Here is a 60948-nt window from a genome sequence, read left to right as displayed (position 1 = left end):
GCAGACTATATATCGATACACTGCTAGTGGGGTTATACGATGGTATATCGACATCCTCCAATTCTTTGTGCAAATCAGATTTGCAAATTGATGAGAGACCTTAATAGTTTAAAACACTAAAGAAGCAAAACAAACTTAGATTTTTTATTTTATGCAGACCTTAATAGTGTTGGCAATGCATCAGATAATATGGCAAGAATTTGGAGCGAAAGGAATATACTGAAACCTCATGATATAAGACATTTTTGGAGATACAATTTGATATCAAGACGGTCAAAAGCGCATCAAGAATATGAAGCCTTTAGACCACATGCAGGGAAAGATCAGCAAGACAATGCATCAATAGAGTTTGAAAGTCTGGTCTGATAATGGATATTGGATCCTTGTAAACTCATTTAAATATTTTTTGGGTGGAAAATAGCATTTAAATGCAGTCACAATTAAAGTGAACAAGTATCAATAAAATAAAATAAAAAATCTTGCATCTAGAATAATAATAATGCATGGAAGTATCAAAATTAGACCTTGATATCTGCAGTAAATAAACATGCCAGATTTGTAACTTAAAGTAGAATAAATATAATTTGAAAAACTTACACTATATTATAGTAAGGGCCGCTACCACATGACTTATTCATGTATTATAATCCAAACAGTGATTTTTCCAATGAAAATCATCTCCATATTGGATACAACGTCTGGATCTTTGTAAAAAGTGAAATATACATGTACGTGAAGTCCAAAATTACTGTTTTTATCACCCAAAAATCTTTAGGAAACTCTAGAAGGAACCTAAAATAATCATCATTGAAAATCAAGCACCCCAACAAAAAGAGCATCAAAAAGAAATTGCATTACAAGATTCTAATGATCACATGGTACCACAACAAATCATCAATTACAAGAATATACTTACAGCATAACCACTCATATACATATAGAAATATATTGGTCAATCTTTTGGAGCTACTTGAAGTATAGTTCAAGAAGCTTTTTCAAGGTGTCAAAAATGCTTGTAAATGGGTTTAGCTTGACAGGTGCCTTTAATTCTAGATCAGGAAACTGGTTTGTGAGAGCCTCCTTCATTCCTGACATTGACATCATGAGAGACAGCTGACTAGAAGACATCACCTCACAGTCCTGTGGAGTATCTTTGATCTTGCTAGGGTCATACCCAAAATTTGCCAAGTACATTTTGTATTTCTCTATGAATTCCAGTCCGGGATTAGGTGTCCTTGAATAAATCTGATTTCAAAGACTTTCACATGTTAGCATCTCTTCAGTAGCATGGCACAACTTACAAAACCACGGAAAATTTGTTCCAAATAGCATTACAAGGCAGCAAGATTTGCACAAGGAGCAATACAGTGAAAAGTAGGAAAAGTACATGTAATCTGATCCCAATATTTCTGTCTGATGTTCTCAAGAATTAAAAGTATTACTAGGTAATGCATATGACCATGTTAATTTTACCAAGCAGGACATGACACAAGGAATTTGCTTTCAGAACATCAGAAATGTTTTGAGGTTGTGAAAGCTCGTACCGCATTATTTCCTCTCAGTTTACTATCATTTTATTAATCTTATGAACACCCTTGTTTGAAACATTTTGCTATCAAGCTAGGATAGCCACACTTGGGAATTGGGATCATTTTGAAGAGTCAAGACTTTATAATAACTAACATTAGGAAGCAAGTAGGAAAATCACAGGCATAGAAAAAATTATGAAGCAAAAATTGATTATGGAATTTCATCAAATCTTCTAAAGACATAATGTAACAAAAATTCAATATTTAGAATGACTTGTAAAATATTCATATACAAAAGGCAGAAAGGTAAATATCCATCAATCCAAATATACAACCTCCATCCATGTTACCTTATGCCTTGCCCTCATTTTCTAGCATCTTGCACAAACAAATTAAAGTAACTCTCCTTGCTAAAGACACATTAAATCTTTGGGGTACATACCCATACCATCTCAATAAATTCTCCATCATTTTGACCTTAATTTGCACTAGTCCTATAGCTCCTCAATATATAATTCCTAATTTAACCATGTATCCATCCTAATATTCTTATAGCTTCTACACTCCTTGTTTTCCTAATCTCTTTATTGCCTAACTAAGCTAGGAAATATAGGCTTTATTGTTGTTCTATAAAAAGTTTCCTTTAAATCACAAAGAATGCATCAAAATACTCCAAATGCACCTCTCTACTTCATCCAACCAAACCATCAAAGGCAATGGATCCATGTGAACTGGAAAGGTACTACTTTTTTATATTTCAAATACTCTACGCAATGACCAATAAGATATTGGGTATTCTTTTAATGGTTTCAGTACCAATGGGAATATTGTCAATATCACTTTTGGAGAATGTTAGTAAATACAAATATGTACAAGAAGCGAATGCTTCTTAATTGTAAAATATTTGCACAAATATCTATAGCAAATAAGAATTTTCTTTACATGAATTTCAACTAGATCATCCAATAAAAGATGGAATCAATTAGTAAACAAAAACTAGCGAAATTGAAAAAGAATTTCTGGAGAATGAACTCCGGGAAGATAGAATGAAGAAAAGTTATGATAAGTTTTTATCCTTCATTTCTTTCTCCACTACTGTTCTACTCCATTTCTGTTATTATCCTTTCTAATAAAATGAGGGAAAAGCTTTTGATAAAGAAAATGAGAGTGCTCGAAGAATTTAAACAAATATGGAGAATATTTTCACTATCAATAATGAAGTCTTCAACACCTGTAATAACATCGGACAGTTATTTAGCCTATTAAGAAGTACATAAAATATTAAGCATATATGCATTTGCTATCTTGCATACAGGATATGTTTGAGGGCATATAAGTGCCCAATCATACATTCATACTTGAAATAGTTCAGATAATATGTCAAAATGTTTGCACCTCATACTTGAGGACATGGTTTCCTAAACCATTGAACCATTAAAATGGACTAATATAGTTCACTAACCAAATATAAAAGGAAACAAACATGACAAAAGAAGAGGATGAAGACAAGCAGTAGATTAGTTATATTTTATTGTATCATAGATACAAGATGCAGCTTTTTATCCCCTTTAGGGGTGCGAAGGACAAGGCCTAAGCCCTAGAAGTTTTCTGTTAATAAATGTGAGTAAATTGTCATGCCACTAAACCATTGCCATGAATCTCATGAACAGTATTATACACTTCAATTCAAGAATAAAAAAGCCAAAATCTAGCAATAGGAGAAAATGTTGCCACATATCCTCACTTCTAGAAAACTCTCTCAAAAAAATATGAAACTATTGACAGTTTTTGGAAAGAACTTAATGAAAGTGGAAAACCTAAAATGCCAGAAGGATTGCCATGAGTCCATTGAGGATAGCTTGGACAGAGATCCATATTTGATCCCAACAAAACATCATAATTCACATCCTCTTACTTTTCCTAACTTATATAAAGGTCAAGACTAGGTCCGCCGAACCAATGCCGAGACCCGTACCAGTCGGCAACCGGTTTGGCACGACACCAATTCAGTACCGTACCGACATATGGTACGGAACCGTTTCGAACTGACATACCAATTTTTTTACAATATTTTTTAAGTTTGAACTAATGGTAATCAATTTTTTCAATTTTTCAAAAATTTTAAGTATAATTTGATGTTTTTTAATGTTTTTTGATGTTTCTATCATTTTGATACATCCTATATGATGCCTCTTGATGTTTCAGAGTGATGCAAAACATAAAATAATTTTAACATAATTTTGGTTTCTAGAATGCTTTGCATGCTAGAAGAAGCAACATGAAATACTCTAAAATTAATTAGTAAGACACAAAACATAAAATGACACAATCAATTACATATATTTAAAGTATAACATACATACCGATGTCTAGAATCTCGTTGAGTGGCGATATCTCTCGTAGATATCCGGATCATTAGTATAATCAGAAGGGACATCAGCCCACCTCTTAACCAAGCGGCATTATAGTCGTCGATGCTCATGCCAAAGCAACGCACTCCATGTTATAACCGGTCTCAAATCTTTCACTAAAGTTCTGGCTTTGAGAGGTGTCCTCTGGCAGATAATACAGCTAGGAAGAGCCCATCTGAATATGCCAGCACAAAATCTGACTTGTACGATGCTCAAAGTAAAATAAAACAAAGAATAAAAATCCTAAAAAAGTACTTACTAGTACTTATATGTTGTGTGCAAAACACTATTGAATCAAACAATGGAGCAACACCTAACTAAAACACGATATTAGGTGTTGCTCCATTCCTTTAACGGTTCATATACACTAAGACAAAAGTCTTATCCATTTGTAAATGGAACTTCAACAGCAGCTAGGTCTAGAGGGAAGTAGCCACCAAAAAGGTAGTAGCCACCAGAAGATGATACCTTAGAATGCAACAATACCCAACTAGAACAACATATTGGTTATTGCTCCATTCTTTTAACAATTTATATATACTAAGACAAAAGTCTTACCCATTTGTGGATGAAACTTTGACAGCAGCTAGGTCAAGAGGTAAGTAGCCACCGAAAGGGCGTTAGCCACCGAAAGGGTGGTAGCCACCGGAAGATGATACATCAGACGCACCATATCCGTATCCGTATCCGTATAGATCATAGACTGCCTGTGGATGTGGAAAATAGGATCCAGCATACGACTCAAAACCTAATACGTTTATGAATCCTACTCCACGTGCGAGATCATCTGCAGCTACATCATTTTTTTTGAATAACCTCAAGAAGTATGTCTCCTATATGCAATCGCATCCTCACGGGCTCTATCAGCTCATACACTATGGTCCCTATCCTATGTAGCATGCATCAACTAAAACCCATCGGTGAATCGAAGACCATCATGCGGCAATATCTCATAAATGATGGCTTCATGCCCTCTACTCTCTCCCTGACCATCAGATCTATCATCACCAAAACTATCATTGTTGCTCTTCTTGGTCTCTGAATCTGAGTGAACTGACTTCTCCTCTATGCTCTCCATCGGCGCTACAACTGTCTTTCCTTTTTTTTTTGCTATGCTGAGCAGCTGTCTGCTTTTCCTTCATGCCCCTCTACCTGGTTATACTGGCAGGATGAATGTCGTCCTTCTAACGAAGTCGATCGGGTAGCATAGTGTCCTCGTTTAAGCAACTCTCAATCATATCTCTGAGAGGATGTCTCGGACAAGAAGTCATGTGATGATCAACTCCCCAGTAACCTTTATAGCTGTGGTTGATCAGCTGGAAGGATACGTAGAATGTTGCAGCCCATTGCCCTGCATCTACTCTAGCCTCATTGGCTACGAAACTGGCAGGTTGTGGAGACAATCCTAATTCATCAAGCTCTGGTTCCTGTTACTGGCCCACAAGCCATCCGATCATAAGATCATCCGCATCGTCAACAAAAGTGTTGTCGATTGAATCTGTGTACTTCGCTCTACTTTCTCCTTCATGCACTTCAACCTCAACCTCAGATTGTAGTGAACATATACAAGGTTGTTGAGGTGCTTCTATGTCAGACGATTTTTCTGCTTGTTGTGGATGAGAGCAAAAGTAGACCAATTGCGCTCACAACTACTTGAGGAGACCATCTAAGAGAGAATCCAGATAGCTAGTTGTTTAAGATTTTTTGCAGACAAACCAAAATAAATCCACTATTTAGCTGCAAAAATATTGAATAAAATTGCATATAAGATAGTATCATATTAGTAACTATTTAACGTCAGGTAATAGTTGTTGTTGATATGTAATACCTAGATTCATACTTTTCTCACTCAGGACAGCTGTCGAGATCCCAAAGCTGTCAGTGCCCTCTCAAAATATTTTCGCCTGTGAAAAATGGTCGCATTATAGTATGTTAATTATTGAGATATGAGTTAACTTACACATGCCACTTAACTTACCTCTTCTAAATATAGGACTGTGACTTTTGAATCGGGCTCCATCTTATAGATCACATTACACAAAACGGTCAGAAATTTATCGTCTATGTCGATCCTAGGTACAGGGTACTGAAACCTCGAGTTCAAATAGTAAGCTGCAGATATAGTTCATAATTATTTTAGTAAAATTGTACAAGTACAAGAGCAATCTAATTATCAATATTCTTGATTACATACTAGATACAAGTTCCTACCCATCTGGTTGTCCCACCACCGCTTAATGATGTCGATGTAGTTTTGGGCATGCTTCGGATCTTCCTTCCTGATCTAATTCTTTGTCCTCTCCATCATATAATATAGGAAGCCCATTTGGGAGTACCTATCATTATCCATGGCCTGAAGCACTTCGTATAATGGCTTGATAGCCTTCACTATCTTCTCGGCCCACTGCTAGAATGTCTACCTCATCACCAAGTCCTTCACAATGCTCCCCTCAGTACCGGCACTCACAAACATCGGATGCAAGCCTGCTTTTCTCTTGAGGAGGCTATCAAATGCAACGTATTTAGTAGCAAACTATGTCACATCTGATCTCAAGATCTCTCCTTTTGCATACCTCCTCATCGGTGATAGAATATGGTTATAAATATATCTAGTGATGCTTTGGGTTGTCTCCACTATTTTCTATACCCTACGAATCTTTTCAATGTTCAACATGAAGTCGATACAATATGCAGCACATGGAATTCAGAAAATATATGGCCACCGCTCCATCAAGATCTCTCCGGCAGCCTTACATTGTGGCTCATTATCAGTGATGACTTGTACAACATTCTCCTCTTCTACTTGATCAATCACCCCCTCCCTCAAGATAAGGATGTTGTACATGGCATTATGCACATGATCAGAAGCATTAATAGTATGTTAAGAAGTTGATGCTTTGCCTAGTGGGACCAGTCCAACCATCACACATCACCATTCAATCCATATGTGGGCCACTAGGTTTGGTATAAGGCAATCCACTCCTTTAGCTCCTTATTGTTGTCAAGAAGCTCACCATAGATGTCCTTCAGTCCTGAAAAATCTATACCGGAACTGACAACCTATATGAAAGAAATGGTAGAACTATAGTATGCATTGTATACCACATTCGTTGAGATATGGCTGAAGCGGAACCAAAATCCAATACCTCACCACATATCCTTCTTATTCTTCTTTAGCATAATATCAACGCTCTGCCACTTCAAATCCTTTTTAAGGAAGGCATGTGGATCTAAATTATAGATGGTGTCTTCTGATGGAATTTTCTTGGATGACTCTTTCTGCTGCCAAAAACCTCCAGCAAAGAATCAATATAGCCACTGCCTCTATTGACAGCCTCTTTAATTGGGGAGATCCTTTTGAACTCTGCATCTGTCCCACTGATCACAGAACCAGAATCCGACTCATAGTGTGCGAGCCAAAATCGAGCTCTATGACTGGCCACCTCATCTTGCTGCCGCTGATCATTCAGGCTCGCTTGAATAGAAGCTTAAATCTATACCTCCTCGTCATGTAGAGCAAATGCCTCCTCTAACTTTCTGAAGTAATGGGAAGATGGCTCTGTGACTCGACAGTCCATATCCGCCTTCTTGGTAATCCTCTCTTTCGCTGCTCTAAAATCAGCGAAGTATTTTTTATCAGCTGTCGGACCTCCTGTGGACACTTTCGACATATAGATACGTCGAAATAACCACCAACTAGATGCTACTTCAACTTGATACCCTTCCTCACTTAAAATTTGCGTTACACCTCTAGTGGTTCCGACCTAAAACCATTTGCCTATAATACCAGCCAATACCATATTTTGGATACTTTCGATGGTTCCATTCCTATAGGTTTACCAAGCATGTCAATTTATCAATTATTTAAAATAAATAAAATTTTATTATAATAGAAAATATATTTTCTACTTTAGAAAATATTTCTAAATTAACTAATACATAGTATTAATTTTTTATTTTTTGATTGTTTATATATTTTTAATAAATTTAAAATTTAAAAATATGTTTAAATATCATAAATTATGAAAAATATATTTTCTACTTCAGAAGATACTTATGAAGTATGTAATATGTAGTACTAATTTTTTATTTATTATATTAATTATTTATAATTATTTTTTATATTAAAAATAATTTTTAAATAAAAATATTTTAGAAAATTAATTTGAGTTTAGATTAATGTAGAACCCTACAATGGATGCAACATATATTTTTCTAATCCCGTGGGCATGCATCAAAGACTACTTATTTCTCAATATTTTTAAATTTAGGCCTAGGCAACTATGCAAATGATCGCATCAAAACTTGAATAAATGGATACCAAATTTAGGTCGAGAGTAGCTTACATGCCCCTAAATAAGCTTCTAATGTTAGAGTTATTTTTTAAAATTTATTTAATTAATTAATTTTTAATCCAAAAATATATTTTTTAACTGAAGAATTATATATTTAATAAAAATTAAAGATTTTAGTGGGATTAATAGATCAGCTATAAATATACAATATATTATGAAATCATACCAAATTCAAAAATTGTGGCATGACCTCCCCTTATTTTTAAATTTTCTCGGCAATTTTTGGCGTTGAAAAAAAAGAAGAAAATGAGGTAAGGAGTGCAATCGTACCTTGTTTTGGGTTGGATCCTCCTTGAATCATCGAAATCGGCATATTTTTGGCAAAGGGGATTTGAGAAAAATGTGAAGGAAGGCTTGGGAAGCCTCCTCAGGACCTTTCCATCACTTAAAAAAAGGGGCAAACCAGTGCGAACGGCCTAGTTCGCACCAATTTCGCCTCCCATCACTTAAAAAAAGAGGGACCAATGCATACCGCCCGGTTTACACTGGTTTCGCTCCAAACAACCTGGTTCGAAGCAGTTCATGGTGAGTCCTATTTTTCACGGCCAAACCGACAAAATTCCATACCAGTTTGGGCCAGTTTGGTGACCTTGGTCAAGAGTGACAGGGTGTCAAGCATCTCAAAGACTCAAGCCATCAGACTTAGACTAAACAAACATGCCAATTGGCATCCTTATCCAGACTTTTTGTTAGTAGCAACAATACAAACTGCTTTCTAGAAAGATTTTCATAAATAATTTAAGTATGCCGACAACTATAGATGAGACTGGGTTTCAGTTGCATACTTGCCACATCATAGAGTGTCAAACAAGACTACATATGCTACTTCGCAAACCTTTAAAGTGAAGAATTTGAACAAACTTGTAGGTGTTTTTCATTTTCAACCACTCAAAATAACCAATCAGAACAAGCAACAATTCCATATGTAGAATATGCAAGTGAACCCTTACTCCAAGGTTCACATGGCTAGCAATCAAATGTAGGAATTTCTTATAGTTGAGGTTCTGTAGAATTATATTCATATAACTAAGTTGTCAAAACATCAAAACATAAATGAGAAGGCAAAATTTGTATAACTCAAGGAATGCTATTAATACAATTGTTTAAGAACATGAAGCAATATGTATATCATTCAAAACAACGAAAAATATGAGACCAAGGATGGCCTTACCAACCCAGTATCAGGTCGGTAAGGGTGTTTGGACCAGTGAAAGGTCCGAACTGAGTGGAACCACCCAGTTCCACTTGGTTTGGAGCTGTTCTGGGAGGTTCTCATGGCTTTCTCCTCCCTTTTCCTCTGAAGAACAGTGATTTTTGGGTGATAAATTTAGAGAAGAGGGATTTCTTGCCGATTTTGAGCAAAAATCAAAGCAAAATCAAGTATAATCCATTCCTCTATTTCTCCTTTTCCATTTTGATGCCTTAACTAGGCCAAAAATTGGAAAGATCAGAAAAAATTATGCCAAAATTTTTATTTTGGCATAAATCTATAACATGCTATAGATCTCTATATGATCTACATATTGAAGAAGGAATCATGAACTTTTTCTAGTCAAGTAATTTTTTGATCAAACAAATATATTTATGGATTATAATAGAAAAATATTGTTATTTTATTTAGTAATTTATTTAAACTTGGACATGGTTATGACCAAGATCGACGGAACCAGTACCGGGCACTGTACCGATTGCCCGACAAGACAAGTCAATACGGGCCTGCATCGTGCCTGGCCGAGCCTATAGCGCACAGTAGAAGAGGTGAGGGAGAGGGAGAACGAAAGAGAAAAAGAGAGAAGAGGGAGGCCGAGGGAGGCCAGCAGAGGGCCGGGGAGCCACCGCGCGGAGGCGGAGGCCAAAGTGCCGCCACGCGGAGGAGGCGGAGGTCGAAGAGCTGCTGGGAAGCCGCGGAAGAAAGACTTCTTCCAGTCCCCTATTTTGTTCGAAATAGGGGTGAGGCCCTTTTATTTTTGTGGTTTTTAAGTGAAAGTCGGCAATGGGTTTGCCGACTTTCACTTAAAATTTCAAAAAATAAAAGAGGCCCCTCCAACCCCTATTTCGAACGAAACAGGGGATGAGAGCGAGCCCCTCTTCCGCGGCTCCCCAGCCTCCGCCAGCCAGCCTCGACCTTCCTCTCTCTTCCTTCCTCTCCCTCTCCCTTCCTCCCCCGCTCTCTCTCTCTCTCTCTGTTTCTCTTTTTCCTTCGTCTTCTCCCCCTCTAGCGTCGATCTTGTTTTCGTCACCAAAACCATTTTGATCCGCAGCCGGTACGGCTCGGGATGCCCTAAACCGAACGGTTCGAGATGGTTTCGCTGCCCTTGGTTATGACTAACCAAACCTAAGCCGAAATTCAAGTAAATTTCAAAAACAAGTGACAATAAAGACATTCCCATGGGCTAAAAATTGTGTCGTATCCCTACTAAGGTTCCATATCAATCTGAAAGAGAATTAAATTTTAGATAGTTCATAATTAAATAGTAATTTATTATTTATAAATTAATTAAACATATTTTAAAATCATAAAAATATGAAAAATTTCTAGTCTATATAGATAATGCAGACATATTTTGTGAAGTAATTCAACCATTTTCTCATTATAATGTCAATTATGTAACTTTTAGTATTTAATTACTTAAATAATTATTAATTTAACAAAAAATCATGAAAAATATAGGAATGTGTATTGGTAATTGGGACATATTTTCTAGGGAAACATGTTAGTTTTTTATAGTACTATAAATTATCACATATATTAAGTGAAATTAAATTGTAAAAGTCTAATTTATCTTAAAAATAAAATTTTGTCTATTTTTAGAAAGTGTAGATTCACTTTATGTAATTTATAGTGATGAATGAAATGGTTTATAACATGTTTGTTTATTTTTTTAATATTTTCAACACTTTATTATTTAAAATAATTAAAATATCAATAAGTTTTACATATTTTCTATGTTATATTTTTTATAAATTTAAAAAAAAATATTTCATGATTATTTTCTATTTATACTGCAATAAAAAGTAGTGTAGAATATAGATGCATGTGACTTAAAGACTAGTATTTTAAGTATAAAATTTATTAACAATTATATATATTTTTCTTATATTATATCTATATATTTTTATATTTTTATATTTTAATATATTTTACTATAAACTTGATCTGACCAATTGACTCGACGATCATACTGGTGACCTGGTGAACTAAAACTTGCCAGGTCAGTCTCCAGTCTGGGTTTAATAACTATGGCATGGATCATATCAATATTAGACAAACCAAGGTCCTACTCCTATCTGATGTGGGAATATTTCCTAACACCCCTTTTCATGTTTAGAACCTGAAGAGTGGCAACACATGTAATAGCAAGTTGGAGCATAGAAGGATTGGTTAGTTAGATGGAATGGCTATCTCTAACACCATGTTAAAGTCCAACCCAAAGCTTAAGCTTATAAGTTGGACTTAACACTGTTGACTGACTACGTACATATAGGTACAAGTTTGCATGGTATCAATTCCACCAAACATGATGCCCCTTTTAGTACATCTCTTTACAATCTAGCAAACCTTTTGATACATTTTTCATTCAAATGCAAACTTAATTGTAACACATATGTTTTTAGGTAACTTTCATTTGGTTTGTTATTGTAAAGCTAGCGCACAAATTGGACCATCTCTTCACTTCAGTAACTCATGCTTTAATTCTTGGTCCTTAAAGCGACTTTTGGGTCCCAATTACTCAAGTTTGTTTCCAGAACCCTTCTACTCATTGATTGTTTAATTGACACCATCCTAGAAATAATCATGTCTGCATATAGCTAGACAATTAAATCCATGTATTACTCATGGCCAGACATAGCACACTCATCAACACTATCGTCAAAACCAACCACTGCACAAGTTATCAAAGTGCCTACGTGGTCGTAGAAGATGATCCCCTAAAATTCCCAGATGGAATGCCTAGGCGGCCAAGCGGATTAGTGCAATCAAAAACTCACCAGAAATTAATAAATCAACAACATAGCCTTGTTGTGTAATCAAACTATCTGAAAGGCATGTTTTTGATTCATAGAGAACACTTTAAAAACATCATAGTTATAAATGCTGGGTTATTAACTACCTAAGCTACTCATAGTATGATCTAGCATCAACAATATGTTAGAGAACATGTTATAATTGCCAAAAATAGCTGGAGGGGGCAGTTGAGGAATTAGTTGGATGCAGGAATTCCAATATGGATGCAAGGATCTACAAATGTAGTCTTTAAAGTACTTTAGTAAATATACTCAAAGGCTAATTAAAAATACCCCCATCTACTAGATAGTAAATAAAACTTGTAATATACAAGAAGAATGATGTTTCGAATTTAAAGTGATCAATAATGTCATAAGTAGGCATCTGTCCTGTAAAAAAGTGGCCCATAGATGGTTAGGCACCAACCTGGATGCTTGGACAACCACCTCACCTAGCAGCCTAGAAAGTGCTAGGTTCCTAGGAGGTGAGGTTGCCCAAGTGCCAAGATAGGACCACCTAGGCACCTACGCAGATAACCTTGCTGCTACTGCTACCTATTAAACTTCTCGAGCTAGAATTAAAATGCTTGGAGAAAAGACCATGCCAATGAGGCCTGAGAGAATATGAATAAATCTAGCTACAGCCATGGGCACCGAGAGCACAGTGATTGGAGAATAAATCTGCTCATATCTTATACATGATATAATTTTTTGGGTACAAGTCCAAACTATTAGCTAGGACCTATCTAACTGAATCAGATTATATAACTCATCTTGATCAAGGTTCAAAGTATCAAGGTTTAGGGCATTCCTAATCAATGGGTGCATTATGTCGTATAGAAGATCGTGCTTAAAAGGGTATCAAACGGTATGCCTATGTATGGATGGTACACCTTGTTACGACCTTTTTTCAATTATTTCAGATTTACATAATTTTTGGGCATAGATTTTGGAATTCAACTCAAAACCACAGAAAACATTGATTTTGGTCCCATGTTTACACTAATGATGTTCATCCTCATTTGACAAAATCCTCCCATGATTTTTTCAATGAAAAGCCAAATTGCTATCAGTATTTTGAAAAAATAATGTCAAAAGGGAGGAGGGAGAAGATTTCCCTAGCCAGAATAATTTTGCATCCCTAGAATCGAAAACAAAGCTTTTTGACTCTATGCCAACCTCACTATGCAGTCTCCTTCTCCCTACTCCATCACCACCTTCAAATTGTAGTGAAGGTTGCAACATATGAGCTATTTTAGACATCTCAACAGTACCAAGTGGTATTGCTCAATTCCATGCCAGGTTAAGATAGGTTTGAAAAAAAATGACCTCAATCTGCTTTTAACTACTCAATCCAACTTCGAGCAGCTTGAGTGCAGCTTAGTCAACATTTGCTTATACCCAGGCCCCCTTCTACCGCCAAGGGGTCAATATGGTACATATGGATGGATATGAACCACACCAACGAAAATATCAAACCTTATTCTCAATGTCAGAGACCTAGTGGCTGAAGTAATGATCTTCCATGCTAGGAAAAAAAAAATAATCCCTGGCGTATCTCAGAGAGCAACAAGCATCTTAATGTATGACCTGCCTTAGAACATTGGTGTTTGATGGAGATCCAACATCTCACCATGGGAAGGACATCTGTCATCTAAAATTAAATAGATCATCTAAGTTTTTTTATTCCAATAAGGAAGCACCAATCAAAGAGATCCACATTAACCAAAGCAATCAATGATTTAGGTTGATTAATTGATGTTTCATTCAAAAGATCAAAGCCTCTTCATTTATGGAGTACAAGATGGATAGTCAAGATTATGTGGGGGAAGCCCTAAAAAGTTTTCATTAGAAGATTATGCCATAAAGACTTCTTAACCAGCCACCTTAAAATTTCCTTCTTTAAGGAAAAAAACATAATGAGAAAAGAAAACTAGCCAGACACTTTTATGGGCCCCCACATTGCTACCAAGTAGTACCAACTATTGACCTCCCTGGGGCATTCTCTCTTGTGCAGTCACAAAAGGCAAATATGATGGACTTCGCTAGAACAAGGAGTCCAAACTAGGAAAGGAAGCTTAGAGAGGGCTTTGGAGCAGATACCATGCACAGGAAAGAACTTAATAAGAATTTATTTCTAATGATCAGTAAAAAGGAGAGAAACGAGCATATTAGGTTTCTAAGCAGTCCTATTTTAGGAGTTAGAGAAATGAAGGAGAATCTTCTAATCATAAGCATCCATCCCAAATGAATTTTCTTTTGTTCATGGGTGCTCAAAGAAAAATGAAGAAAGAGAAGCCAGCAACTTTGGGAGCCCATTAGCAGTCAGCTTATCAAATCACATTAGTAGAAAAATCATAGAAGCTGCACATACATATCTCACATTGATGATCATTAGCGCACTTGTAGCATACCAATGGTTATACAAGTCTCATCAGATCAGATCATCAGGTACATATATTTGGGATGATTTCTCTTTGTTTCTTCATCTTGCTTATATTAACTGTGATATTGATTCTATTGAAGTGCCACATAAAGATTAAAACATTTAACTACGTTTATCTGTCACATACTAACAGTGAACGTATGAAGTATGAACCCTCACATCGAGAATTAAACATGGCCGTTTTGTTTACATATGCGCACCCAAGAAAAAATGCCAACATATGAAAAGTATATGACCCTTCAATTAAGCCTACAGCATCTGCACCCAACCCTTGAAAATGGACATTGCTATGACATTAGAACAGTAATCCATAAGAACGTATTTTTGGATATTGAAAGGATCCGATGCTTAGACAAACCTGAGCCAACGTAAGATAGAGTATCATATATCATGTCTCCTAGATCGAAATATTTTGTTCTTACCTGAATGAAACCCTTGTCTTTAGCCCCAGAAACAAGAGAGAAACTATCATAGTCAGTTGCAATCACGTCGTAGGGCTCCTTAGGTATGAATGGTAGTGTGGGAAAACGAAGGTAGCATTTTTCCTTGATCATCTCTTGTTTCTCCAAATCAGTTTCAGCCTTTTCTATATCCTCCTCTGAAAGGCATTGAACCTTCCCCCTTATTCCAGTAATATAACCATCAGGGCCACCATGGACACAGAATGTATCCACTTGGATTGATGGCATCTGAGCATCAAACATGTATATGCCCTGCAAATTTAGTGAACCCTTGCTATTAGTTGAAAAATTATAATAAGTGCAAAACGGAGTCATATCATGGCATGTGTTTACCTGTGTGCAGTGGCAGTCCTCCTGTCCTTGGCCAGCAAATCCACGCTTCAGTGAAGCTACTTCAAACCATCTTCCAGAATATCTAACTGGATCAAAATTCTTAGCCGTCATGCCCCTCATCATTAGCTTCTCATTTCCTTCATCTGACATGCTATCATATTTTGACATCGAATCATTATTTGTGGCCATTGCAATCTGGCATAAACTTTGATGATGGATGGATTCTGCTGCAACAGCCTGATAAGCAGAAACAAGTATATGACATCATAATCTTCTTGTTGTCTTAGAAATTTGTTTTTCTGATTCCTGCCTCTACAATGTTTAGGTGTTCACAGTAAATATCTACTATTCTGGTTCCCGAAATGCTATTATCTGCAATGATTCCTCATATTGAATTCCTCCTCTGACGTACTAAATTTATACAAATTTACACATGAAAATTTGTATCTGAATCGCTTGTAGGTCTTATAACAATTCTGGTCTATGTGTATGAGATAAGGCTTCATCACGAAGGTTACATTAGGTCCGACAAATGATAATGACCATACGATATCAAATTTCACTATGATTTATTCCTGCCACTGCAGGCCAAATTGAATAAGTTAAATTGCTAAAAAATGGTTTTAGAAATGGAAAAGATTACATTTGTACCTGGTTTTGTGGAGAGAGGAACATAACTGAAGCAGCAAAACAGGATAGAAGTTGTCTAGAAATAACTTTTTTGTTGGATGTTGTCTCACTCAGACAACAAGTTTGAAACTTTTCCCCTGGAAAGGAGGATCTTCTATGGCAGAGAAGAAAGCCAAAAAAATGAAATTATGAGCAAACAAATAATATGAGATGATAATGGCAATGAGATTACAGATTATAAGATAAATTGGACAACAATGAAAAACAACAAATAAGGTACATCATGTAGGTAGGACAGCATGATATCACTAATCTGCAGAAAAAGATATAAGGAACAAAAGATATGAACTAGTAAGAATTTAGCAAATAACCAAAATTAATGGTGGAATTTTGGGTAATGAATATGCACAAGGGTAAAGCAAGCAAAGATATTGGAGGAAAGGCTAGAAGGGACTTAGTAACTTAGAAGCGAATATGCTATTCAAAGTTGGCATTGAAGGTGGCAATGAATAAGGAAAAGAAACGAGCAAAGAATTAATCAATGGAGGAGCAACAATAGTGGTGTGCAGAGTGCAGGCAAGAGGATTTGTTGAGGGAAGAGGATCAGGAGGGGTGGTAGAAATAAAAAGGAGAGGAGCAACATGGTGATCAACACCCAGTGCGAAGAAGTGACAATAGAGAAATGATTTAAAAAAAGAAGTCAGGCAGCCCGTGCCAACAACAAAGTCAAGGCATTTGGAGGCAACGTCTAAGTGAAATTTAATAAAATAGGAGCAAGCATCATAGGCACCAAATATGAAGGGTAAAAAGAAAAGAAGGGTATAAGGAAGGTGAAGAAGGGAAATAAGAGTGTTGGTACCTTTAGGATCCACTAGGGCAATGAGTCTTTGATTCCTTTTATGTCCCAAAAAAGCTTAGATCAGGAAAATCCTTTTTCTTTTATCCAGAGCAAGGTTTGAAAAGTCAGTCTCAATTTAGGCTTTGACTATGCATATGGAGTTTAAGTTTCGGCAGTTCAGCGGCTTCAAGGTTTTATTCCAAGTTTTGACATCTCAGTGAAAAATAAGAAAAAATTTAAAATTTAAAAATAGAAGAAAACAAAAGAAGTCAAGAAAAGTTATTCCACAATATTTTAGAGTAGTTTGTGTTATATATATATATTCTTAATTTGTGTAGTTTTGACAATTTTAGGCTGAAGCTTATATTAGATATAAGAGATTTATTAGTAAATTGATTGTAAACACATTCACACATATATTATTTACTTTTTGAATTATTCAAAGATTAACTGACAAACATATTGAGTTCTAGCATTTCTCTTTCATATGTCTGAGGAGATCAAAACGCTATTTATGAAATGTTATATATGTTATATAAAAAGGGTTACTTCTGTGAAATATATTGTATTTATTTAATTATAGTAATCTTTGTAAAGTGTTGTGATAACTGTCATTTCAGAGGTCTTGGCCCATTGACGGTTATGTTAATCATTTACACCCTCTTTTTTACTTAGGAAAAAGAAATAAGAATCATTGAAATGGAACTAGATAGTGTATGTTCTCATATATTTAAAAAAATTACTTCCATATGATAGAAAACAACACTGTTGAGTGCTTGCTCGAATGGTGTCACCTTCTGCTACTTTAGCAAGGGGGCAGGGGGTTCAATTTCAGAGGTGTCAGCCATCGAGGGGTGGGTGGGTATAGGATAAAAGATAGGGATTAGCCCCTCCTAATCTGAGAAAAGAAAAATGATAGAAAAAAATGAAACAAATCTAAAAAAGGGACAAACATTTATTGCTAATTTCAGCAGAAACTGATTGAAACCATTGAAACTAGAATAAAAGTGGTCAATTTTGACTAAGCGAAATCCAAAACTAGGAGTCAATTTCAAATTGGCCTTGTGGTGTAGGACCAGTCACGGGAGGGATGCCAAGTTGGTGTAAGATCGGTCCCGGGAAGGATGGCTGCAGCGGTGACGATGCACTCTTGGGATTACCGCCGTGCGTTGTGGCTTTAAAATGGGAACAGAGGAAGAGGGAGGAAGAACAGAAGGGGAAGAAGAGATGAGGAATGACAGAGAGGAGGAGAAGAGGGAGAAGAGAAGGAGGAAGAGAGAAGAGGAAGACGTGGGGGGGAAAATTCTTAATCACTTCATTAACCCTAATTACCATCAAAGTTCCCTATAAATAGGGCCCAATAAGAACAATTAAAATAAACCCCCTTACACAAGAATAATTCCCAATAAACCCAAAATACATAAATGAACCTTCAAATGCAAACTAGCCGAGAAACAAAATAAAATAAATATGTACTAAGATGGTGGACTAGGCGGGGACATAATCAGCTCCGATGTCCCCATCAACTCAAGTTGGTGTAGGACCAGTCACGGGAGGGATGCCAAGTTGGTGTAAGATCGGTCCCGGGAAGGATGGCTGCAGCGGTGATGATGCACTCTTGGGATTACCGCCGTGCGTTGTGGCTTTAAAATGGGAACAGAGGAAGAGGGAGGAAGAACAGAAGGGGAAGAAGAGATGAGGAATGACAGAGAGGAGGAGAAGAGGGAGAAGAGAAGGAGGAAGAGAGAAGGGGAAGACGTGGAGGGAAAAATTCTTAATCACTTCATTAACCCTAATTACCATCAAAGTTCCCTATAAATAGGCCCAATAAGAACAATTAAAATAAACCCCCTTACACAAGAATAATTCCCAATAAACCCAAAATACACAAATGAACCCTCAAATGCAAACAAACCAAGAAACAAAATAAAATAAATATGTACTAAGATGGCGGACTAGGCGGGGACATAATCAGCTCCGATGTCCCCATCACCTTGGCTAAAAACTGATCCGTTTCAGCTGAACCAAAAGGACCAACCAAAATTGGGGGTCTTCTGATACCAACCTTAGACTTAAAAGGACCAAACAAGACATAAAATTAAGCAGAAACAAAAGAAAAATACAGCAAAGTAATGGCTAAATTAAATCTAATATCACTTCAAATGGTATGTAACCATCCTTTTGTATCACACATGGTTTTCTTATTTCATTCTTTTGTGAAGGGTTTTCGCTACCTGAAATTTTTTTTTCCAGAGAATACTGCTGCCTGATATTTTCAAATTCCTAACATCTACTTCTGAAAAATGAAAATGAAAACAAGAATAATGTCTTTTACCCTTGTTTTCCATATTCATTTTCCAAGAACAGATTTAGGGAGAAAGAGACAGCCAAATACTCTTAATGAAGAAGAAACATCTAAACGAGTCAAATTGAGAGCTTGTACCCCAAAGAAAGATGGTAAGAAATGATCAGATGGAAAAAGGTGTTGCACTAATCTGTTATTTGAAGCACATTGGCGCTAATTTTGCCAAAGCAGCTCAAAACTACAAAAGCATGACATAACCACCAAAACAAAGAGGAAATGCTTACAAAGCAAGCTATAAGTTCTTTAGCTTCTAAAAGGAAAATGAACAAATAAAAAGGACACAAAATAAACGCATTGACCCAGGATAAAAACAAGGAGAATTGATTGGTTTAGAACAGGTTTCTCTCAGCATACCCATAAACCTTGCATCATTTGAAACTGCACTAAAGGTAACAGATGATTTTTATAACTAAAAGGCTATCGATAAGTGATTAAACAGTGCCAGGGCATGACCTGACTCAACTTACCACTATGCCAGATAGTAAGGTATAGCTGAGGTGGTTCTGACCCATTGGCAGATTATCATTTTTTAACTAATCAGGACAGTATAAAAGTATAAGTACTATCATAAATCAAGATTATAAAATACAAAAGGCTGCCATTTTAATGAATACATGCTGTTGGCATAGATTTTGCTCTAGAAGATAAACAAGAGAAGTGTACCAACCAAGTGGAAGTGCATTTATCAAGAAACTGAACAACAGGAAAGGCAAACTCAATACACAGTCACTGCCATCCATCAAAAGTAGAAAATTTAAGTCCAATCCTCTTTCAACTTCTCCTTTTCTCCATCATCATCCTCCTCGTTTCCTCCTCCCTCTCACCTTCTCTTCCCTTGCCTCTTGCCCTCCCTTCCACCCCTTCCTCTCTCCTCTTCCACTCATCCCATCTCAGCCTGCCCGATAATCAGCAATGCAAAAGTTCTAAGCAATCCCCATGCTTTCTGCCACCTAATTTTCTATATGGTAGAACCTAAGAAGTATAACGAGGAGAGAGAGAGAGAGAGAGAGAGAGAGAGAGAGAATTTCTATGCTGGAGCTTTGCCTACAATCACAATCCTCCAAGCTGACTGAAAACACATGTTCGATGTTCAATGGTGCCAAGGTCCGCCAAATCGGTACCGAGACCCGTAGCAGTCGACGAACGGATCGGTCCCTTTTTTTTTGAGTTTTTCAAGTTGATTTAATTAGTAATCAATCTCTTTGAACTTTGTCGATGATTTTAAGTCTAATTTGATGTTTTTATTTTTTTATATATTTTTTTATGTTTTTTGATGTTTCTATGATCCTAGTTTAACCTAAATAATGCATCTTATTGTTTTAAAATGATACAAATCATAAAATGATTATTGAGATGTTGCATGCTACAAGAAGCAACATAAAATATCCTCAAATCAAGTAGTAAGGTGAAAGATATAATATAATGCAATCAATTACATATATTTAAAGTACAACATACATACTGATATCTAAAACCTTATCGAGTGGCGATACTTCTCATAGATATCCGAATCATTAGCATAGTCAGGAGGCACATCAACTTATCCCGCTAACCAAGCGGCGTTGTAGTCTATATATTCATCCCATAAGGAACGCGCTACGGGTTATAAATACTCTTGGATCTCTTGTTGAAGCTCTATCTCTGAGAAGTATCCTCTGGCTGATAAACTGACAAATAAAACGGCTATGAAGGGGCCCATCCATATAAGCCGGCAGCAAAATCCGACCCGTAAGATACTTTGGGCTGCGTAAGATAGTAGCCACCGGAAGATATCTCAGACGTACAATATCTATATCTATATCCGTATGGGTCATAAGCCCTCCTAACATCCTTTTGTCATAAGACAAAGAAAGGAAAAGGAGGCCCAGTTCCGAACTGGGTCGACTCGGTGCGTCCCGTCCAATTAAAACCAAATTCGAACAGAACTCGCCAGTTCCAAATGGTTCCAGCCGGTTCGATCCGATTCGGGCCTTTTCCGGCCAGTTTCGGTCGGTTCGGAACTAGTTCCAGCCGATTCGAGGCCGGAACCGACTCTAATAGGCGAATTGATCCGATTTTCCACTGCATCAGCTCGGTATAGGCCGAACCAGGCGGTTCGGCCCCACTCAGCCTACCTTGAATGGTACCTTTCTAGCTGCCAATATTTTCAAATAAATGTAATATTGGTGGATCTAAAAGCAAAGCTGCAAAACAAAACTATACTTTTGGTTCACAAACATGCAAACTGTTTATCATGGAGAAAACTTTCTTCACTTCCTAAAAAGATAGATTTTATCTGGCTACCATTTTTCTTTGTGAGGTTTTATGAAAATTGTGCATTTCATTGTACATGGACAAGGTAATACTCAACTTTCTTGAAATTATGAATATCAATGGTCTGTGTAATAGTTGTAGGATCAAGTCTGATTGGTTGAGTAATGTTTGGTCCCTTTTATGCTTCATGCACCAAGTCGCAACTGGAGTTTCATTGTACTGACACTTCACACAGAGTTCTTCTACATTTTTTTCCCTTCTCGCTTGCAAGTCTCTGCAATTTTCACATGCCTTTACTACAGGACTACAACTGTGTTTAAGAGTTAGATCCGCTGTATCAGTCAGAACTGTTCCTCCAGTTTCATAGATCAATAACTTAAAACTAGTACTTATCTAGAACCTGGCCTGTTCTTCAGGCTTCACACTGAACTATATTCATTTATTGTAGTGTATGCCTTCCTGTCCGGGGAAGGGGGCAGATGGAGGTATTAATAATAATAATAATAATAATAATAATAATAATAATAATAGTTTCTCAAAGAATAAAGAGTATTAAGAGTCCTACATTGCCATTTTCAGCCCACATTGGCATTACAGAACAGATGCAGAATAAAATTGTTCCATCGTAAACCAATAAGGCAAAAATCCACCAAAAGAATCCCATATTTCTCGAACATAATCCAACTAATATTCCAAAAGAGGAAAAAGCAATAACTACATTAAAATGAGGAAAACAAGCACCATAAATAAAATCAACTTGCTATTCTGAAAAGAAAGCCGACTTGCAAAAGCAACAGCTTGACTAGAAACAGGGGAAAAGAAAACTTCTTTACAGATCGCTATACAAAATATATCGGGCCGAAATTCTCTACTGACTTACTTTAATGTCAGATAATCATACTAAATCCAGGATGAGCTACTCCCAGAAATTATTTTAAAAAATGGTTAAAAGTCATCTGTTGGTACCCATGAGAGCGGGGAGGGGGAAGGAGGTGGACCGGCGATGCCTGGAGCAGGATCATAGCCTTCAAAACAAAAACCCCGAGATCAGTAGGAGGGGACAGAGACAGGGAAGACTTTGGTCTTCCAGATTCGGTCTGCCGACGCGCAGTGGAGGCCGCGGGTCGGTGCCTAAGATTTCAGGCGACCGAGTTTTCGGCTTATCTCTCGGCAAGATGAATGGTTGGGAAATTGTCGGATGCAATCAAAGACATTCCGAGATCTCAAACGAGTCTGAACGGCAATATGCCAATCCCACAGCACTTTTCTTTTTATCCGGCTGGGGAGGGTTTATTTCCCTCGCTCGGCAGCCACGGCTCAGCCCTTGGACGGATCGGGACATGAACGATAGAGCTTTTACTAAGATGAATTTTTATTAAAAAACTATTTTTCATATTATAATAATATTATATTACAATATTATTTTATATTAATATAATATAGTTGTAAATAGTTAATTTATAATTTAAAATCTAAATATTATAATAAATAATGTAATAGGTATAAAGTTAAGAGGTATTTTCGTTATACAAATAATTCTCTGACAAGCTTTAAAAATTGTAGCTTTTTGACGAACAGTTTCTTCATCTTTTTTTTTAAAAAACCCTGAAGTATTATTTTATTTTCATATTGACCATACTTTTTCTCTTCTTATGACCACAATAAGTCCAAAATATTATCGATTTATTATACTCTGAGATTGATTTATTATACTTTCTTTTAATTTAAACAAATCAGCTAACTTAAATCAAAAGGTTGAGACATCCTGAGACAATCTCAGCCATCAGATGTATTAAAGCAATACATCAATGGGGGGCATGAATATCCCATCTCAAAGCCCTCATCATGAAAGAGTAGATACCCTATAAGCCAATCATTTGATGGGTTTCTCTTTGTAATCCTCTAAACCATATACTTTGACACTCGATATATATCAATAAAGGCATTGTGTTTCATCATTTGCTGCTTATCTATTTTATTATTGGATGATGAACCCCATAAATTAGGACATTGGTTTTAGGGTTATGATGAGATTATACCAGTGAGACCTAAAATCCTAAAATTCTAATTTAGAATATTCCCAGTCAAATTGGTATATTGCGTCGGGGATCAATATTACCGGAAAGACTGGCACATCTTATGTATGCTCAATGTAGAGGGTGATTGATCTCACAATCACTTGTGTGAGACACTAATACAAAGATGTGGGTGCTCATTAGAGGAATGAGTTCACTGAAATGACCAGCCATGAGAACATCTTATGGATTCTTACTTAATTATCAAAAGATGGTTCTCATAGTGGGAGTTGTGCAAGTGATCCTTAGACCTGAGATCACCATGGTACCTTGTGCACTTGAAGCTATGTTTTGGTTTACCCTCATTCACGACATTGCGTTGTGTACGGGATATTCTGGATATGGTGGATTTTGTACGAAGGTTGTGAGTAGGTCAACAAGGAATCAGTCACTTCTAGTAAGAGAAGGTAACATCCTACTTACTCTAATCTTATGATGATTCAAGAAGCCTTTGATCAAAGCAAAATGAATATTAGAAAGAGTTTCTAATGTTTCATTGTTTGAATTATCATATAAAAGATTGAGAGAGACATGAATAAGTGATTGAGTTTGATATTGATCCATACTCATGCACTTATTCAGGATGTAGTATGACTGAGGGATTGAATTGCACAGTAACTTGCCACTGAAGGGTATGTTTGGATTTGTCCAATACATTCCTCATCTTCCGGGTAGACATGATACGTTGCTAGACGTCAATCATGTCTTGTGGGTTGATCGGATCAAAGAGTTTGATTAGATCAAAGCATCAGAAAGGTTCTGATTGCTAAGTCAGGTTTAGCACTAAATTGAACCTAAATTGGATTAGAGGTATTCTAATCAGGTTAGGTCAACTTGCACCTGCACCTACTGCTGGCTAAGATAAGGAACCCAATGGGTCACACACAAGGGAATTGATCAAGGGTCTAATTGGATTAGATCATGTTTGCAAGATGAACATGCTAGCACGTGTTGCAAACCCTAGCTCCTGATTCAAATTAAATTCGAATATGATCTTAGGTTAGGTTGATCTAATATGATTAGATCATTACCTAATATGGGTTAGCCAAGAGTTGGAACCCATTTGGCTTTAATTAGACCTGATTTGATTAGGTTTAATATTTTCTTTAAGTTGGTTAAACCCAATTGGATTGGGTTTGATAGGGCCTTCACTTCTGGACCATTGGATCACTCCCTGGATGAAGGATTTGGTCCACTGGTTGGCGCCTTCATCTGGACCATTGGATGGTTTCCTGGATGAAGGATCTGGTCCACTGGTTGGCGCCTTCATCTAGACCATTGGATGGATTTCTGGATGAAGGATCTGGACCATTGGTCAGCGCCTGAATCTGGACCACTGGATGGCTCTCTGGATGAAAGATCTGGACCGTTGCTCAGCGCCTGAATCTGGACCATCGGTGATAGCATCTTGCTTCTGGACCATTGGATGGCACCCTGGATGATGATGCCTTGATCTGGACCATTAGATGGTGCCTAGATCTGGACCATTGGCTTTGGTTCACTGCATTTGGGCCCTTTGGATCATCAGGATTTAAGAGGGAGACATGAGAAAGAAGTTGATACACCCTTCTCCTTAGTACCCCATCATGATGGGATGTCTCTCTTGGCACATGCCTCATCATGATGAGGTGTGTGGATGGGATGTATCCCTTTATGATGCATCCCTCCATCTCTTATAAATAAGGAGGTGCCTTAGGGTTCTAAAGATCATCCAAGAAAAAGCCTCTCCTTCTCTCTCCCTTATCCCTTCTTTCTTACAAGCCTCTCTCTTTTGTCCTAACCCACGACAAGAGGGTCTTCTTTAGGACAAAAAGGCTAGTGAATGTTTTAGAGGTAGAAAGGAAGAAGAAAGTGAAGGAAAATCAGCCAATTAAATCCTTTGGAAGGATTGAACAATTAGAATCAAGTTTTGGTGGAGCTAGAGTCTTGAACCCATTTCTGTGTGGATCAACATCGGAGGGTGAACATTTGGGCACCTTAGGACATCTTCAGACATATTGGATATAGCGTGATAGGTATTCTTCTATACCAAGATTATATTTTCTACATTATTTGGTTATACTATTAATGCGATCTTGGCTTATTAGGATTTCATATAATGGATTTTATAAGAAAATTTTATAATTCCGTATCTTCCGCTGTGCCCTAGGGCACCACGAAACCTAACAGTGGTATCAGAGCCACCCTTAATCAGTTTAACCAAATGATAATACATGCTATTATCTTGATGCTATGAGATAGCTAGGTTGTTTGTATGCATGATTAGTTTATGCCATGAGATAGTGTTATATTCATGTTGTAGCATAGTATAATTGCTAGTGCTAAATTATAGAATGTGCAATGAGACCAATATAGTAGTATGAAAATTTTGGGCTGACCCATTCTGGAACAATCGACTCAGTTGGTGTCTAGGAAGGAAGCCACAGGTGGTTACTTAATTAGGACCTCACTCTCTGAGTGAGGGGTGCCTCCCACCTGCTTTCCTGGCCAATTATTTGATTGTCCTTTATGGTTGAGCTTAATGTTAGTAAGATACTGCTATTTGAAAGCCCTCACTAAATTCATAATTAAGTCGTAGTGTTAATTGCTTTAAGCTGAGCCATTCTGAATCAATTGACTAAGTTGGTGTCTAGAAAAGAGGCTACAGGTGGTTATTTAATTAGGACCTTACTAAGTAAGGAGAGCCTCCCATCTGCTTACCTGGCCAACTATTTGATTGACCTCCATGGAAAAGCTAATTGCTGATATAACACTATAAATGTCCTTCCTTCATGCTTAGATATTATTATGTCAATATCTACGCTAGCTTGTTGTGATTCCCACAAGGCTAGTATTAGGGATTGATATTGTAATATCTTGGTGCATATGATGCATATGGCATATTTTAATATGTTGCCTTGTTGTGATTCCCACAAGGGCAGCATTATTCAAATATGACTGTATAAAAATGAAGGGTTTGACTTAACTAGACACAATAGTTTGTTGTGATTCCCACAAGACTATATGTGTGCTAGAGGACAGAATAAAGTTGGGAATTGTATGGGATGCAATTGGAAAGAATTTTCTACCTTTGAACTTATAAGGGCTTGTTGTGATTCCCACAAGGTCTTTTATAAGGAATTTGGATCTCAACCCCACTAAGAAAATTAGTATTTTCTCGTTCATCATACTTGAGCGTTATGATATTCGATAAAAATAGTGGGAGTAACAATTAGATAAAAGTCCTTGTCTGATTGAATACATGTCATCATGATTGGTCTGCTTATATTAGTGTTCTTTGTAATTATAGATTAATTCTGCAAAAATGGCATCTTCACTCTCACTTAGAGGTATCTTAAATACAAACAAATTGACTGGTCCCAACTATGTGAATTGGTTGAGGAATTTAAAGATTGTTCTCACACAAGAAAAACTTTCCTACATTCTTGAAACCCCTGACCTAGGGTCAGCAGGGGAAGATGCAACTGAGGAGGAATTGGCCACATATCGTATGTGGAAAAATGACAGTTTGACTGTCAAATGTATCATGCTTGCTTCTATGAATAATGAATTGCAGAGGCAGCATGATAGCATGGATACTCACTCCATACTCCTTAACTTAAAGGAGTTATATGGTGAGCAGAGCAGAACTGCTAGATATGAGATATCTAAGCAGTTGTTCCGTGCTAGAATGATCGAGGGATCATCTGTGCAAGACCACTGTTTAAAGGTTATAGACTTGATCACTCGATTGAGTCAACTTGGCTTTGCTATGGACAGTGAGCTCAGTCAGGATTTGATCCTGCAATCACTACCCGACTCATTCTCATAGTTTGTTGTGAATTATCACATGAACAAACTGAATTCCTCCCTGCCTGAGCTTCTAAATATGCTGAAAACAGCAGAGTCTCACATCAAGAAGGACAAGGGTCCGATCCTTCTTGTTGGTGAAGCTCAAAGAAGAAGTCCGGGCAACAAGGGTTCAAAGAAAAAACTAAACCCTAAGAGTCGCATCAAAAAGAAGAAGGGAAAGAAAATCTCTGGACCCGGTAACCTGTTTCCACTGTGGCAAGACGGGGCATTGGAAAGGAACTGCAAGAGCTTTCTTGCAAGTGTGAAGCCTGATGCAAGTGTTGCATCAAAAGGTATGTTTTTATTACATGCCAATATGACATTAAGTTCTTCTGATTCTAATTCATGGGTATTGGATACCGGTTGTGGTTCTCACATATGCAAATCTTTGCATGGACTGCAGAAAATTAGAAAACTGAAGAAAGGTGACTTCGAGCTATATAGCGCTGGAGGAGAATCCATCCAGGCTGAAGCTGTTGGCACCTACATACTGGAGCTACCCCCCAGAAAGTTCTTGAAGCTAGAAAGACTGTTATTTTATGCCAAAAATCATTAGAAATGTAATTTCAATTCCTTTGTTGCTTAAGAAAGGATTCGAAATAAATGGAAAGAGCAATGGTTGCTCTATTTCTTTATCTAATGAGTATTATTGTCATGGCACTATGGAAAATGGTCTTTTAGTATTATGTCTTAATAATGTTATGTTTCATATTGGCAAAGATAATAAAAGAAAAAGAGAAAAATATTAATAATACCCTCCTCTGGCATTACCGATTAGGTCATATTAGTGAGACAAGGTTACATAAGTTGTATAAAGATAAATTCTTTGACCCTTATGATTTTGAATCATTAGGAACTTGTGAATCTTGTCTTATGGGTAAAATGACCAAGTCTCCATTCTCGGGACATGGAGAAAGGGCAAGTGAGTTGTTAGAACTCGTACACACTGATGTGTGCGGTCCTATGTCAACTCAAGCTAGAGATGGATACTCTTACTTCATCATATTTACTGATGACTTATCAAGGTTCGGTTTGTGTATCTAATGAAACATAAATCCGAAGCCTTTGATAAATTTAAAGAGTATCAAAGTATGGTCGAAAAACAAACTGGAAAGTGTTATTAAAATCCTTCGATCTGATCAAGGAGGAGAATACTTTTCTAGTAAATTTTTAAACTATCTTAAATTAAAGGGTATACTCTCTGAATGGACACCTCCATATACGCCACAATTAAATGGTGTAGCTGAAAGAAGGAATCGTACCTTATTAGATATGGTACGGTCCATGATGTGCTTCACAAATCTTCCAATTTCCTTCTGGGGACATGCCCTAGAAACTGCTGTATTAGTATTAAATAGAGTACCATCTAAGTCTGTATCTAGCACTCCATATGAGATATGGAAAGGAAAGAAACCTAATCTTAAGTATCTTAAGATATGGGGTTGTCATGCTTATGTCAAAAGAAATTTTGGACATAAGCTAAGTGCTAGATCGGACAAATGTATATTTGTAGGTTATCCTAAAGACAGTTTAGGATATATCTTCTATAATCCTACCGAACAAAAGGTATTTGTTGCTAGGCATGCCACTTTCTTGGAAAAGAGTTTTTTTTTAGAAAAGGGCAAGGATAGAAGAATTGAACTTGATGAAGTTCAAGACCTACAAGGTGAGACACATAATAATCCTCAACCAGATGTACCCATGGAAGAGGTACATCCACTACACACTACTCTTTTCGAAGGTCAGAAAGAGTGCGAAATGCACCTGAGAGGTATGGATTTATCATTGAGAATGATGAAGCCCACATCGTTGATAACGATGACCCTCTGACCTATTCGGAAGCTGTCAAGAGTAGGGACTCTGACAGATGGTTGGACGCCATGAAATCCGAGATAGATTCTATGTATACAAACCAAGTGTGGACTTTGGTTGATGCACCTGAGGGAGTGATTCCAATAGGGTGCAAATGGGTATACAAGAAGAAGATAGGAGCTGATGGCCAAGTAGAAACCTACAAGGCCAGGCTAGTGGCAAAAGATTTCAGGCAAAAACAAGGTATTGATTATGATGAAACTTTTTCGCCAGTAGCTATGCTCAAATCTATTCGGATTATGCTTGCTATAGCTGCATACTATGATTATGAGATCTGGCAGATGGATGTCAAAACCGCCTTTCTTAATGGTCACCTTGAGGAAGAGGTCTATATGACACAGCCAGAGGGATTTGTCTCAAGAGGGAGAGCAAATCAAGTATGTAGGCTTAAGAAATCCATTTATGGATTAAAGCAGGCATCTAGGAGTTGGAAATGATGTTCCAATGATGCAATCGGTCAAGACTTGGTTATCAAAGAAATTTTTCATGAAAGACTTGGGTGAAGCATCCTATATACTTGGTATAAGGATCTATAGAGATAGATCTAAAAGGATGCTAGGTTTGTCCCAGTCTAGGTACATAGATAATGTGTTGAAGAGGTTCAGCATGGATGGAAGTAAGAAAGGTTTCTTACCCATAGGACATGGCATACAACTCTCTAGGAAGATGTCTCCTAAGACATCTGAAGAGAGGAATAGAATGAGTTCTATTCCCTATGCTTCAGCAGTAGGGTCGATCATGTATGCTATGTTATGTACAAGGCCTGATGTAGCTTATGCCTTAGGTATGGTAAGTAGATTTCAGGCAGATCCCGGGGAGGATCATTGAAAAATTGTGAAAAGCATTCTCAAATACTTGATAAGGACTAGAGATGTTTTTCTGATTTATGGAGGATCAGAATTGAAACTAGAAGGCTATTCAGATTCTAGCTTTCAATCTGATCCAGATGATAGCAAGTCAATCTCTGGATATATCTTCACTTGAATGGTGGAGCTGTGAGTTGGAAAGTTCCAAACAGCAAACTGTAGCTGACTCAACTACTGAGGCAGAAATACATAGCTCATTAGTGAAGCTGCAAAGGAAGAGTCTGGATGAAGAAGTTCATCACAGAGCTGGGTGTACCTGAGAGATTCGCCGGACCAGTCCCAGTTTATGCGATAACACCTGGAGCTGTTGCACAGGCTAAGGAACCAAGGTCTCATCATAGATCCAAGCACATTTTGAGATGCTTCCACCTTTGTTCGAAGAGATTAATCGAAAGACAAGACGTCAAGATTGACACGAGTAGACACAAAGAACAATATAGCAGACCCATTTACTAAAGCTCTACCACAGCAGCAATTCAATCGTCACCCTCGATTGTATGGGGTTAAAATATAAGGGGACGATTGGCTTTAGTGCAAGTGGGAGATTGAAAGAGTAGATGCCCTATAAGCCAATCATTTGAGTGGGTTTCTCTTTGTAATCCTCCAAACCATGTACTTTGATACTCGATATATATTCAATTAAAAGGCATGTGTGTTTCATCATTTGGCCTGCTATATTCTATTTTATTTTGGATGATGAACCCATAAATTTAGGGACATTGGTTTAGGGTATGATGAGATTTATACCCAGGGGACCTAAAATTCCTTAAAATCCTAATTTAGAATATTTCCAGTAAAATTGGTATTTTGGCGTCGGGGATCAATATTACTCTAGAAAGCACTGGCACATCTTATGTTATGCCTCAATGTAGAAGGTGATTGAATCTCACAATCACTATGTGTGAGACTACTAGTACCAAAGATGTGGGCTGCTCATTTAGAGGAATGAGTTTCACGATAATGACCAAGCCTGAGACATACTTATGGGATTCTTACTAAGTATAAAAGATGGTGTCTCATAGTGGGAGTTGGTGCAAGTGCATCCTCCAGACCTGAGCTCACCTATCGGTACTCTTGTGCCTTGAAGCTATATTTTGGTTTACCCTCATTCACGACATTGCGTTGTGTACGGGATATTCTGGATATGGTGGATTTTGTACGAAGGTTGTGAGTAGGTCAACAAGGAATCAGTCACTTCTAGTAAGAGAAGGTAACATCCTACTTACTCTAATCTTATGATGATTCAAGAAGCCTTTGATCAAAGCAAAATGAATATTAGAAAGAGTTTCTAATGTTTCATTATTTGAATTATCATATAAAAGATTGAGAGAGACATGAATAAGTGATTGAGTTTGATATTGATCCATACTCATGCACTTATTCAGGATGTAGTATGACTGAGGGATTGAATTGCACAGTAACTTGCCACTGAAGGGTATGTTTGGATTTGTCCAATACATTCCTCATCTTCCGGGTAGACATGATACGTTGCTAGACGTCAATCATGTCTTATGGGTTGATCGGATCAAAGAGTTTGATTAGATCAAAGCATCGGAAAGGTTCTGATTGCTAAGTCAGGTTTAGCACTAAATTGAACCTAAATTGGATTAGAGGTATTCTAATCAGGTTAGGTCAACTTGCACCTGCACCTACTGCTGGCTAAGATAAGGAACCCAATGGGTCACACACAAGGGAATTGATCAAGGGTCTAATTGGATTAGATCATGTTTGCAAGATGAACATGCTAGCACGTGTTGCAAACCCTAGCTCCTGATTCAAATTAAATTCGAATATGATTCTTAGGTTAGGTTGATCTAATATGATTAGATCATACCTAATATGGGTTAGCCAAGAGTTGGAACCCATTTGGCTTTAATTAGACCTGATTTGATTAGGTTTAATATTTTCTTTAAGTTGGTTAAACCCAATTGGATTGGGTTTGATAGGGCCTTCACTTCTGGACCATTGGATCACTCCCTGGATGAAGGATCTGGTCCACTGGTTGGTGCCTTCATCTGGACCATTGGATGGTTTCCTGGATGAAGGATCTGGTCCACTGGTTGGCGCCTTCATCTAGACCATTGGATGGATTTCTGGATGAAGGATCTGGACCATTGGTCAGCGCCTGAATTGGACCACTGGATGGCTCTCTGGATGAAAGATCTGGACCGTTGCTCAGCGCCTGAATCTGGACCATCGGTGATGGCATCTTGCTTCTGGACCATTGGATGGCACCCTGGATGATGATGCCTTGATCTGGACCATTAGATGGTGCCTAGATCTGGACCATTGGCTTTGGTTCACTGCATTTGAGCCCTTGGATCATCAGGATTTAAGAGGGAGACATGAGAAAGAAGTTGATACACCCTTCTCCTTAGTACCCCATCATGATGGGATGCCTCTCTTGGCACATGCCTCATCATGATGAGGTGTGTGGATGGGATGCATCCCTTTATGATGCATCCCTCCATCTCTTATAAATAAGGAGGTGCCTTGGGTTCTAAAGATCATCCAAGAAAAAGCCTCTCCTTCTCTCTCCCTTATCCTTCTTTCTTACAAGCCTCTCTCTTTTGTCCTAACCCACGACAAGAGGGTCTTCTTTAGGACAAAAAGGCTAGTGAATGTTTTAGAGGTAGAAAGGAAGAAGGAAGTGAAGAAAATCAGCCAATTAAATCCTTTGAAGGATTGAACAATTAGAATCAAGTTTTGGTGGAGCTAGAGTCTTGAACCCATTTCTGTGTGGATCAACATCGGAGGGTGAACATTTGGGCACCTTAGGACATCTTCAGATATATTGGATATAGCGTGATAGGTATTCTTCTATACCAAGATTATATTTTCTACATTATTTGGTTATACTATTAAGGCGATCTTGGCTTATTAGGATTTCATATAATGGATTTTATAAGAAAATTTTATAATTCCGTATCTTCCGCTGCGCCCTAGGGCACTGGAAAACCCAACACATCACTCTCCTACTCTCACTCTATTAGCCTCCAGCTTGACCTTTTCTGAATCCACATTGCCTCCAACATCCATCTTATGTTGTATATATTTCCTAATAATAATAATCTTAAAAGGATAAAAACTTGCTAGGAGGTTTTATTTAATGAGGAATCCTAATGACTTCAAGTTTTTTTAAAGGCTTTTAATTCTTGGGAAGTTCTAGCAATTGGGAACTTCTATAACATTAAAAAAATAATATAGAGAGTTGCATCATTTCTGAAAAGATATGTACAATGTTCAAACTTTGTAGCATTGCATCATTTCTGAAAAGAAACGTGTGCAGCGTTTGGACTCTTATAAAACCATCGGAATATACGAAACCGAGATGAACTTACTATCACTAAACTTCCATTCTTCCACTAACTTACTGTTTCGATAACTTTCCTTTCTATAATTTTCCATCTTCATTGGATATGTTTTTTAGAAAGAAAAATTCTGTAGTGCACCGAATTTTTGTTGGTGAGGTATTCTATCAAAGGGTTAGTATTTCCAAGTTGCTATTTGCGTCAAAAATACTGGGGAAATAACTATCCTCAATATAATTTTATGGAAATGACCTGCCTATCAATTTCGTTGACCACATTCTAAATTCTTGTTCGTACCACAACAAGTTAAGGATAGTTATTTTCTTCGTCATGGAATCTACAATTCTTAAGGCTCAAATTCAAAATGTGGAGAAATCTGATACATTTAATGGTCTCAATTACAAACCCTGGAGCCATCAAGATTCTCTATCAACTTACAATTGTCAAGGTTGCCTATGTACTGAGCGCACCATATCCACAAGAGCAAGCGGCTGATGGAGGACTCGCTGAATGTCAAAAGAAAAGGTAGGACAATGACTGCCTTTATTGTTTCACTATCCAAAATACCATGACCAACTCTCTGTTCAATGTCTTCCATACTCACACAACGGTACTATAACTATGGAATGCTATTCCAAGGAGGTATGTCAATCAAGATACTAACAATAAATCTTTTCTTGTTAATAAGTACATTGATTTCAAAATGGATGATTCAAAGCCTATCATTGATCAAGTCAACGAACTTAATGAGATAGCTCCTCGATGTGCTAATGTGAGTGAAATGATTTTGGAGACATTTCAAGTTTATACCATCATTGGTGAACTTTCTTACCAAAAGATTTTACAACATAAGAATAAGCCTCCAAGTTTGGATTAATTGCTGCAACACATTCAAATTAAAAATGAGGCTAGAATTAGTTAGGAACTTGATAATCAGAATAGCGACAAAATAATTTATAATGTTAGGAACTTATTTATATCGAGAAACATGATGATCATGGATTTAAAGTTGTATTTGATTCTCAAAAAATGATTATCTCTAAAAAGGGATCCTTTGTTGGGAAAGGCTATGCTAAAGATAATATACTTGCTAAGGAAGATACTTTTGTTCCTGCTTATATTGTTATTCATATGAATTATATTTGGCATTATAAATTAGGACATATTAGTAGTAAGACTATGCATCATATAATATCACATGATTATGTTGTCAAACAAAGTTCTATTTTAACTATAGATTATTGTGAATATTGTACACAAGCAAAAAAAGGAAAAACATCTTTTAAAACTGTCGTGAGAACTATTTCACTTCTCGAACTTTTTTATACAGATTTATATGATAATAAAGAGCATTTGACGAGAGGTGGTAAATGCTATTTTATAACATTCATTGATAATTTTTTAAAAATATACTTATGTATATTGGTTAAAAACCAAAGTTGATACTTTTGAAAAATTTAAAGTTTTCCAAGAAGAGATTGAAAATAGGACTTGCAAAGAATTAAGGGACTAAGATTTGATAAAGGTGGTGAATTTCATTCTTTTGAATTTATATCCTTTTATGAACAATATGGCATTATTAGAGAAGTATATATACCAAATTCTCCACTCCAAAATAGTGAAACAGAAAAGAAAAATAGATCCTTATTAGAGATGGTAAGCACCATGCTCATTCATTCTAAACTACCTGTGGGTTTTTAGAGCAAAGCTTTATACACCAGATATCACATTTCAAATAGAATTTTGCATAAAATATAGACAAGACTCCTTATAAATATTTAAATAATAGAAAATCAAAAATTGACTATTTCAAAGATTGTGGCTGCAGTGCATATGTTTTAAACTCTACACAAAAGAGACTAAAAACTTGGTAGTAAAGCTATTAAATTCATATTTTTGGTTATTTATTGCATAGCAAAGTTTAAAGATTTTTTAACTTTCATAGCAACATTATGTTAGAATCTGTTCGTTGCTATTTATTTGAGCATTGAACCATTAAGATGCGATAAACTGGAGATGTAAAAGGACTTATCAAAAGTATTGAACTTAATTCAGAAATTATTTTCAAAATTTTAATCACATGGACATTGATTCAAATGAGAGAGATTCATATGAAAAAGAAGAAAGAGCTCGAGTAAAATTCAAGTGGAATAATAACAAGGAGCCTAAACCTGTTTAGATAATAAGATCTAAGTCTGAGTTAAGAAGGAGCAGAAGACAGAGACATGAAATTAAAAAATTTGGAACTAGATAAGTTTACTTAGTAGAAAAAAGATCTCAAAACTTTGTAAAAGGTCATGTCTTGGCTCGATGCAAATCTTTAGAAGATGGCTATGGATGATGGAAATCAAGTTCATAAATGATAATAAAGCATGCTACAAAAAATGGTCAATCAGCGAAAAATAGTTTGCCTACGAATTAAAATTTGTTGCTAATAAGTACCATAAGTCGACAAAATAAATGTTCATTATTCAATATTATTTAAATAGTAATTTTTCCAACCATAAATTGTCTTGCATTGCTAATTTTTGTCGCCAAATTTGGGACGTTCAAATACTCCCACTTGGTATTTTGGTAAAAATCTTTTCGGTAACAATTTGTGATTATTTTCGTAACAAAAATTATTGTCACTAATACCATGAATTTTAAGCGACAATATGTTTATCATGAATTGACTATTAAATTTGATGATGACGTTAGAATAGTTCCCAAATATTATACTTATGGATATAAGAAACAAAAAAATATTTTTTATGATGAATTAATTTTATCACTAATAATTTTTAATATTTGGCAATAAAATTATATTTCATCATAGATAGATCTCTATTTTTAACAAGGATAATATTCATTATTGAGTATTTCCTTCTTAGTGATGTGTATAGTTTTATTGCATAATGTAATTTTTTAGTAATGAAAGTAGTGTTTCATCATGCCATTTTCAATGTATAAATGTTATGATAAAAATAATTTTTATTGCTAATTATCTAATTAACTTTTAGCAATGATAATATTTTATAGTTAAACATATCTTTATTGGCAACATATATAGTTTTTGTCATAGAATACTAACTATTTAATAATGAAATGAATTTTATCACCTCTACATGATTACGTCACTTTTTATGATGAAATAGTTTTTGTTGCAAAAATATGATTTAGAAATGATAGTATTCCATAATTAAATATATATTTATTAGTAGTATATATAATTTTGTTGCAGAATATTGATTATTTAAAGATGAAATGGATATTGTCATCTATATATCATTGTATTACTAATAGTTTTTAATGCAAATTATTTATGGTTTATTTTTTTGTGATAAATTACTTTTGCTACAAACTAATATGGAGTTTCTAAGATAATGATATTTCATTGCTAAAATATGACATTGATTCTTTTCCAAATATTTATAAATCAAAATCATTTTTTTACTAATTTAATATTAAAATATATCAAATATATTTTAGAGGTAATGATCATATATTGACTATTATAAATTTTAGGCTTACTTAAAATATTTTAATAGTTTAAATATCCCATTTACAATTTCGTTGGATCACAATCTATTTGGTGATAGCTTTATTTACATTAGTGATTATTAATTAATAAAAATATGTATTATAAATAATTTATTAATATGTGAGGGTAAATAATATCTTTTACCTACTCTACTTGAAAAAATCCTTTAATACTTATCAGTTATTATAGGGAAAGTAAATTCAATGATATAATTATATATAAGAATTTCTAACTTTTTTATAGATTATTGATGACCCAAAGATTGATTTAAAGATTGATTTTGATGATCACAAACCTTGAAGTATAAATACTAATGTTTGTGTTGCAAGGAGAAAGATATTTATTTTGCAAGGAACATAGCAAGTTGGAAGAACACAAGAAGGCCTCCAAAGCTCTCAAGAAAAGTTGGAAGAAAGTTACAAATTATTGGCCCAAGTTTCAAGTTCAAAGGATTCAAATTGGAGGAGCAAATTCAAAGGAAAATTCAAAAGAATAGTCTTCGAAGTCGACTCCTGAGGAATTCGAGTCGACTCCGATGCTTGTCGAGTCCACTCCAGAGTAGAACGAGTCGACTCCAGGGAGTAACAGACAGAAAGACGGAAAAGATATTTTGGACCCTGAGAGGCGAGTCGACTCCTAAAGAACTCGAGTCGACTCCAATAGCTGGCAAGTCAACTCCTAAGGAAAACAAGGCAAAAGTCAGAGAGCGATTTTCGATCCTGAGATTCGAGTCGACTCCTGTGGAACGCGAGTCGACTCCAATGGTTGGCAGGTCGACTCCAAAGAAAGCGAGAGTCGACTCTCAGTGGAACACAAGGAAAAAGTCAGATTAGCAGTTTTCGGACTCTGAGATCCGAGTCGACTCCCAGACAACTCGAGTCGACTCAAAGGCAGCGCTACACCCAAAATGGCAGAAGGCTGTGTTTCGGAAACTGAGAGCCGAGTCGACTCCGGAACAGTTTGAGTCGACTCCAAGACCAGACAAGCCAAAAATGCAGAGGATCAGTTTTCGGGCTCTGAGAGCCGAGTCGACTCCAAGAGAATCCGAGTCGACTCGAGGAAGAAAATCAGAAAGTATGTCCTCTGAATTCATGGGATGAGCCGACTCCGAAGATGCCAAGTCAGCTCCAGATGTTGGCGAGTCGACTCCGGGTTAAGACGAGTCGACTCCCAGTCGAGGATGCACATAATTCAAATTTGGAACAGTGGCCGAGTCGTCTCCAGTAAAGCACGAGTCGACTCCTGCAACAGACGAGTCGACTCCTGATCGCGCGAGTCGACTCCGATCCCAACGGTAATATTGTCAGGAAGTGCAGACTGTGTCCAACGGCTCTATTTTTTGTCTCTAACGGCTAGATTCTTGTCTCCACGCCATCTAAAGCTATAAAAACAAGAGGAGAGCTAGGGAAGAAGCATGGAAGTGGGAGAGAACATTTTAAGGAAGAGATTCCAAAGAGATAACAAGGAAAAATCTCCCATAAGCACAAAAGGGACATCCAAAGCGAAATAGAGAGAAGAAGAGCATCCAAGTGAATCCCAAAGCTTCCTCTCCATCCGTGTGCTGCCTCGGTGATCCTCTCTTCGTGCCAAATCAGAAGAGGGTCAAGTAAAGAAGAAGCCGTGCTCCTTCATCTTCAAAACTCGTTTGAGGGCTTTCTCTTTACTCTATTTGTTTATATTGTTATATTTGCTTGTTTAAGAAGCTTAGATTTGTTTTAAACCTTTATTCAATATCTTGTAACTTGATTCAATCAAGGGATTGAATCAAGGGGTTAAGGTTTGTTGGTAAGCCAAAGGAAAACCAACGGTGTTAGGTTGGTTGGTGAGCCGAGGGTAAAACCAACGTGTAAGGGTTCGATTGTGATCCCGGGAAAACAATCGGGGTGGTTCTAGTCGGTGAGCCCTGGAAAAACCGACCGAGTTCGTTGTGCGCCTCGTAAAACAACAAGTTGGGTTGTGAGCTTGTAAAACAACCGGCTGTAATCTGTAGGATTATAGTGAAATTCCCAAGAGGTCTTGGGGAGTGGATGTAGGTGCTGGGGTGCACCAAACCACTATATGTTTGTTGTGTTTGTAATGCCTCTTGTCATTGTCTAACTAACACACTTACTTACTTAGATAAATTGCTTGCTTAACTCTTATCCGCACATCCTTTAGTTACAAGCATATTCAATCAAGTCACATTCTATACATCAAACTGTTGCTAAGTTTAACTTTCACTGTGCATCTATACAACTTAGCATAATTAATCAAAAACTTTAAGAAGTAGGTTAAAAGATTTAAAAGACCCAATTCACCCCCCTCTTGGGTTGTATCTACTGGGCAACAAGTGGTATCAGAGCAGGTGCTCTATAGTTTCTTGCCTTGTGTTTTTGACCCTAACCATCAAAGAGCCAAAGATCATGACAACTCAAATAGATAGTTTTCTAGGAGAGGGACAATTAAATGATAGACCATCCACTATTTAATGGCATAAACTATACACATTGGAAAGCACGCATGCGTGTTTTCATATAATCACTAGATTATAATTTATGGAGCATTATAGTCAATGGAACATACACAAACATTAATCATAATGAGAAAATGGCTCAACAAATTCAAAAGCCATGAACCTATTATATTGTGCATTAGATAGGAATGAGTTTAATTACATATCTTCTTGCATAACTGCTAAAGAAATATGGAATATGCTTGAAGACAAATATGAATGCACTAACAATCTGAAACATCATGTGTAGAAGAAGAGCAGTATCATGTTGCAAATCCATGCTTCATGGCACATGAGGTACATGCTGAAACTGAAATCCATTTTACATTTGATGAACTTCACGATGCCTTTTCTGATTTGTATTTAGAATATAAGAAACTTATTTGTAAGAACAAGAACTTAAAGAATGAAAATCAAATCCTAATAGATGAACAACTGAAACTAACTGATAAAACTGAAATCTTAATTAAAGAAAATAAAGAACTAAAACAAAGAAATCAACTTCTCACCGAAAGCCATGATAAACTTAAGAAAAACAATGAATTACTTTCAGAAGATAACAGAAGATTAACTAAAGAAGTTGACAAATTAAAACCTGTTGTTGAAAGATTTACTTTCAGCTCTGAAAAATTGAACCTAATGATAAATAATCAAAGAGCTGAATTTGACAAAGTTAGATTGGGATATCAACCATGGTACATCCAAAAATCTTTCAAGGATACAGTTGTTAAATCCTCCATTGCCTATCCTAAAACAGACTTTTATAAATATGATGAACAAAAGTTAATTAAAATCCCTTTTGCTCATCCTGAAATAGTTTTTCATAAATTCAATGAACCTAATGAACAAAATCAGAAAATTAAAAATTCATCATCTACTTATGTTAAATCTATGACTGTTAAATTTAACAAGAATATGCAGGAAATACACATCTTGTAATCCTAAAATCTACAAGCCTATGGACAAAATAGCTATTAAGAAAATATGGGTTCCAAAAGGAGCAATAATAGCTAACCTGCAAGGACCCAAAAGAGTTTGGGTTCCTAAGTTGAAAATTTGATTATTTTTCAGTAGGTGTGTCTAGCTCTCCAAGGTTCTAATAAAAGATATTATCTGAACAATGGGTATTCTAGACACATGCTGAAGAATGGAACTTAAATGTAATCAAGAAAAATAATTAAAATAGAAGAAATAACTTCAAATTTCTCCATCTTTCTATATTATACTTTACTTATTGTTGGATAAGTTGCTAGATGATTAATCAATTTATTAAGAATAACTCTATGAATTCTCTATATGCTTGATTGAGAGCTTTTATCCATGGCATTATTGTTTATTGATCATAGATATGAAAATGTGTACTTGGTATGCCTTTGAATATTGCACTATAAATACCAAGATTAAAGAAACCATCTTTGGCATATAATATCAACTCATGCGAGTATGGATTTAATTTCAAAAGACTTTGGCATTGGCTTACTTAGAGTATCTTCTGAAAGGTCAAAGTTTTGCTATGCATGCTAACTAAGGAAACAAACAAAAATCATTTCTAAATCTAAAGATGTTGTTTCCATCTCTAAGTTTTCAAAAGTTTACATTGAATTTGTTCTTGGAAAATAAAACTGAAGTATTTTTCTGTATTTACTAAATCTTGTAAAAGCGTTTCAAATGAAAAAGGTTTCCAAACTGTGAAGATCATGGCACAGTGTTGAAAACCAAAATCCTGATTAAGGTTATACAGAAAATAATATTAAATTCAATTATTTCAGCTCCAAGGACATCATAAGTAAAATAGGGTTAATAGAATTCTTGAAGAAATGAAAAAGACAATTATGTATGATAGTCAACTACTTAAATAATTTTTTAAAAGACTATCATCACTGCTTGTCATACACATGATTTCTATTAGTTCTATTTTTGATGAAAACTCCTTTTGATCTTCTGAAAAATGAAAAATGAACCATTGCATATCTTTTATATTTTTCAGTCGTACATGTTATGCTTGATATGCTCTTATGAAAATAATGCCAAATCTGATAGAGATATGTCTATCCTTGGATATCATTCATCAAGCAATGCATATAGAATATTCAATGAAAAGATTTTAGTTGCAGAAATATCAATTCATTTTATTCTTTATGAGACTAATAATTTATTATCAAAATACAAAAAAATTATATATGTATATGGTTAATCTTTTACATATAACAATCTGAAAAACCTGGTAATAATTAGAACCAAATTGGATTTTTCAGATATGCACTTAATGAAGAAAAATTGATGACGACTAATAGACTAAATCAAGAAAAGATGAAATAGATCTTGATAAGATTCTTGCATGATTAGAAGTAAAGATCACCATTATCATTTGTTTGCTTCATGAGCTTTATAATCTGTCAAATGAATGTGTAGAATTCACTCCTATGTGGTTATTTCATTAAAAAGGAGATCTATGTGAAATAACCACCATATTTAAAAATTACACATTACATATATGATAAAGCAATATGTGATTTGGAACAAGCATCAAAAGCATGATATATAAAAGCTTAAGTAACCTTTTTGATAGAAAGTATTAGTGATAAATCTATACATCAAAAAGAAGGACTTGTGGCATCTTATTTGCTCAAAGTATGCATTGATGACATCATTTTTGGTTCTACTAATGAAGAGTTATATGAAGATTTTACTTAGCTCATGTAAGGTGAGTTTGAAATATATATGATGAATGAATTAACATCTTCTCTCAAACTCCAAATTAAAACAAACAAGAAAAGAGGGATCTTCATTGACCAAAGTTAGTCCACAAGAAAAACTCTTATAGAAGATTGGCATGAAGAAGGTATATCTATGACCCCATCTTGTAGAATTTGAAAAGGATGAGCAAAGTAGATCTATTGTTTAAAGCTGTATTGAAGCATGATAGAATAATTATTTTATCATACAGCTAGTAAACCAGAATGTATGCTTATTATGTGCCCTTATGCAAGACTTCAATCCAACTTTAATGAATCATATTTCATTGATAACAAATAAATCATAATCTGAATTTTGATAGAAACAACCGTTTAAGATAAGTTGATTAAAACTTAGCTAACATATCTTATTGATAATTATCCTAAGCAAATAGAATCTAAACTAAATTGATTTTGGAAATAAGAAATTGATTTGACATTGATAAATCTCTCTATTGCCTCACATGCTTGCTCTTGAACTATCTTGGTTAATGAAACTATCTCTTTAGTTCAAGTGATATATGCTTGCTTATATTTAGGCAATCTCTTGAGTAAAGTTACTCAATATTCAACTATTGTATTATCTTATATTGAGTCATCTAGTTAGAAATATGTTAGATGAATGGTTTGTATCTTAAAGAAACTAAAGACTTCCCTTCAAGAAAGAAAAGGAGTTTGTTAATAATGCAGAATCCTTGAGCAAGAAAATGAGTGAATTCAACTTGAAGGACACCTCCACATAAGATACAACAAACATTCACATGCAAACAAGAGAGAGGATCTTCTTCAGCCAAAAGTTCACACGTAAGAAATCTAGTAGATATTTGCTGAAGAATGCAGAATGAATTGGTAATTCTAGATACTTCTCTCATAAATTAATTGAGCAAAGTCAATAACTTAAATCCTATTATGGCATGATTAAGGTCTTTAATTATTAATTTTTGATATCATGTCTCTATATATATTGGATTGACTTATACTCTTAGAAATTGTTTCATGGTTTGCCCAAACTAAAATATATCTTTGTCTATGTCATAACCATGAAATACACAAGTTTATGCTTGAACTTTTGATTTAAAATAACTTGTGAGGAATGATGAATCCTTGAGCATAATGAAAATGTTGTTTGCATGATATACATCTATATGATACATAAGATTAATTCTTTATTATGCTCTTTCATGTAAATTACTTGAGAATAACAAAAGGAGAGAGAGATAAAGAAAGAAAATGGAAATTATTCAAGAGAAGTAAAATCTAAGTAAAGGCAAATACTTCAATCTTAAGGAAAAGCAAAACAAGCATAATATATTCGGCACATTTGGAAGGGATAAAATCCATAATTAATTACACTTAAACAGGGAGAGTTTGAAGTAAACATTTTAACCTTTCTATATTGCTCATCATAGGGATGGTGCCAATGGGGAGGCTAGTGGTAGTACCCGGCACTATTTGACCCACTATTCGGTGTAGGGCATATTAGGGACGGCACAAGAGGGAGGCTAGTGGTAGTACCTCGTGCCCCTTCCCAACTCCACCGGATAGGGAGCAAATAGAGTATAGAGCATAAGAAAGTAAAAATGAAAGACAAAGTTAATGAAATTATATAAGAAGAATCAAGTCAAATTTATTAATCACTTGAAACACACTTTAAGGATGAAATTATTGCAAGATAATACTTAAAACAGGGGAAGTTTATTTGAAAAGAATTGATTTTGATCCTTGATATGCTTGTTCTTATTATTTTAATGCATGACTTAACACATGATATATTTTGCATATGGCATGATGTTCTGAATTATGGATTCTCAATATTTTGTAATGTTCCATGATTGGATAATCTGATTGAATGTTTGAAATACTATATTGAAGTTATTTTATTTTATTATTGAAAAGAAATTTCAGATTTGTCGTTAACAATCATCGTTAAAACCTGAAAGTTGAATAAATTTGTAAAAAGGAGAAGAGAACGATATCTCTATTTAGGCAAAATGAATTGAGTTGTTTTTATCCTTCAACTTGATTAACTTTGGTATATAATGTTCTAACTCATACCAAAACTCAACATAAATACAAATACTCTAAATATGCTCTTACATGTTTGAAATATGTGTTTTCAAACGTAATGATTTAAGATGAGCTACAATCTGGAAGATACATATCTCAAATTATGATTTTGAAAGCCTCAATTGAAAATCCTATGTAATTCAGAATCTGATTTTGTATAAAAGCTTAAACTCCATATGATTTTCTAAATAAAATCTTAATAAAAGAAAAACAGAATTAATTTTGATGCCTTTGGTTGATTGCTCCGATACGCATCCGAAACATATCATTTCTTATCTTCAAAGTATACTAATATTGGCCTAAATGATGTGGCTTTCAATGATCTTGATTGCAAGTAAATATTTTTAAATATATGATTTTATTTTGATATTAAAAAAAATCTATTGGGCTTCATGTATACATTGCTGAAAAACTGTGATTAAGAAATTGAGTTCTATAAATATATATATCTCAATGATCATCTATATGTTTTTCTCTCCTACATTATTAAAGACAGAATAGAGTGAATGATCTTAAAGCAAGAAATATTTCAGCTCACTCGAATGATTCTAAAAGAAAGAAAATGTAAATGCCTTTGAAAGAAACTGAGCTTCAAATGAATCATTTTTTGATTAATATTTCTATACATTTTTCTCTAAGATTAGGAGAAAGCATAACTTGTTCTTAAAGGATTAGAAAGAGTGATTACTATAAATTTTGAATAATTCTAGATCACTCTACATTCTTGATATCATAAAGTTTCAGGTTTATTCACGTTTAACATTAAAATCTGAAATTCAACAAAAGAAAAGAATGATTAAAGAAGTATGCATCTTTTGAGGGGGAGCTTTAGATATCTTATCCTAAAGTTGCTTCAATTTGAAGCATACCTTGATTTTTATGGATTGATTTTGATGAACCTCCTTATAATGCAATACTTGCTTTAATTATAAGTTTATGCCTTGAGAAGAGTTCTATAAAGGTTGTCTTATCTCATACCTTGAGTCTTATGAAAATAAGCTGAAACTTATGGAAAACATATTTTTGAGATTGACAATTTTATTGAACATTATCTTCAAACTCTAAACTGTTAAATGGAATAATCAATTGAGGGGGAGAAAGAAAATTTCAGAAGGAGAGGTATTATGGAACTTAATCGCAAAAATCTTTATGATACACCTTGAGGATTGTTATTTGGTTAATATTTCTTATGCATACATCATGAACCAAATTGCAAGTCAAACAGTTGATCTTAAGAGCTTCTAACTTAATGAAAAAGGGGGAGAATAACGTGTTGAATTTTTTTTTGAGTATCTCTTAGAAAATCTATTTTGAAATTCACTAATGAGTCCAAATTGGCTTGCTCTTTAGAACTTAAATTGTGTGCCAATTCATATTTTTTATGTATCAAATTGTGCGTATTTTCTAAAAGAACAAAAGAAAGTCTTTAAAAGAGCTCTAAGATGAATCATAAATTGCATGAATTCATATTTTGGTATTTGTGCCCCAATGCTCTTATTATCATAAAAGAACCTTGAAGTCATTAAGAATTAATGATCCAACATGATGATATGTCTTTCAAATATATAAGTTTTGATCTTTTACTCTGAAAATCAATTAAATTACTCTCATGTTGATAAAATACTTAATAGATTGGGCAAAAGGTCTTAAATGAACAAGCTTTCATACTTACTAAAGAGAGGTTAGATTTCCACTCATGTGTTTCCTTGAATATCATTTGTGGTACTTCTTGTATTAACCTAAGGAAGATTCCACCTATACTTGATTAGAAAACTATCTGTGGTATCAAATTAGAAAACTTCTTGAAATCACATTCGATGTGTTCTGCTCTGAAATTATCTTAATTGGCTCTGATCTATGCTCATTAATCTGATTCTAATATTATTGCCTTGAGTTTTATGATTCATATCCTTGCAATAATTTGACATGCAAATCAGAGTACAATAAGGAAATGAAATATTTGAGTATTCTTATCTTTGTGCTTAATGTTTCACTATCTTTTTGATGTTGTCAAAAAGGGGGGAGAAATATCTAAGTATATGCTCATAATGCTTTGTGTTTTGCATTGAACACCAACTCAGCTTAAATTGAAATATGTTGATTGTGTTAAGCTGATTAAATCTAAAGCATTATCATGAAGTATGTTTTTAAATATATATGTTTTCTACTTCATGCAACTTAGCTATGTATTACTTTTAGAACACAATATATTTATATTGCATATACTCCAAGTTTTGTCATCATCAAAAAAGGGGAGACTGATGACCCAAAGATTGATTTAAAGATTGATTTTGATGATCACAAAACCTTGAAGTATAAATACTAATGTTTGTGTTGCAAGGAGAAAGATATTTATTTTGCAAGGAACATAGCAAGTTGGAAGAACACAAGAAGGCCTCCAAAGCTCTCAAGAAAAGTTGGAAGAAAGTTACAAATTATTGGCCCAAGTTTCAAGTTCAAAGGATTCAAATTGGAGGAGCAAATTCAAAGGAAAATTCAAAAGAATAGTCTTCGAGTCGACTCCTGAGGAATTCGAGTCGACTCCGATGCTTGTCGAGTCCACTCCAGAGTAGAACGAGTCGACTCCAGGGAGTAACAGACAGAAAGACGGAAAAGATATTTTGGACCCTGAGAGGCGAGTCGACTCCTAAAGAACTCGAGTCGACTCCAATAGCTGGCAAGTCAACTCCTAAGGAAAACAAGGCAAAAGTCAGAGAGCGATTTTCGATCCTGAGATTCGAGTCGACTCCTGTGGAACGCGAGTCGACTCCAATGGTTGGCAGGTCGACTCCAAAGAAAGCGAGAGTCGACTCTCAGTGGAACACAAGGAAAAAGTCAGATAGCAGTTTTCGGACTCTGAGATCCGAGTCGACTCCCAGACAACTCGAGTCGACTCAAAGGCAGCGCTACACCAAAATGGCAGAAGGCTGTGTTTCGGAAACTGAGAGCCGAGTCGACTCCGGAACAGTTTGAGTCGACTCCAAGACCAGACAAGCCAAAAATGCAGAGGATCAGTTTTCGGGCTCTGAGAGCCGAGTCGACTCCAAGAGAATCCGAGTCGACTCGAGGAAGAAAATCAGAAAGTATGTCCTCTGAATTCATGGGATGAGCTGACTCCGAAGATGCCAAGTCAGCTCCAGATGTTGGCGAGTCGACTCCGGGTTAAGACGAGTCGACTCCCAATCGAGGATGCACAATAATTCAAATTTGGAACAGTGGCCGAGTCGTCTCCAGTAAAGCACGAGTCGACTCCTGCAACAGACGAGTCGACTCCTGATCGCGCGAGTCGACTCCGATCCCAACGGTAATATTGTCAGGAAGTGCAGACTGTGTCCAACGGCTCTATTTTTGTCTCTAACGGCTAGATTCTTGTCTCCACGCCATCTAAAGCTATAAAAACAAGAGGAGAGCTAGGGGAGAAGGCATGGAAGTGGGAGAGAACATTTAGGAAAGAGATTCCAAAGAGATAACAAGGAAAATCTCCCATAAGCACAAAAGGGACATCCAAAGCGAAATAGAGAGAAGAAGAGCATCCAAGTGAATCCCAAAGCTTCCTCTCCATCCGTGTGCTGCCTCGGTGATCCTCTCTTCGTGCCAAATCAGAAGAGGGTCAAGTAAAGAAGAAGCCGTGCTCCTTCATCTTCAAAACTCGTTTGAGGGCTTCTTTTTACTCTATTTGTTTATATTGTTATATTTGCTTGTTTAAGAAGCTTAGATTTGTTTTAAACCTTTATTCAATATCTTGTAACTTGATTCAATCAAGGGATTGAATCAAGGGGTTAAGGTTTGTTGGTAAGCCAAAGGAAAAACCAACGGTGTTAGGTTGGTTGGTGAGCCGAGGGTAAAACCAACGTGTAAGGGTTCGATTGTGATCCCGGGAAAACAATCGGGGTGGTTCTAGTCGGTGAGCCTGGGAAAACCGACCGAGTTCGTTGTGCGCTCGTAAAACAACAAGTTGGGTTGTGAGCTTGTAAAACAACCGGCTGTAATCTGTAGGATTATAGTGAAATTCCCAAGAGGTCTTGGGGAGTGGATGTAGGTGCTGGGGTGCACCGAACCACTATATGTTTGTTGTGTTTGTAATGCCTCTTGTCATTGTCTAACTAACACACTTACTTACTTAGATAAATTGCTTGCTTAACTCTTATCCGCACATCCTTTAGTTGCAAGCATATTCAATCAAGTCACATTCTATACATCAAACTGTTGCTAAGTTTAACTTTCACTGTGCATCTATACAACTTAGCATAATTAATCAAAAACTTTAAGAAGTAGGTTAAAAGATTTAAAAGACCCAATTCACCCCCCCTCTTGGGTTGTATCTACTGGGCAACAATTATATATATTATTTTTAACTCAATTTGATCTGATTTATTTGTTAAATAAATTTCATAAGTCAAGTTAATTTAACATTTAGATAATTGTGAATTGAAAATAAAATTCACTATCAAAGTTGCAAGTAATGTACCATAACAAGTTAATGGCCTAAGATATAATTATAAAACTTGCATGGAGATCGATTTAACCAAGAATTTGTATTGTTGCTACAACCTAATTTATATTAAAAATATAGTAAAAACTAAAATTACTTAATTGTGTAATATAAAGCATTAAAAGTTTTCTATATTAAATACTACTATTTTTTAATTCTATCATAAATAAAATCTTGGATTATCTATTTTCAAAAGACTTGATTACAGAAATATATTGAAATTATTGTATTATAAATAAAAGGTTTTCAAAATATTATAAAAAATGAAGTTATTCATTTTTTATTTTTTATCATAAAGAAGAGAATTAAATTTTTATAAAATTAATTAAATATTAAAATATAAAATATCATAATATATTTAAAATGAGTATATTTTATAATATGATCAAGCTTTGAATAAATATAATAAATTATAGCTTTATACTATAAGCTAATATTGCCATAGTGGCTAAGTAGTAGATAATAAACTAAGAGGTCCTAGGTTTGATCCTAAAATTGGAAGCATATAATCCAATCAGTTTAGAAAAGGATTTCGATCGGAATCCGATCGGATATTAAATATGAAAATAGATTCTATTGGATAATATTTTACTCATTTTCAATCCTAATTAGCAATAAAAATATTTTATTTCCAATATCTAATTTTGACCAACGAAATAGTATTGTTGCTAATAGTCATCTTTTTTGTGATGAAAAAAAGATTTATCACCAAACTATTTTATGATGACAATGCTTTTGTTATGGAAAAAATTACTTTCGTCCTGTGTGCATTTTCGGTGAAGTTTTTTATTTCATTCAATTACAGTGGGTTGGAACTTACTACTTTGTGCCATGCTGTTACTAGTAAAAAATAATGCATGTGATCTTTAGACTTGACATTTCATAACAAAATAGATATTTAGGCAACATTATCTACTCACTTTTAATGGCAAATTATTTTATCATAAATTATGTATATGTTAGTGACAAAATTTATTTTGTCACAGAATATTCAATAATTTGTGACAAATTATTATTTTCATCGTTGATGACTTTTAGCGTTGGGACATTGGCTACGAGCCTGATGATGAAATTTTTTTGTCTCCAAGTTTTTTATGTGACGAAATTTATTTTTTAGCAACAAAATTTATTTATTACCTAATATATAAATTTTTGTAGTAATGGACTTTAACAGATCTTTCTCCTAACACCAAGCATATTGGTTGCAAATAAATATTACGATAGAAGATGAAATCAGATGATAGCATTGACAAGTACAAAGCTAGGATAATTGCTCAAAGATGTAGCCAGAAAGAGAGTATTGATTATTTTGAAACTTTCTTTCCTATCACTAAATTTACTTCCATCAAATTTGATAAATAATCCTTTAAATCAGAAATGAAGCAACTTTCTTGCAACTTATTGATAGGGGTACTATAGGGAAATTATGCGCTACCGAGTCCTTTACCGTGGCACCTTCACTGGGAGGAGGATTCCTATTGGTACTACTGAAAAGACTTTCGTAAGGCTTTATAACCCCCAGACAGTCCGTGCGTGCATACACTTCAAAATGTAAGAGTGGCGTGGGCTGAGTTAGATCAGGAGAGAGTTAGGTTAGGTCCAAAAATATACCAATTCAAATTTAAGTTATTTATTAAATAATATAAAATTTTAAACCGAATTTGGCTATTTTATTATACAGATAATCCAACCTAATTTATAAATAGTTTTTTTCATCAATATTCTTTTAAATATTAAATTTTGTATAAATAATCTTTCAAAATTAATATTTGCATGTATATCTTCTCAAATATTTATTTTGCTATTCTATATTTTTTTATTCTTATTTTTGCATATGTACCCACTCCATCTAATACTATTAAAAAATAAATAATATTAAAATAAAATAACTAAAATATTCTTAAAAAAATATTTATAAGATAATCGCAATAGAAGGTAAAACCGTAATTTTAAAATTTAATTTAATTTTTAATTAAAATAAATATAATTTTTATTAATGGTGCTAGAAGAAAGGTTTGTTTGTGCAAAAATAGTATTTTTTATAAAGATATAGAAATAAATATAATTTTTTAAAAATATTTACATAAATTTAAATTTTTATAAGAATATTCAAAAAAAAACCCTCTATAAATTGTTGAATAAATTAATCGGTTAAAAGGGCCAAGCGTTCGCCCCTACAAAATGCCCCATCTCGTTATCTATTCGGACCCTGGAGGAACGCGAAGCAAATCGGTCGGTGACTGGAAGGTAGGGTTTCCTTTCTCCTCCGTGTTCCCTGTTTAATTCGTAGGCCTAGCTTTCCGTTTATTTCTGTTGAATCGGCGATTTTTTCTGCGATTGATCGCAGGATCTTATCTCCATTCTGGAATGGCAACGGAAACCAAACCTGCGGCAGCTGAGGACGCCAAGATCGATCTCTTCGAGGATGACGACGAGTTCGAAGAGTTTGAGATTGATGAAGGTAAGTTTTGGGACTTCTCCTTTTTAACATAAGTGGAACTTTAATTTTGTGAAAAAAAAGGTAATCAAAGACATCAGATCCATATTTTTGTCCCTTTCGTAAATGGATGAGGTCAAGAATTTATTAGTCTAATTAATTTCGTCATTTGATCATGCTACGTTGTTAGTACTAATCTGCAAATGTTGCACATGATTATTGTCAGTTTTACAATCTCATGTTAAGGTGTTCGGAGTTAGTTTTTTTAATTTTTGTTTTCATTTTATCTTATTTTTCTTTTTTTTTGAGATAGGAGTTAGCTAGTCCTTTTGTCAGCAATTTTGTAATATTAATACTTTGAGGCTCCTTGAGGTGGGATCCGAGGTTTGACTATATGTTAACTGAAGCTGAAGGTGGGGAGTCCGCTGAATTTTGCAGTAATTATTTGAAGAAGTCATCCAGTTTGAGGGACATATTTGAATGGAGGTGGCGTAGTCCTTTTTGTTTGTTTGTTTGTTTGTTTTGATGAAGCTTCTAAGGGCATATTTGGTTTTGGAGGGGGGGGGGGGGGGGATGTTGGACTCTGGAATGAGAATGGGAATGAGTGACTCCCATTCACTCCATTTGGTTGGGGGGAGTCTCATTCCCATTCCATTCCAGAGGGAATTGTAATGCCCCAATTCCTCCAAACCTGGGGGAATGTGAATGCCCCAATACCTCAAAACTTAATCCCTAATCTTCCCTAGTATTTAAATTCTATTCCGATTCTAATTCCGATTCTGGTCACAAATCAGACATATTGGAGGATACGCCTATTCTGATTCCGATCACGAACCAAACATGCCCTAAGTGTTTGTCATTCAAGGGAGTGTTTTGGCACCTTATGCAACAGCTCTGTAGAAATCCTCCATTTGGGAGAAGGTAAAAAGTTCATCTTGACAGTGGAGTTAAAAGAAGAGAAGATGGACTGCTCTGAATGGGTACTCTTTTTGTAGAAGTGGTCAAGAAATAGTCAATTAATTCTTTCTATATTGCCCCTTTGTTAAATGCATCTGGTGGCATCTGGGATGCACATCAAACTAAAGAACTTACCAAGATGGTTAGGAGAAAGAGGTGAATCAAGAGAGTATGCAGCAAGTAGATTTGGTAATAACCGTGTTGTGCTGGTGAATGGCCAGGAAAAAATACTCCAATCTTACTAAGAACTGACTATCAGCATCGAGTATTATCTGATGAATTAAGTGCTATTGCTTCAATGCTCTTTGGCATTGTTGGATTAATGGCCTTCTTGCGGGTAGGGGGAGTAGTGGTTTTCTTTGGGTTGAGCCTTCTTGCAAGTAGGGGGAATGGCCTTTGAATTGTTGAGTTGCTTTCTCTTGTTTTGCTTTTCCACCTTTTCTTTTCCCTCAACATGGAAGTCTCTGAGGTATAACTTCCATTTTATCAACGTGAGTTAGGCCCTTAGGCCATGTTCTTGTGATAAGGTGCTATGTTGTATAATATATACATATATACATATACATATACATATACATATATACATATACATATATACATATACATATACGCATATATACATATACATATACGCATATATACATATATACATATACACATATATACATATATACATATACACATATATACATATATACATATACATATACATATATATACATATATACATATACATATATACATATATACATATACATATATATATATATATATACATACATATACATAAACATATATATACATATACATATACATATACATATACATATACATATACATATACATACATATACATATATATACATATACATATATATATATATATATACATATATATATATATAGATATCTCTATATATATATACATACATATATATATATATATACATATAGATATATATATATATACATATAGATATCTATATATACATATAGATATCTATATATACATATAGATATCTACACATATACACATACACATATACACACACATATACACATACACATATACACACACATATACACATACACATATACATATACATACACATATACATATACACATATACATATACATATAGATACACATATACATATACATACACATATACATACACACATATACATATACATACACATATACATATATACATATAGATACATATATAGAGACAGATACACAGATATAGATACATAGATACATATAGAGACATAGATACATATATACATATAGATACATATATACATATAGATACATATAGATACATATATACATATACATATACATATATATATATACCATATCAATTATCAACTATCTTAGCATACAGATATATACATATAGATACATATATACATACATATACATACATACATATATATACATACATATATATATACATACATATATATACATACATATATATACATATATATATATATACATACATATACATACATACATATATATATCTATACATACATATATGTTGGGGGAAAAACCCCAAGTCATATCGCCACGGAGGCGCTCGGCTAGAGAGCGCCGACCGGAAAGGCGCTCGGCCAAAGGACGCCGACCAGAGAAAGCGCCAAGAACCGCCCAACCGAAATAACCAAGTAGGGATGTTCGGCTAGAAAGAGCCGACCAGCGGGCGCCGACCAGAGAAGCGCTCAACTAGAAAGCGCTGACCAGAGACAGCGCCAAGTAGGGGCGCTCGGCTAGAAGGTGCTCGCCCAGAAGGCGCCGACCAGGAGTACTCAAAAGCAACCCCGCCACAGGGTGCCCCATTGGGCGACCAGCTCGGCTCGGCACCCTTGCCGAGCCGATGCCTTTACCAAATAGTTCAACTCTCGCTTGACCCTCTAAGGGACCTGACAACTCCACTATAACCTGCCGCTATCTTCAAGCCATCAAGGCATAAGATCTTCGCAGGAATTCAGCACGACCTGCCATTAATGCACGAGGCTCCCTCAAGTCTCCGATGCACTCAGTCATTTAATGAACACGGCCCAAGACGATCTCCGGATCACTGAACCATCAGAGCGTATGGCTCTCCCTGACCGCCGGTTCATTCGGTAATAAATGCACTTACCATCCACGGACCCCAGGCCCACCACGGCCGGCGGTTCAACCACTTCGACAGGTCCGATCGACCGTGACAACTCCCTGATTCCGGTCTGATCCGGTCCCGTTCTCCATCACGCCATTAATGGGCCAAATCGTGCCCAATTATTACAGAATGGGACAAGCCTACTGTCACCTCCCAGGTAACCGAATCCTCCTATAAAAGGAAACCTGGGGGGAAGAGGAGGGGGGACTGGACTGGGAAGGGGACTGGACTGGGAAAGGGACTCGGACCCAAACTGGACCCTGGTAACTAGACCCTGGGGTCTGGACTCTGAGGACTCTTAGGACCCTCGGGACTGAACCCTCTTGAACAGCACAGATACAATGGATGACATCATCTTCTTCATCTTCTTGATCTGATGAAAATATTCATGCTGTCTTCTCCACACATTTTCTTCCCTGCTCTCTCCACATATTCGCCCCCTCTGACTTAGGCATCGGAGGGCCGGCGCCGGGGAGCCCGGCCACCGGTTCTTCCTGCAGGACTCGCACCCCACAGTAGAGGACGCCACCAGCCGGCGCACCGTCGACCACCCTTTCAGCGGCGGAGCTCTGCCCCTCCAGGAGGACGCCACCAGCCGGCGCACCGTCGACCACCCTTCCGGCGGTGGAGCTCTGCCCCTCCAGGAGGACGCCACCAGTCGGCACGCCGTCGATCACTGCCCCTGCGGCGGAAGCCCCTCCTTCCCCGGCTTCGCGGCGGCCCCCGGGTCCAATTTCCAGCAACAGTTGGCGCTAGAGGAAGGGCCCGAGTTCGCTGCCATGAAGCTAAGAAGCAAAGGGGTTTCCAATGCCTCTCGACGTCCTCCACCTAGCCTGGAGCGTTCCGTCCGAAACTCACCACCTCCGACCGAGTCAGTTTATCAAATTCGGCCGGAGCAGTTCGATGCCCTGGTACAACAGGTGCAGGCCCTGGCTACCGCTGTCCAAAGCCTGCAGCCCAGGGGCATCCCAACGGCACCGCCTCCTCCGGCTCCAGTTCAACCGGAGCCTCCCACAAGCGGACTTCCCCTTCGAGGTCAGGACTCTCAAGTCCAGGCCTCCCTCTGGAGAGAGCACCCAGCCAGAGGCCACGGAGGCTGGCCACAGCCTTCAGAAGCTGAGTCGGTTCCAGGGCAACCTGCGCTCGAACGAACCGCTGCAGCGATCCTCCAGAACGATGAACTCGACCGGAAGGTCGAGAAGCTGGAACGTCAAATCCAGGCACTCCACGGGAGGAAGTCAGGACATAATGGCGACTTCGAGTTTAATACGAAGTCGCCCTTCTCCCAGGAAATTGAAGATGAACCGGTCCCGTTACGGTTCAAGATGCCCCAGGTGGAGCCCTACAATGGCAAGGCTGATCCCCTGGACCACCTGGAAAGCTACCGGGTCTTGATGGCCCTACAAGGAGCCTCGGAGGCCATGATGTGCAAAGCTTTTCCGGCGACACTCCGAGGACCAGCCCGGCTGTGGTTTACCGGGCTAAAGCCGAGTACTGTCTCCTCCTTTGAGCAGCTCGGCAGACAGTTTGCTGGCAATTTCGCCGCCAGCCAGCCCCAGCGGCGGACATCCGACTCCCTCCTCGATATCAAACAAAAGGAGGGAGAATCCTTCAAGGAGTATTTGGATCGGTTCACCGCCGCAACATGGGAGGTCCGGGAGCTTGACCAGTCAATTGCCATGTCGGCACTGAAGACTGGAGCCCGGTCCTACAGATTTCTCTTCTCGATTGAGAAGAATTTTTCCACGGACCTCACCGAGATGTTCGCTCGGGCGCGGAAGTACGCCAAGGCCGAAGAAGCCGTGGCGGTCAGGCGGGGCGGGACCGAGCAGAACCTCAAGAAAAGACGCCGCGAGGAGCGCGGCCGGCCTAGAAGCCCGTCTCCGCGACGAGCTAAGAATCCGCCCCGCCCGAAGAGTCCACCCCGGCTGAGGGGATCGCCACAGCAGAGGTCACCACTCCGCCCGAGGTTCCCATTGCAAGCCCCTGCACCCGAAGGGAAGTATGAAAGATATACTCCCCTCAACGCTCCTCGGGCTGAAATCCTCATGGAGATCGAGAGTCGGGATCACATCCGGCTCCCACCTCCGAAGCCAGACACCCGAACCCGGCGTGATAACCGGAAGTATTGCCGTTTCCATCGGGATCAAGGCCATGATACCGAGGAGTGTTACCAGCTCCGAAATGAGATCGAAGCACTCATCCGCCGAGGGGTGCTCGATCGATTTGTGCAAGGCCGGCGTGAAGAAAAGCAGCCAGCCGAAAGAGCCGCGCAGCCTGAAGGTTCAAATGCCAACAGGCCCATCGCTGGCATCATCAACACCATCCGAGGCGGGGCCTCGGCAGGAGAAGCTTCAGGGGAAGAAACCTCCTCGAAGCGCCTGCGCGCCTCTGAAGCTATCTCCTTTTCAAACGATGATCTAGAAGGGGTCGAAACTCCCCATGATGATGCCGTGGTCATCTCCATGATCATAAATAGATTTGATGTAAAACGCATCTTAGTTGATAATGGAAGCTCGGCGAATGTTTTGTACTTTGGTGTATATTGTAAAATGGGGATGACCAAAGAACAGCTGCGGAGGATGAATGCTCCGTTGGTTGGATTTACTGGGGATTCAGTCCCAGTAGAGGGCGAGATCGACCTTGTGGTCACAGCCGGGCTCGCCCCCCGTGAAAGTACCGTGGGGATGAACTTCCTCGTGATACGCCTTCCCTCGGTCTATAATGCCATCCTCGGAAGGCCAGGCCTCAACGCCCTCCGAGCGGTGGTCTCCACTCATCACCTGCTCATGCGATTCCCCACCAGCCAGGGGGTCGGCGAAGTCCGAGGGGACCAAATGGTGGCAAGAAGATGCTACCTGGCGACCCACGAGGCAAAGCGACCCGCCGAGGTGCCTGCCCCAGCGACTGACCAGCCCTCAACAAAGGTTATGGAGGCACGGGTCGACCCTCAGAAAGAGCGGGTACAGCCTGGTGAGTCACTAATCCAAGTTCCCTTACGAGAGAACTTTCCTAAGCTAACCATGCAGGTCGGCTCTGGCCTCGATGAGCATGTGAGGAGTCGTCTCGTCAACTTCCTGCGAGACAACATGGATGTCTTCGCATGGTCGCCTGCAGACATGCCGGGGATAGATCCAGAGGTCATGGTCCACCGGCTCCAAGTAAAGCCAACCAGCAAGCCTGTGCGGCAGAAGAAGCGAGGCGCCGCCCCTGAGCGCCAGCGAGCAGCAGCCGAGGAGGTCAGTAAGCTCCTTGGAGCTAGCTTCATCCGGGAGATAGCCTACCCGGAGTGGCTCGCCAATGTGGTCCTCGTCAAGAAAGCCAACGGGAAGTGGCGTATGTGTGTGGACTACACCGACCTGAATAAAGCCTGCCCAAAGGACAGCTTCCCACTTCCCAGCATCGACCAGCTCGTAGACTCCACTTCGGGTCACGAGCTGCTGGCATTCATGGACGCCTTTTCCGGATACAACCAGATCCGCATGGCGCCGGAAGACGAGGAAAAGAGCGCCTTCATCACCGACGGGGGAACCTACTGCTACAAGGTGATGCCATTCGGCTTGAAAAATGCCGGGGCAACTTATCAAAGGCTGGTCAGCCGGATCTTCAAAGACCAGATAGGCCGGAATATGGAGGTCTATGTGGACGATATGCTGGTAAAAAGCAAGGCGGCACAAGATCACGTAGCCGACCTCAATGAAGCATTCTCCACGCTCCGAAAATACCAGATGAAGCTCAATCCAGCCAAATGTGCATTCGGGGTCACCTCCGGTAAATTCCTCGGTTTCATTATTACACAACGAGAAATTGAGGCCAATCCAGAGAAGATCCGAGCTCTCCAAGAGATGATGCCTCCTAGGACGGTCAAGGAGGTACAACGGCTCACAGGCCGAGTTGCAGCTCTCGGGAGATTCATCTCCCGCTCGGCTGAGCGCTGCCTTCCATTCTTCGCAGCCCTCAAGAAGCCGAAGAATTTTTTGTGGTCGGACAAGTGCCAGCAATCTTTTGAAGAGCTCAAGCACCTCCTGGCTTCCCCTCCCCTGCTCACAAAGCCTCAACAGGGCGAGCTTCTCTACCTGTATCTGGCCGTCTCCCCTGTAGCAGTAAGCTCGGTCCTGGTCCGAGAGGAGGGCAAACTTCAGAAGCCAGTATATTACACTAGCCGGGTCTTGAGGGACGCCGAGACCCGATACACCAAGCTTGAGAAGACCGCCTATGCCCTGGTCATCTCAGCTCGGAGGCTCCGACCCTACTTCCAAGCCCACACAGTGGCTGTGCTGACCGACCAGCCGGTCAAGCAGATCCTGCAGAAATCAGATCGCGCGGGACGGATCGCCAAATGGGCCATTGAGCTCGGGAAATTCGACATCGAGTACCGACCCAGACCGGCGATCAAAGCACAAGTGCTCGCAGACTTTATTGTCGAGTGCACTATACCGGATGAGATCGAGCCCGAACCTGAACCACCAGTGGAGCAGACCCCGAGTTTGACATGGACTCTGCATGTCGATGGCTCTTCAAACACGGGGGGTAGCGGAGCAGGGCTCATCCTCACCAGCCCAGAAGGGGTGGTCGCCGAGCAAGCCTTGCGCCTCGAGTTCCCTGCTTCCAATAATATGGCGGAGTACGAAGCGCTCGTCGCCGGGCTCAAGCTAGCCAAAGAGCTAGGAGTGAAGGACTTGAAGGCCTTCAGTGATTCCCAGCTCGTCGTCAACCAAATTGTGGGCGACTTCGAAGCCAGAGACCCGACCATGCAGAAGTATCTTCAGAAGGTACGGAATCTCGCCTCGACCCTGGACTCTTTCCACATTCAACATATTGCCAGGTCGGAGAACCTCAGGGCCGACCAGCTATCAAAGCTGGCGTCCTCTCGCATGAGCGAGCTTCCCAAGGAGGTAGTACTGGAGTATCTCCAAAAGCCCAGTACAGATGAGCCCGAGCAGACCCTCTGCACTGAGTTCGAGCCAAGCTGGATGGACGAACTCATCGGGTACCTGCAAGACGAAGTCCTCCCCACCGACGAACAAGAGGCTCGCCGGATCAAACGCCTCGCTACCCGGTACATATTGTACGAGGAAAAACTCTATCGGAGATCCTTCACCTCTCCCCTCCTCAGATGCCTCCGCCCAACGGAGGCTGATTATGCCCTACGCGAAGTCCACGAAGGAATTTGCGGGAATCATCTGGGAGGGCGAGCATTGGCCCATAAAATTCTGCGCCAAGGATATTATTGGCCGACACTCCAGAAGGATGCTATGGACTTCGTCCAAAGATGTGACCGGTGCCAAAGGAACGCCAATGTTCAGCGCCGGCCCTCGGCCCCTTTGACTTCTATCAGCTCCCCTTGGCCCTTTGCCCAGTGGGGAATTGACATCCTAGGGCCATTTCTACTGGCCACCGGGCAAAGAAAATTTCTGGTCGTCTCCATCGACTACTTCACCAAGTGGGTGGAAGCCGAGCCCCTTGCCCGGATCACCGAGCAGAAGATGCGGGATTTTGTCTGGAAGTCCATTATCTGCAGATTCGGGCTTTTCCGCATCCTCATCTCTGACAACGGTCGCCAATTCGACAACATTCACTTCAGAGAGTTCTGCTCCGAGCTTGGCATTGACCACCGCTTCACCTCGGTCGCGCATCCTCAGACGAACGGAGAAACCGAGGTAACAAATCGTACTATTTTGCAGGGTCTCAAAGCCAGGCTCGACAAATCCAAAGGACAATGGGTCGAAGACCTATATAATGTCCTGTGGGCTTACCGCACCACGTTCCGTGTCCCCACCGGCGAGACTCCCTTCAACCTAACATATGGAACGGAGGCCGTCATTCCACTGGAAGTTGGGCTTCCCTCTCCAAGAGTCGAGCATCATGATACCAGCTCCAACTCTTCGCAGCTCAGAAGCAACCTCGACTTGATCGAGGAAACAAGGGAGGCCGCCCGAGTTCGTATGGCGAGGTACCAGCAAAAGACAGCTCAGTACTACAACGCCAGGGTTAAAATCAAATCTTTCAGACCAGGGGACCTTGTCCTCAGAAGAGCTGAAGCCTCCCGACCAACTGAGCAAGGGAAGCTGGCCCCAAACTGGGAAGGACCATACCGAGTCACGCGCATCCGCCGACCCGGGACTTATCAGCTAGAGTCTCTAGATGGGACTCTCATTCCGCGGAGCTGGAGCTCTGAAAATCTCCGCGTGTACCATCAGTAGAACCCTAAGAGGTTCCCCATTATTCAATTATTGAATTTCATTTTATGAATTCCATTTCATAACAAACTTATGGTCCGCATACTCATTTTGAGCTCACCAATTCTCCTGATTATCTCATGGTGTCAGGTTTATTTCTCCTACCCTGACCACGGTCAGGATGCCCCGCCACAACGGGATGACCCGATCCGTCCGGATGGCCCGAGACGTCGGGATATCTTACCCTGAGACGTCAGGATGCCCCAATATATTGGGATGTCCTGCCACAACGGGATGCCCCGATCCGTCGGGATG

At 37.7% G+C, this 60948-nt stretch overlaps 2 protein-coding genes across 3 annotated transcripts in view; one reads left to right on the top strand and one right to left on the bottom strand.

Moving 5' to 3' along the window:
- Nucleotides 1-832: 832 nt before the first annotated feature.
- On the bottom strand, nt 833-22925 carry LOC103696793 (chloroplastic lipocalin). 2 transcript variants are annotated; one of them, XM_008778510.4, is made up of 5 exons: nt 22593-22925; nt 16192-16324; nt 15541-15777; nt 15169-15459; nt 833-1245 (listed from the first exon to the last, which is right to left on the bottom strand). In XM_008778510.4, exons 1-5 carry the CDS (start codon nt 22646-22648, stop codon nt 967-969), a joined length of 996 nt encoding a protein of 331 aa, XP_008776732.2. In that variant the 5' UTR covers nt 22649-22925; the 3' UTR covers nt 833-966. The 2 variants fall into 2 exon arrangements, with proteins under 2 accessions (XP_008776732.2, XP_008776733.2); XM_008778511.4 differs by having other exon boundaries at nt 16192-16321.
- A 28111-nt stretch (nt 22926-51036) lies between these two features.
- The window catches only part of LOC113461871 (protein DELETION OF SUV3 SUPPRESSOR 1(I)-like), a 23879-nt gene continuing 13967 nt past the window's right edge, over nt 51037-60948 (top strand). Inside the window, exons 1-2 of the mRNA XM_039118940.1 lie at nt 51037-51136; nt 51237-51350. Coding sequence (XP_038974868.1) covers nt 51257-51350 — 94 coding nt within the window. The 5' untranslated portion in view covers nt 51037-51136; nt 51237-51256. The remainder of the gene's footprint in view (nt 51137-51236; nt 51351-60948) is intronic.

This window comes from Phoenix dactylifera, unplaced genomic scaffold, assembly GCF_009389715.1.
Source record: "Phoenix dactylifera cultivar Barhee BC4 unplaced genomic scaffold, palm_55x_up_171113_PBpolish2nd_filt_p 000451F, whole genome shotgun sequence".
In the NCBI taxonomy this organism is placed as follows: domain Eukaryota; kingdom Viridiplantae; phylum Streptophyta; class Magnoliopsida; order Arecales; family Arecaceae; genus Phoenix; species Phoenix dactylifera.
Note: the sequence above shows the minus strand (reverse complement) of the source record. Positions and strands in the feature narration are given on the sequence as shown.

Bases quoted from the DNA above. Each gene is read 5' to 3' on its own strand.
- LOC103696793 (XM_008778510.4), bottom strand. From the start codon at position 22,648: ATGATCCTGCTCCAGGCATCGCCGGTCCACCTCCTTCCCCCTCCCCGC. The intron at 16,325-22,592 runs GTACCAACAGAT...TCTCTGCCATAG, and splicing joins CCCCCTCCCCGCTCTCATGG to AAGATCCTCCTTTCCAGGGG. The intron at 1,246-15,168 runs GTAAGAACAAAA...CTTTGAAATCAG, and splicing joins AAGACAAGGGTTTCATTCAG to ATTTATTCAAGGACACCTAA.